This window comes from Daucus carota, chromosome 1 (assembly GCF_001625215.2).
Source record: "Daucus carota subsp. sativus chromosome 1, DH1 v3.0, whole genome shotgun sequence".
In the NCBI taxonomy this organism is placed as follows: Eukaryota; Viridiplantae; Streptophyta; class Magnoliopsida; order Apiales; family Apiaceae; genus Daucus; species Daucus carota.
Genome location: NC_030381.2, coordinates 17067712 through 17139800, shown reverse-complemented (window position 1 = coordinate 17139800; position 72089 = coordinate 17067712). Strand labels below are relative to the sequence as shown.

At 38.4% G+C, this 72089-nt stretch overlaps 4 protein-coding genes across 4 annotated transcripts; 1 reads left to right on the top strand and 3 right to left on the bottom strand.

The window, feature by feature from the left end:
* The first annotated feature begins 13461 nt into the window (after positions 1-13461).
* On the top strand, positions 13462-15164 carry LOC108207259 (thioredoxin M-type, chloroplastic). The gene is made up of 2 exons (XM_017377722.2): positions 13462-13882; positions 14704-15164. The coding sequence occupies exons 1-2, from the start codon at positions 13636-13638 to the stop codon at positions 15015-15017; spliced, it is 561 nt and encodes a 186-aa protein (XP_017233211.1). The 5' UTR covers positions 13462-13635; the 3' UTR covers positions 15018-15164.
* A 10174-nt stretch (positions 15165-25338) lies between these two features.
* LOC108204197 (transcriptional corepressor SEUSS) lies at positions 25339-32853 on the bottom strand. Its single transcript, XM_017373523.2, has 10 exons — positions 32448-32853; positions 30847-32037; positions 30642-30761; positions 30372-30420; positions 29861-30075; positions 29698-29766; positions 29139-29236; positions 28193-28286; positions 27391-27460; positions 25339-26485 (listed from the first exon to the last, which is right to left on the bottom strand). Exons 2-10 carry the CDS (start codon positions 31897-31899, stop codon positions 25560-25562), a joined length of 2694 nt encoding a protein of 897 aa, XP_017229012.1. The 5' UTR covers positions 31900-32037; positions 32448-32853; the 3' UTR covers positions 25339-25559.
* An 8133-nt stretch (positions 32854-40986) lies between these two features.
* LOC135153043 (uncharacterized) lies at positions 40987-42275 on the bottom strand. Its single transcript, XM_064094791.1, has 2 exons — positions 41599-42275; positions 40987-41443 (listed from the first exon to the last, which is right to left on the bottom strand). The coding sequence occupies exons 1-2, from the start codon at positions 42273-42275 to the stop codon at positions 40987-40989; spliced, it is 1134 nt and encodes a 377-aa protein (XP_063950861.1).
* A 14946-nt stretch (positions 42276-57221) lies between these two features.
* Positions 57222-58202, bottom strand: LOC135153038 (uncharacterized). The gene is made up of 2 exons (XM_064094725.1): positions 57813-58202; positions 57222-57707 (listed from the first exon to the last, which is right to left on the bottom strand). The coding sequence occupies exons 1-2, from the start codon at positions 58200-58202 to the stop codon at positions 57222-57224; spliced, it is 876 nt and encodes a 291-aa protein (XP_063950795.1).
* Between the last annotated feature and the right edge of the window lie 13887 nt (positions 58203-72089).

The following is a 72089-nucleotide window of genomic DNA, read 5'->3' as shown; positions in this document are numbered from 1 at the left end:
ATGATCAAATCTGGCGGCCCCGGTGATCAGCTCGGAATAAATTTCAACAATCAGAATTGATGAATGCTATATGTGCAAGAGGACTCTATCGCCCAATTAGAATTAATTTGGGGCCGGACACTCGGTCGGTAATAGAGTTGATGAACAATTGTATGTGCAAAAGAATACCTAAACTGAATGCTCCTCTTAATTTATTTTATTTCTTATTGAGAAGATATATTTTTACAGGACAAGATACGCATTGTCTATATTCGTATCCGTTTTACGATGACTTTGTGACCACACCCTTGATCCGAGCTGCTAACTAATATAATAATGAAAATTATTCTCATGAAAGCAAATGAGGCCATTAGTTTATTTTTGATAGACTTTTTTACTAAAATAAGTGAAAAAATTGTCTGATCTCTCTCCTCTCTTTTAAAGAGTATTTAGGTGCTCTTAATTTTTAGATCAAACCGGAACAAAAATTAGTATATGGATTTGAACGGAAAAAAAAAATGAAATATACCGATTCAGTTTTATTTTTCCCATAAAACCAATTTTTTCTGATAAGTTCAATTTCAACTAGCGGTAATATTTTTACGACTTTAACAAGAAAGCAACAACCACATAAAATGCATGCATATATAAGAAAAAGAACTTCAATCTTAAGATGTTTTTGTAACTTCAATTAGAAGATTATTATTATTATTATTATTATTATTATTATTATTATTATTATTATTATTATTATTATTATTATTATTATTATTATTGTACATTGTTACTATTATTAATAATTATTATTATCATTAAGATTATTTTGTTCAATGAGGCGCATATGTCACAAAAAAAATTGTATTAAATAAAGGGTTTGCTATAAAGTATAATATATATATATATATATATAATATTAAAATTATAATATATAATATGCAGTCTATTCGGTATGAATCGAATTTTTAGAGGACCAAATGAGACTGATTTTGATACCGGAAACAACAAGTAAATGGAGAATTGGATTAACACTCGCCACTCTAAGGAATCCACCCTAGAGATAAGAGTAAACTCGCCACCCAAGGGAATCCAACCAAGGGATAAGAGTATGAGATCAATATTCTTTCTACTCAAAGAAATATTGGATTTGTATTTTCAACTTCAGAATATCAGTTACATAATTGAAATAGTCCTTATATACTTGGCCAGAAACATCCCTTCTGCCATAGGTAGATGCATTGTACTTGAAATAAATACCAATCTTTTGACATTCTAGACTTGGAATACTAAAAGATATAACTGATATCATTTTCTAGGGACTTGCCAATACATGAACTAGTCTTGGAAATAATTAAGAACACAAGAAACTAACCTGAATGCAAATACTTTAACTCAGAATGTACCATTCTGGGCAGTCTGACCACCTCTGACTAAAAATGAGATAACTTCTTGTAGGAAATGTATTTTTTAGATCCGTAAAATTTGCTGAAAACTAGACTCTTATACCTTTCCAACGGTATATCACAATGCATCCAGAACTTCCTAGATTAAATCAGTTTATTCATCAAAGCGGACTCAAAATATTCTCAGAATTCTGATTTTTCTGCGTCATTCTCCCCGGGTTGAAAAGGACTCGTCCTCGAGTCTTTATTGTTCTCATCTATGTAACGTGAGAGATCGACACATTAAACGTAGCAGACACACCATAGTTACCAGGAAGTTCGATCTTGTAAGCATTTTCACCAATTCTTTGAAGTACTTTGAATGGTCCATCAGCTCTAGGACTTAACTTTCCGGATCTTCCTCTAGGAAAACGTTCCTTACGCAAATGAATCCATACCAGATCACCCTCTTTGTAGACAGCTGGCTTTCTAAACTTGTTTGCTTGCTTCTTGTATTTCTCATTTTGCTTTACTATTTTTAATCTGACCTGCTCATGTAGTTTCTTGATATGATCAGCTCTATCAGCTGCATCTCCGCTGAAATTATTAGTAGCTGGTAGGGGAGCCAAGTCTAATGGACTAGAAGGATTCTGACCATATACAACTTCAAAAGGACTTTTCCCCGTTGTCTGGCTTGTTGATCGATTGTATGCAAACTCAGCTTGAGCTAATGTCAGATCCCATTGGCGAGGATTGTTACCAACTAAACTTCTCAATAGATTTCCGAGGCTTCTATTAACAACTTCAGTTTGTCCGTCAGTTTGTGGATGATGCGACGAACTAAATTGCAGATGAGTTCCCAACTTCTTCCATAATGTACGCCAAAAGTGACCTGCAAACTTTGTGTCACGATCTGAAGTTATTGTCTTTGGAACACCATGGAGTTTCACAATCTCTCTGAAATATAAATCAGCCACATGAGAAGCATCTAGTGTTTTAGAACATGGTACAAAGTGAGCCATTTTTGAGAATCGATCAACTACTACCATTATAGCATCTTTGCTTCGTTGGGTTCTTGGTAATCCCACCACAAAATCTAAACTCACGTCTTCCCAAGGTGCAAGAGGAACAGGAAGTGGGATGTATAATCCAGTATTTTGAGAATGGCTTTTTGCAATATGGCAAGTTCGACATCGTTCAACATGGCGTTTTACATCACGTTCCATCCTTGACCAATAAAAATTTTCTTGCACAAGGGCAAGAGTTTTATCTCTACCAAAATGTCCAGCAAGTCCTCCTTCATGAGCTTCAAAGATTACAGCTTCCCTCAAAGAACAAGTCGGAATGCAAAGACGATTATTTTTGAAAAGAAAACCATCTTGAATAACAAAGTCACGAATTGGCCTATTGGCAGAATGTTCCCAAATCTGACCAAAACTAGGATCATCTTTGTACAGCTCCTTTAGAATATCAAACCCCAGCACCTTTACTTGCATGGTGGATATCAATGATCTTCTTCGACTTAAAGCATCAGCTACTTTGTTCAGAACACCAGATTTGTGTTTAATAGCAAAGGTAAATGACTGAAGAAATTCAACCCATTTGGCATGTCGAGCACTTAGCTTCTGCTGGGAGTTGATATACTTCAGGCCCTCATGATCAGAAAAGAGAATGAACTCTTTATGCAAAAGATAATGTTGCCAATGATCCAATGCTCTAACAATAGCATAGAATTCTTTGTCATAAGTTGAATAATTTTTACGACCATTATTCAACTTTTCACTGAAGTAGGCAATAGGTTGTCCTTCCTGGCTAAGAACAACACCAATTCCCATATTCGAGGCATCACAATCCACTTCAAAAACCTTATTAAAATCTGGTAGTGTAAGAATAGGAGCTGCGGATACCTTTTTCTTTAGAAGTTCAAAGCTCTTTTGTGCTTCTTCGGTCCAATTAAAACTCCCACCTTTCATACATTCAATGATAGGTGCCATAATAGTGCTGAAATTTTTTATGAATCGTCGATAAAAAGATGCTAGGCCATGAAAACTTCGGATGTCATGAAGAGAGGCTGGTGTAGGCCAACTAGTTATTGCTTCAACCTTGTTATTATCCATTTTCAATCCATCAGCTGATATGACAAATCCAAGGAACACAAGGCTTTTTGCAAAGAAGTGGCACTTCTTTAGATTTGCATATAATTTTTGCTCTCTTAGCACCTGGAAAATGGCACGAAGATGTTCCAAATGTTGTTTTTCATCACGGATATAGATCAGAATGTCGTCAAAATAAACTACCACAAATTTCGCAATGAATGGTTTAAATATGTCATTCATGAGTCTCATGAGTGTTGAAGGAGCATTAGACATTATAAAAGGCATAACCATCCATTCATACAACCCATCTCTTGTCTTGAAAGCCGTCTTCCATTCATCTCCTGGCCTTATACGAATTTGGTGATAACCGCTGCGTAGATCGATTTTGCTATGCACTTTAGAACCAGAAAGTTGGTCAATCAGATCATCAAAACGCGGAATAGGAAAACAATATTTGATAGTAATTTTATTGACTGCTCTACTATCAACACACATTCGCCACGAGCCGTCTTTCTTGGGCACCAGGAGGGCAGGGACTGCACAAGGACTCTTACTTTCTTTAACGACTCCTTTATTTAAAAGATCTTTAACTTGCCTGTGTAATTCTTCATGTTGTTGTGGACTCATTCTATAGGCTGCCTTGTTAGGCAATGAAGCTCCCGGAACCAGATCAATGCAATGTTGTATATCTCTCATCGGAGGCAGCCCAGGTGGTATTTCTTCAGGAACTACATCTGAAAATTCAAGAAGCAGAGGCTGCACTAGTGTTGGAATATCATATACCTCTTCATTTTCTTCTAAGACAACCAAGGCATAAGTTTCCTCGGACTCATGAATAGCCCTGCAAATTTCTACTCTTGATAGTAGATAGTTTCCTTCCCCTTTACAAGGTTTAGGAATGTTCATTTTTGAAGGGCCCAAAATAACCTTAACACCATCTTTAACAAAAGTATAGGTATTTTTAAATTCATCATGTTGAGTCCTTCTATCATACTGCCAAGGTCTACCAAGAAGTAAATGACACGCATCCATAGGAACAACATCACATAATACTTCATCTTTATACTTACTACCAATAGAGAATTGTACCAAACATTGTTTATCAACTTTTACCTCATTGCCTTTGTGAAACCATGATAGCTTATACGGACATGGATGCTTTTCCGTCTTCAAATTTAATTTTTGAACCATATCATTGGACACCACATTTTCACAGCTTCCACCATCTATGATAACATTACACACCTTTCCTTGTGAAGTGCATCTCGTGTGAAAAATGTTACTACGAAGCCATGAATCGTCTTGAGCTTGCATACTATTCAAACTTCTTCGAATTACCAAAGATTCTCCCTGATCTTCATAAGTAATGTCTTCATCCTCTGGGCCACTTTTTTCAGCTTTCCATGGAGTCTTTTCTTCCATTGCTTCCTCAACAATGGTGATGACTTTACGGTTTGGACATTCAGAGGCTATGTGTCCATAACCCTGACATTTAAAACACTTTATCGAAGCTTTGGTGCTACTTCCTCGACTAGTATTGGCTGTGCTTTCATTCTTTTTGGATGCTGACCCCTTATCAGTAGGAGGAGATTTTCTTGTGACACTTGAATGGGTAGTACCAGAAGCTTGATTCGAGAACCGATTATTGCGTCCTTTTGTCTTTTGTTGTTTCTCCACCTTAAGAGCAAGTTTGCAAACATCTTGATAAGTCCAGAAAGGTTGCAGATTGACGACATCACTGATTTCCTCCTTTAGTCCACCAAGATAACGAGCAATGGTTTGTTCCTCTGGTTCTACCACCTCGCAGCGCATCATGAGATTTTCAAATTCTGTCATATAATCTTCCACAGACAGATTTCCCCTATTTAAAATTATGGAATTTGAGAAAAACATCTTGCTAATAAGTGTCTGGTAAAAATTTTCTTCGGAGCTCTTTCTTCATCTTTTCCCAAGTGCAGATCTTAGCTTTTCCATCACGGACTCGTTGCTTCTTAAGATGTTCCCACCATAAAGAGGCATATTTCTTCAACTTCACAGCCACTAGCTTAACTTTTTGTTGATCATGCACATCATTGTATATAAAAACTCTTTCCACCGTATTAAGCCAATCAGTGAATTCATCTGGATGGTTTCTTCCTTCAAAATCCGGAATTGTGATTTTAACATTGTAAGCACCGTGAAAATTGTTGAATTCCCTACGACGTCGTCTAGGAGCAGATGCATGACTTGAGTGCTCATCTGATTCTTCATGGAATGGATTTTCATCCTCATCATCTGGTGTTGATGAGCCATTTTCTGAGTTATGGTTGTTTGCGTTATGCCTTCTTCCTTCTCTCTGGGCAAGTTGCTCCTGTAGTTGCTCTACCTGTCTTCTTAACTCTTCCAACTCAATATCACGCACATTCCTTCGACGTGGAGGCATGGCTCTGATACCAAATTGATACCGGAAACAACAAGTAAATGGAGAATTGGATTAACACTCGCCACTCTAAGGAATCCACCCTAGTGATAAGAGTAAACTCGCCACCCAAGGGAATCCAACCAAGGGATAAGAGTATGAGATCAATATTCTTTCTACTCAAAGAAATATTGGATTTGTATTTTCAACTTCAGAATATCAGGTACATAATTGGAATAGTCCTTATATACTTGGCCAGAAACATCCCTTCTGCCATAGGTAGATGCATTGTACTTGAAATAAATACCAATCTTTTGACATTCTAGACTTGGAATACTAAAAGATATAACTGATATCATTTTCTAGGGACTTGCCAATACATGAACTAGTCTTGGAAATAATTAAGAACACAAGAAACTAACCTGAATGCAAATACTTTAACTCAGAATGTACCATTCTGGGCAGTCTGACCACCTCTGACTAAAAATGAGATAACTTCTTGTAGGAAATGTATTTTTTAGATCCGTAAAATTTGCTGAAAATTAGACTCTTATACCTTTCCAACGGTATATCACAATGCATCCAGAACTTCCTAGATTAAATCAGTTTATTCATCAAAGCGGACTCAAAATATTCTCAGAATTTTGATTTTTCTGCGTCAGATTTACTAGACTAAATTTTCAAAAAATTATGATCGAATTGAACTAATTGATATGATTCAGTTATTAGATTTCGATGTTGTTTGGTTCATCTCTACTAGTAATTCCTTAAATAATCTTGTCATTCCTTATTAATTGAGAAGACGCTAAACATCTTATATTTCATATCTATTAATATAATAATCTTTTTTCGTCTTTTCAACACTTATTTTCTCTCTTCAAAATATTGTTGAAATTCAAATTTATTATAATCATAATAATAAAGAACAAGTATAAGGAACATTTTGAAATTGATATTTAAAATATTATCGTAAATTAGACAAATTTAAAAGCCCAATAGGATTACCCTTGTTTTGGCCCACAAGGAGATAAAAATAAAGGGAACCCTATATATAAATATAGGAGGATATTTGTGAAAATAAGCAAGAGAGAAAATAGGCAAAAGAGATATATTGTGTGAAAATTCGCAGGAAATTTCCTAGCGCTGGCTGCCTTGTTTTTGCCTTGTGGTTAAAGCGGTTGATGCAGGAGCTTGGCTTCCCGCAACAACGCTATGTTGTTCTTTGTGATAATCAAGCAGCTATCGATATAGCTAAGCATCCAACATTTCATGCAAGGACGAAACATATCGATATGAGGTATCATTGGATTAGAGACGCTCTTGAAGAAGGGTTGTTTGAAGTGGAAAAGGTACACACCGATGATAATGGTTCTGATATGTTGACAAAGTCATTAGCTAAAGGTATGTTGTTCGATCGCCGGAATGGCGAACTCTTTCTCATAGTTAGAAAGGGGGAGATTTGTTGGGTTTTAGTTTCTACCTATGAGATTAAAAGCCCAATAGGATTACCCTTGTTTTGGCCCACAAGGAGATAAAAATAAAGGGAACCCTATATATAAATATAGGAGGATATTTGTGAAAATAAGCAAGAGAGAAAATAGGCAAAAGAGATATATTGTGTGAAAATTCGCAGGAAATTTCCTAGCGCTGGCTGCCTTGTTTTTGCGTTTCCCGGAGTTCCAACGGTCGGATCGTCCTGAATTTCGGACAGCATCTTCCTAACATCGATATCTAAATTCTGAACGGTGGAGATCGGATTTGGAGGTGTATTTGAGGGGCTGGGCAGTAGCTAAAGAGCCGTGGAGAGGCTAAACCTAGCCGTGGGTCTTTGTTCTCTTGTTGTCTTATTTGGTTCCATACATCTTGACGAGTTATTCCAAGAGTGTGAAGGTGATTGTATTCCTCTAGTTCTCTCTAGAGAAGAACTTGGTGTATTACCCATATAATTTGTCATAGTGAATTGTTTGGGTGGACTACGGTCCCGTGGTTTTTACTCCTTTCATTGAGGGGGTTTTCCACGTATAATTCTTGGTATCTTGTTTATTGTTTATTGTTGCTTTACTTGTTTGTTTCATCGAAAGTTCATACAAGTAGGGATAAGTATTGTCCAACGAAGGTTAATTCCGCACTTAGTTGTTGCCGTTGTGGTCACTTTTTCCCATCAGATTGGCATCAGAGCGAGGTTATTGTTTTTGAACTTGTTTGAACGATGGAAACGAATACGAGTAGAATGGTTAATTTGAATGGTTCTAATTATCATGTTTGGAAAGGGAATATGGAGGATCTTCTTTATGTGAAGGAATATTATCTTCCCGTGTTTACTACGGAGAAGCCTGCAAATAAAACCGAGCAAGAATGGACTATTTTGCATCGACAAGTTTGTGGGTATATACGGCAATGGGTGGATGATAATGTTTTGAACCATATTAGTAGAGAGACACATGCGCGTACTTTGTGGAACAAGCTCGAGCAACTCTATGCTCGAAAGACGGGAAATAATAAGTTGTATTTGATTAAACAGTTGATGTCTCTACGATATCAAGATGGCACTACAATTTCTGATCACTTGAATGCATTCCAAGGAATTATGAATCAGCTTGCTGGAATGGGTATCAAGTTTGAAGATGAGATACAGGGATTGTGTCTTTTGGGTACTTTACCAGATTCTTGGGAGACATTCAGGATGTCTTTTTCGAACTCAGCTCCGGATGGTATTATCAGTATGGAACTAGCTAAGAGCAGTATTCTGAATGAAGAGATGAGAAGAAAGTCACAGGGTTCCTCTTCACAGTCAGAAGTCCTAGTCACCGAAAGGAAGGGGAGAGCTCAAAGCAGAGGTCCAACCAATAGAGGTAATCAACGGAGTAGTTCTAGAGGTAAGTATTCTAATGTTGAGTGTTATCATTGTGGTAAGAAAGGACATACGAAAAAGTTCTGCAGAAAGTTGAAGCGAGAAAATAAAAAGAGCTCAGATAACGATCAGACGAAAATTGACAGTAGTAATGATAATTCTTTGGTGATTGCTACTACTGATGAGCACCTGATCTGTTGTGATGGAGACATTGTTAACCTTGCACAAGATGATATGAGTTGGGCTATTGATAGTGGTGCTTCGTGTCATGTAACGTCACGAAGGGACTTCTTTACATCTTATACTTCTGGTGATTATGGAGATGTTAAAATGGGTAATAGTGACATATCAAAAGTTGTTGGCGTCGGTGAGGTATGTTTGAAGTTTGACACGGGCATGGAGTTATTTCTTCATGATGTGAAGCACGTTCCAGATATGCGAATGAATTTAATTTCAACAGGCCTTCTTGATGATGAAGGGTATGTTAGCAGCTTTGGTAATGGTCAATGAAAGCTCACTCGGGGTTCTTTAATTGTTGCAAGAGGAAAGAGGTGTCCGAAATTATATATGACACAACCTAAAGTCTCTACCGGCATTGTTAACGCTGTGGAGAATGTTGATATGATCGATTTATGGCATAAGAGACTTGCTCATATGACTGAAAAAGGAATGAATATGCTGTCGAAGAAAAAAGTACTATCTGGTCTGACTGATATACATTTGAAAAGGTGTTCTCACTGTGTTGCTGGCAAGCAAAACAGAGTTTCTTTTAAGAGTCGTCCTCCCTCTCGTAGAGAGCATATACTTGACTTGGTGCATTCCGATATTTGTGGTCCCATGAAAACCCGAACCAATGGTGGTTCATTATATTTTGTTACATTCATCGATGATCATTCAAGGAAGTTGTGGGTTTATACCTTGAAGACTAAAGATCAAGTATTAGACGTGTTTAAGCATTTTCAGGCTTTAGTTGAGAGACAGACTGGGAAGAAACTGAAATATATCCGGACAGATAATGGAGGGGAGTATACAGGTCCCTTTGATGTGTATTGCAGACAGCAGGGTATTCGGCATCAAAAGACTCCACCAAAGACACCTCAGCTTAATGGTTTGGCAGAGAGGATGAACAGAACACTAGTGGAGCGGGTCAGATGTTTACTTTCACATGCTGAGTTGCCGATGTCTTTCTGGGGTGAGGCACTGAATACTGCGGTAAATGTATTTAATCTCTCACCTTGTGTTCCTTTAAAGTTTGATATTCCAGATAGAGTTTGGAGTGGTAAAGATGTTTCTTATGATCATTTGCGTGTCTTTGGATGCAAGGCTTTTGTGCATATTCCCAAAGATGAAAGGTCTAAACTAGATGTGAAGACTAAAGAGTGCATATTCCTTGGTTATAGCCAAGATGAGTTCGGCTATAGGCTCTATGATCCAGTTTCAAAGAAGATTGTGAGAAGCCGAGATGTTATCTTTATTGAAGATCAGAGTTTGAAAGATGTTGGGAAGGCAGAGTCAGTTCCTCAACATAACAATGATCTGGTTGATTTGGATCCAGTTCCTGCAAGACATGTGGACTCGCAGGTTGGAGACGATGCTCATGATAATGACCAACATGACACTAATACTGATATTCCCGAAAATAGTGACATGGATGATGATGCCCATGAGGAGTCACCGGTACAAAATGTTCCACCATTCGTTCCACTCAGGCGGTCTAATAGAGATCGTCATCCTTCCAACAGGTATTCTGCTGATGAGTATGTTCTATTGAATGATAGTGGTGAACCTGAATCTTATGCAGAAGCTATGGAAGATGAACACAAGAAGGAGTGGGTTTATGCCATGCAAGATGAGATGAAATCCTTGTATGAGAATAATACTTTTGAGTTGGTGAAGCTACCTAAGGGAAAACGAGCTTTGAAGAACAGGTGGGTTTACAGAGTGAAGCAAGATGAGCATACTTCACAACCACGGTACAAAGCTAGGTTGGTCGTCAAGGGATTCAGTCAGAAAAAGGGTATTGATTTTGATGAGATTTTTTCTCCTGTTGTTAAGATGACATCAATTCGTACGGTGCTTGGTTTAGCAGCTAGTCTTGATTTGGAGGTTGAACAAATGGATGTCAAGACAGCTTTTCTACATGATGACTTGGACAAAGAAATCTATATGGAGCAGCCTGAAGGTTTTGAGGTCAAAGGTAAAGAGGGGTATGTTTGTAGACTTCTAAAAAGTCTATATGGTTTGAAGCAAGCACCAAGGCGATGGTATAAAAAGTTTGAGTCATTTATGAAGAAGCAAGGCTACCGTAAGACTATTTCTGACCATTGTGTTTTTGTTCAGAGATTTTCAGATGATGATTTTATCATATTATTGCTTTATGTGGATGACATGCTTATTGTTGGCAAAAATACTGAAAGAATTTCCCAACTGAAGCAACAGTTGAGTAAGTCCTTTGCCATGAAGGACTTGGGGCCAGCGAAACAGATTCTTGGCATTCGTATTCATCGAGATAGAGTGGCCAAGAAGTTGCATATATCACAAGAGCAATATATTGAGAAGGTGCTTTGCAGGTTCAACATGGATAAAGCTAAAGTTGTTAGTTCTCCTCTTACTACCAACTTTAAGTTAACTGAAAAGGATTCTCCTTCTACGAAGGAAGAAATTGCAGAGATGGATGGAGTTCCATATGCCTCAGTAGTAGGAAGTTTGATGTATGCTATGGTATCTACGAGACCTGATATAGCCTTTGCAGTTGGGGTTGTCAGTCGTTATCTTACAAATCCGGGTAAGAAGCATTGGGAAGCAGTTAAGTGGATTATGCGATATCTTAGAGGTACTTCCAAATTGGGTCTTACATTTGGGAATGATAAACCAGTGCTTATTGGATATACAGATTCTGACTTGGTAGGTGATAAGGATACATTGAAATCCACTTCTGGATATTTGATGACTTTTGCAGGGGGAGCAGTCTCATGGCAATCTAGGTTGCAAAAGGGTGTTTCACTTTCTACGGGGGAGGCAGAGTATGTAGCAACAACCGAAGCTTGTAAAGAGTTGTTGTGGTTAAAGCGGTTGATGCAGGAGCTTGGCTTCCCGCAACAACGCTATGTTGTTCTTTGTGATAATCAAGCAGCTATCGATATAGCTAAGCATCCAACATTTCATGCAAGGACGAAACATATCGATATGAGGTATCATTGGATTAGAGACGCTCTTGAAGAAGGGTTGTTTGAAGTGGAAAAGGTACACACCGATGATAATGGTTCTGATATGTTGACAAAGTCATTAGCTAAAGGTATGTTGTTCGATCGCCGGAATGGCGAACTCTTTCTCATAGTTAGAAAGGGGGAGATTTGTTGGGTTTTAGTTTCTACCTATGAGATTAAAAGCCCAATAGGATTACCCTTGTTTTGGCCCACAAGGAGATAAAAATAAAGGGAACCCTATATATAAATATAGGAGGATATTTGTGAAAATAAGCAAGAGAGAAAATAGGCAAAAGAGATATATTGTGTGAAAATTCGCAGGAAATTTCCTAGCGCTGGCTGCCTTGTTTTTGCGTTTCCCGGAGTTCCAACGGTCGGATCGTCCTGAATTTCGGACAGCATCTTCCTAACATCGATATCTAAATTCTGAACGGTGGAGATCGGATTTGGAGGTGTATTTGAGGGGCTGGGCAGTAGCTAAAGAGCCGTGGAGAGGCTAAACCTAGCCGTGGGTCTTTGTTCTCTTGTTGTCTTATTTGGTTCCATACATCTTGACGAGTTATTCCAAGAGTGTGAAGGTGATTGTATTCCTCTAGTTCTCTCTAGAGAAGAACTTGGTGTATTACCCATATAATTTGTCATAGTGAATTGTTTGGGTGGACTACGGTCCCGTGGTTTTTACTCCTTTCATTGAGGGGGTTTTCCACGTATAATTCTTGGTGTCTTGTTTATTGTTTATTGTTGCTTTACTTGTTTGTTTCATCGAAAGTTCATACAAGTAGGGATAAGTATTGTCCAACGAAGGTTAATTCCGCACTTAGTTGTTGCCGTTGTGGTCACTTTTTCCCATCACACTTAACACTAAAAATACCTGAGGTACAATCAAATTTTTCAAAATGGATCGTGTATAGTATAGAGTATAGTCAAGAAATCATACAGGGTCTCAAAACGAACTCAGGATAATAGTTACTTGTGGGAGATGTAAAGCAGAGCAAGTGTGTGCATTCGTGCAGTTCATGGAATGCAGATGCCGGTGACTTTAAATTTTAAGAGTGAATGTCAGAAGCATAACTCCAGCGCAAAAATATCTACTGCGTCATATTATTAGCGCCGGTTTTGAGTTCGATTGGAAGTCAAGGATATTTCCAAAGAGTACAATTTCGACAATACAGATTTAAGAAAACACGATTGAATGAAAGGTCCTTTTTAGCATTTATTTTCATAGATTGTGGAAAATGCATTGTGATTTTTTGAAACATTACGAATCCGGACTAGTGGCCTTTATGTCCTGCCCTCATTTTGTACAACTTTGATCACTTTTGCCTAAACGGCAGAATGTTTTTGTACAGAGAACCAAAATTAACTGCAGAGATTAAGTTGCGAGAGTGAAAATAGAACAAGTAGATTTTTCCAAGACTCATGAGTGCTGCGGACCCATATAAGTGTTTTGTGAGGACAAGCTTCATCTTAAAAGGATGAGCATGCATAAAATATCATCCACATGAAATCAGCACCACAAGCACCTTACATACCTTGTCATCATATCCTCTTTATTCCATTCACAACTTCACAAAAAAAAATGATACACCAAATAAAAAAAAACATGTGAAGGAAATAAAATAGTAATTCAACTGCATTCTTATTCTTCTTCTCCATCACTCTTTTAGAACTCCATCTATTGTAATCTGTGTAGATAGAAACAAGAACAAAGCATTCATTATTTACTATGGACAAGTGTTTCCATGTGAGCTCTTCAATGGTATCAAGCACTAGTGCAAGAGCTAGTGTTCTACACTACTCTCATCATCATTCCTTTCCTTTTTCCGCGCAAGATAAGAAGGTTACTAATTACCTTCCAGGTTCAAGTAAATCCAACAAATGGACTGCTGCTGTTGTCTCGTTTTCTTCCTCTCGTTCGCGCAATATGAGACGCCCTGCCCTTAGCATTGTCTGTAAAGCTTCTGTAGATACAGGTCCATCCCTTTCTTATCTCTTTTTCGTCGAGCACAAAGACTTATTCTACAGTTGGATTCCCCTCTGTATTGTTTTAGGGTATAAGAAAGTAAATAATTGTCTTCGACTGAAAATTGCAATGTCATTGGTATGTCCTCAATACTGAAAATATCTAATACAAATAAGAATGTAAAGCCTGGCTAAACGAGAATCGGAGAATCAAATGTTTTGCACTTTCATTGTTTTTATGTACTATTTGCTCTTTGAACACACAATCTGCTCAAGTGCCAAGGCGAACAAATCCCACTGAATTGTAACGCGCCTATTTATTCAAGTTCTCGTGTGAATTTGAAGTGCAATATATTTGGTTGTCGCCTTAGTATTTGGCTGATTTGTTTCAAAAGTGGTTTCCGGTTCTCTTTTAAACCTAGACATCTTTCCTTACTAGTATTGCCTAATTACAAACAGACAATCATACTATTCCATGATATCTTCTAGGCATTTTAATTCATGTAAGAGACCGTTTGGAAATTTGCCTTTCATTTCAAATGATAGTATTTGAGTTGTTATTTCAAATTCTTGGATTTATACTAATATTTGAATGTCCTGAATTTCAAATAAAATCCAAATCAATATTCCCAAACAGGTCATTTGATCAAATTCAGGATTTCAATCCCAAACATGCCATAAAAGTTGTTTAAGAATTCTGCTCAAGTAATTATTCCTTCATTTAGCATTCTATATAAGGCTTTTCTCTATTGTGTTTTATCTACTGCATGAAATTTTTAGGAAAATTAAGAATAAATCTGATACAAATTACGACAACTCTGGTAATCTGCAGTTCAAGTAGTGACTGACACTACATGGGACAGTCTCGTTCTTGGAAGTGAACTACCTGCGATTGTAGATTTCTGGGCACCCTGGTGCGGTCCTTGCCGTATGATTGCACCCATTATCGACGATTTGGCCAAGGAATACGCTGGAAAAATCAACTGTTTCAAGCTCAACACAGACGAGTCTCCGAACGTAGCAGGAAGGTATGGAATCCGGAGCATCCCTACCGTGTTATTTTTCAAAGAAGGAGAGAAAAAAGATAGCATCATCGGGGCGGTACCCAAGTCTACCCTTTGCGATACAATTGATAAATACATATAAGCTATTGAGATCATCTTATTCAACATTGCTTAAGATGGCTGGTAATTCAAGATCACTACTCAAATTTTTACGTTTGTATATGTAATTATATTAAGGACGACTTTTCGGGAGAATCATTTCTGCAAAAAGTGAACACATTGAATTTCATCTAGTTTTACATCATAATATGTTACACACATATTCTGTTAGAGCGTGACCAAATGATATTGGACTATTGGTCATGCTAAAATACGTAGAGTATAGCCAAATGGTATTGGTCATGCTAAAATATGTATTGCTACTGCTTTATTTTAGTATTAAAAAGTGACTTGTGAGGTTAAAATTGAAATTTATTCAAACTGATACACTAAAATAAATGTCAAATAATTTATATTTAGTTAATTTTTCAAACAAAATTTATCAAGCTTGTTATTTCTATCCGTTTCTCTACTTGCATGCATATACGGCAATTATAACAATATCTATATATGTATCTATATTTAGTACAAAGTATATCATTTTGTATTTTGAAACTAAGTTTAGCATTCCATTAGAAAGTGTATATTTTGGTGGATGCTATATCTATACTACAGATATATATTTTAGGCTTAATGACTTTTTAGCCCTTGAAGTTTGGGTGGAAGTTCCGATGCGGTCTCGAAGTTTAAAAACGTACTTTTCGACCCTCAAAGTATCTTTGTCGTACCTTTTAGCCCTTATGGCATATACCGGTATATAACGGGGTGAACAAAGTTGACATTTCACACGTAAGGGTTAAAATGGGCATTAAACATTAAGGGTTAAAAGGAACATGTAATGTATTTTAATATATTCTTTAGGGGTTAAAAGGAACGAGATGTATACTTTAATGGTTAAAAGGTACGCCCAAATTTACCCCGAATATGAATTGTCAAGTTTATCCCCCCAATTTATACCGGTATTTTTAAAAAAGGCTAAAAAGTACGACAAAGATACTTTGAGGGTCGAAAGGTACGTTTTTAAACTTCGAGGCCGCATCGGAACTTCCACCCATACTTCGAGGACTAAAAGGTCATTAAGCCTATATTTTAGCACCCCTCCTAACGTCTTCTTCCCCTGCACAACATAAAATAATGTACCAAAATACATCTGCTGTTAGCATGATGCATATATCAGCACAGGACAATTCTGTATTTGGAGTCGTGTTCATGTACCATACAGAAAACTTGATGACAGCCTATAGGCTGAAATATCTTTTTCCCATTAAAATTTGTCTCGTTATTCACTGCTGCTTGACACATTGTGTTAGCAAACCAGTTCAATGCATAACAACCCTCGTCACATCAACTGACCATGATCAAGGTTCAGCCTCTCGAAGAAATGCTAACTATGTGCCAAGAGATTCTGGAACTACAATGTCGTCAAGTCACTCTCTAATAATTATGATGTACTAATACAGTAACACTTTTTCATCTTAGCTAAGTAGGATATTGGACAATGAGAATTGTAGGTTGGGAGTTTTTCTTATAAATAATTTTATTAGTGTTGGGCCTCAGCCCATTAGACTAGAAGCCCATTTACGGGTCCAAGGACATGTGGTCCAAATACACACAAGTATTAGACAAGTAGTATAAATATAGGACATGTATCCCCAAGAAAAGGGTTGGAAATTAAGAGAAAAGAGCCTCCATTGTAATATCTCATCATTTGGCGCTAGAAGGAGGGGCTCTTTTCATCCAACCACAAAAAACATACATACACAAAATATACATACAGATCCAACCACATCAAAAAATCTTCGACCACGGAATCCATGGCCGAAGGCAGCAACGTAATCGGGAAAAAGCTTGGCTCCTTCATATGTGGAGGTTGCACCCCTCAAATGAGAAATGAGAAAGTTGCTATAACTTTCGACTACCAAAAACATTATACATACATCTATACACATTCATTTTGAATAATGAATCTCGATTTACCGCTACTCGAGCTCTCCGGCAAAGACGATTTACTGCTACTTAGCAGTGAGATCTGGACTATACGGTCGCCAGAGATAAGTTGACAACGACAACTTGATCCTCATAGGTTGTTTGATGACGAACACCATCCAACAAGCTCAGATCCGGTGTGTGGATGTCGCCGTCGAGCTCCGAAAATAACGATCTATTACAACCGGAAAGGAAGGAGTAAAGGCAAGTTAGACTCGATTTTGAGAATGATATTGGTAGTAGCAATGAAATTTCCGGTACGAATTAAAGCATAAGCAATCTTCGATGAGACGCCGCATGCAATCGAGTTTGGGCAAAGACTTGATGTACAGATCTGATTGAAAAAGGAGGCGTTGAACCATTGAACCGATATAGTATTGAAATTTTCAGAAGATTTTCTAGCACAACCCTCAAGTGGTTCAACGATTTGCCTCCATGCTCTATCGCCTCACTTATTTCATCAGCTCACAAGCTCATCGGCTCACCAGCTCATCAGCGTCCTTAAATCCAGCTCCTAGAACTTTCTCAAAACTCACGAAATATCATGTATCATGTTCTTCGCCGAACTAGGAAGCGCTGAGCCGTAAAGGAGGGCTGAGGCTCCATAATTCGGCTCTTTGCTCCAGCAGCTCTTCTAGCGTCCAATTTTTGAAGCGCCCCTCTATGAGGCGTCTCGCCTGTGAGGCGCCCCGCTTGTGAGGTGTTCCGCTTGTGAGGCATTTCGCTTATGCTGCATCTCGCTTATGAGGCATCTCGCCTCTTCGCTCCATCAGCTCTTGGAGCATACAAAAATTTGAATCCCAACGGGATCCAAAGAAAACAAACATACATCCATATGGGAGTCCAAAAGACATGAATCTAGAATTCGCCTCTTTGCTCCATCAGCTCTCGGAGCATCCTTGAAAGTAAAAGGCATTGCCTCAAAATGACTCCATATTTCGCTTCTTCGCTCCATCAGCTTTTGGAGCATACAAAAATTTGAATCCCAACGGGATCCAAAGAAAACAAACATACATCCCTATGGGAATCCAAAAAAAAAAACATGAATCTAGAATTCGCCTCTTTGCTCCATCAGCTCTCGGAGCATCCTTGAAAGTAAAAGGCATAGCCTCAAAATGACTCCATATTTCGCCTTTTCGCTCCATCAGCTCTTGGAGCATACAAAAATTTGAATCCCAACGGGATCCAAAGAAAACAAACATACATCCCTATGGGAATCCAAAAAAAAAACATGAATCTAGAATTCGCCTCTTTGCTCCATCAGCTCTCGGAGCATCCTTGAAAGTAAAAGGCATAGCCTCAAAATGACTCCATATCTCGCCTCTTCGCTCCATCAACTCTTGGAGCATACAAAAATTTGAATCCCAACTGGACCCAAAGAAAACAAATATACATCCCTATGGGAATCCAAAAAAAAACATGAATCAAGAATTCGCCTCTTTGCTCCATCAGCTCTCGGAGCATCCTTGAAAGTAAAAGGCATAGCCTCAAAATGACTCCATATCTCGCCTCTTCGCTCCATCAGCTCTTGGAGCATACAAAAATTTGAATCCCAGCTGGATCCAAAGAAAACAAACATACATCCCTATGGGAATCAAAAAAAAAAAACATGAATCAAGAATTCGCCTCTTTGCTCCATCAGCTCTCGGAGCATCCTTGAAAGTAAAAGGCATTGCCTCAAAATGACTCCATATTTTGCCTCTTCGCTCCATCAGCTCTCTGAGCATCCTTAAAAATAAAAGACATTAGCTCTTTGCGCCCCGCCTGTGTGCCCCCCCCCCCCCCCTGAGAGGCATCCCACTTGTGAGGTGTCTCGCTTATGAGGCGTCCTTAAATACAGCTCTTGGAGCATCCTTAATTGCTATATGAGCGTCCAATTCATGAAGCATTCTAAATTGCTCATTGAGCGTCTAATTCGTGAAGCATCTTAATTGCTCTCTAAGAATCCATTTGTGAAGTATTCTTAATTGCTCTCTGAGCATCCCAATATTGGAGCGTCATGCTCTTGAAACATCACATCCTTGAAGAATCACGCTTTTGAAGTATTATTAAATACAAAAAACAGCTCTTCGGATCCCAGGTATCCCGCCTCCTCACTACATCACTTCACTAGCTCAACGAGCGTCCTTCAAATGGCAGGCAAAGCCCTACAACGGCTCTCAGGTATCACGCCTACTCACTGCATCACTTCACTAGGTCAGCGAGCGTCCCTGAAATGGCAGGCAAAGCCCTACAACGGCTCTCAGGTATCACGCCTACTCACTACATCACTTCACTAGGTCAGCGAGCGTCCTTGAAATGGAAGGCAAAGTCCTACAACGGGTCTCAGGTATCACGCCTCCTCTCTACATCGCTTCACTAGCTCAGCGAGCGTCTTTTTAATGGCAGGCAAAGCCCTACAACGGATCTCAGGTACCACGCCTCCTCACTACATCGCTTCACCAGCTCAGCGAGCGTCCTTCGAATGGCAAGCAAAGCCCTACAACGGGTCTCAGGTACCACGCCTCCTCACTACATCGCTTCACTAGCTCAGCTAGCGTCCTTTCGAATGGCAGGCAAAGCCCAACAACGGGTCTCAAGTATCACGCCTCCTCACTATATTGCTTCACTAGCTCAGGGAGCGTCCTTCAAATGGCAGACAAAACATTACAACAGGTCTCAAGTATCACGCCCTAAGAAAAGTAGTATAAGGACATGTGGTCCAAATACACACAAGTATTAGACAAGTAGTATAAATATAGGACATGTATCCCCAAGAAAAGGGTTGGAAATTAAGAGAAAAGAGCCTGCATTGTAATATCTCAACAATTAGAATAAAAAGGAATGAAGAGTTGAGAAACTCAAGGTCTCCCAGGCCAACTGTCATGCGCCAACATGATCATCACAAAAAATGCTAATCAGATCGAGCAGGATAAAAGCTGGGACTGGGAATATACTAATTTAAAACAACCATCACTAACTAATTAATTAAGTAGAATAGACTACTCGGACATTGCATTTTACAAACCTTAATTCTGAAAAGTCTCATCCAGGTTCCATTCTTAAAAGATAAAAAAGAAAACCGATGTTGTTGCTGTGAGCATTGAGATGATGCATGGTAATATAGCCCCTCTCGCGTTAAAAACACAGGCGTGCTTTTTACGTATTTTCCATGAATGCAGTTTCTATCATGTTTGGAGAAGTACATCTCGTACACTATGTAATCTCCATGATAAACAAGCTACAGTATATGTGAAGCACAAGAGAGAGAGAGAGAGAGAGAGAGAGAGAGAAAAAAGATACTATTTCTTATTACTCAGTGCAGTGGTATGTACAGCTGTTGGAATGTTTATATAGACAAGTTGGTTGGTAGTTAGTTACTAGAATAAGGAAATGTTTGGCTGAAAGGTAAAATCAGCTTATTATTAATACAAGCTACCTTACTAGTTAGCACTAGTCTAGATATCTCATTAGCCCCCCTTGAAACTGGCAAGTCATGTAAGCGTACACAATGAGCAGCTGTTGATTTATCAGATAAACAGCTTTCTCCTCTAAAGCATCCTTGTTGTCTGAGACATCCTTGACTGCAAGATTAACACAAAACACAATTCCCGTCTTGTAACAGCATGACCAATGTGAATATTTTCCCAGTCCCTTTGTCAAAATATTAGTAGTGTTGTGTTTAGAAGCCACTTGTGTAACAGTCATAATTCCAGCTGCAATTTTCTCTCTAATGAAGTGACAATCTATTTCAATATGTTTGGTCCTAGCATGGTACACAGGATTTGCTGTTAGATCAATTGGAGCTTTGTTGTCACACAAAAGAGAAACATGAGTGACAAAATTGTACGGCAAATCTGTCAACAAATTCCTTAACCACATAGCTTCACATGAAACATTTGTCAAAGCTATGTATTCAGCTTCCGCTGAACTCTTTGAAGTTAAAGACTGCTTTTTAGCTCTCCATGAAACAACCACATTACCAAGCAAAAAACAATAACCTCCAACAGATCTTCTGTCAACAGGATCTTATCCTCCCCAATCACTATCACTGAATCCTTAAAGAGTAAGATCATTTTAATTAGCAGGGAAAAACAAACCATGTTGAGCAGTACGCTTCAAATATCTGAGCACCCTCTGAGCTGCTTCAAAATGAGCTGATCTTGGTGCATGTAAAAACTGGCTAAGAGATTGAACTGAAAAAGATAAGTCTAGTCTAGTAGAGGTCCAATACAGTAATTTCCCCACCAGAGCTCTATAGACAGAAGGATCAGATAATAATGCACCTGATAACTCATTATCATAAAGTTTGACACTAGGATTTATAGGTACGGATAAAGGTTTGCAGTCCTTCATATCAGCAGACTCCAACAAATCCATAATGAACTTATGTTGATTAATTAAGAAACAATCTAGCCTCAGTCATGTGTGCTTCCGAGCCCAAATAGTACTTTATAGGACCCAAATCTTTAATGCTAAATTCAGAATGCAATAAAGACGTTAAATCTTTGATGACTATCATGTTATTGCCAGAAACTAAGATATCATTTTGATGACCACAGCTGTGAAAGAATCACCATTGATAAGAGTAAAGAAGGAATGATGCATGTATGACTGTTTGTAGCCAATCTTTAAAAGAAATGCAGTCAATTTTACAAACCATTTTCTAGACGCTTGTCTCAAACCATAGATTGACTTGTTCAACTTACATACCCATTTAGACTTTGAATCAGGTGGAGTACAACCTAATAGTAACTGCATGTATACTTCCTCTTCAAATAGCTTCAACTTCTGCAGCTACAAAATTTGCTGATAATATAAATCCTTTTTCTTTGCATCTCACTCACCATTCTATTGATCCAGAAGAGCAGATTATTACAGCCTATTCCAACTCAGCTTTTGAACCTCAATACTATCACCAAGTTGTTCAGGATCCCAAGTGGATAAAGGCTATGCAAAGTTTGCCACCTAGTAAGAAAAGCATAGGGTTCAATGGTTCTTTAAGGTCAAATATTTTGCCCAATGGAGATGTGGATAAATACAAAGCATGATTGCATGCCAAGGGTTTTACACAATCAGCTGGCATTGATTATCATTGATTGCATGCCAAGGCTCTCTATCTAATTGACTGTCTAGCAGGCACAACTGTAGTAGAAGTTGGTGCAATCTCATCATGAGCAGATGATGACTCATATGAAGTATCAAAAGTCTCAAAAAGCTCTCCAAAGAAGTTCCCTAGCTGTTTACCCACAACCTCCGTCATTAACCGCGTTGGAAGATCATAAATCTGTATCCACATATTTAGATACCATAAAGGAACTTCATATGATTGTGAACGCGTCTTTGGTAATGCGGATAGTCTGCAGGAGGATAATCTGTCTACTTTTGAAGCTGTGTCTCAAAATCACAGAACATGAAGCTGGTCGAGGATCTTACTTTTGAAGAATTTTCAGTGGCAGTTAAACAAATGCAGATAAAAGTGCAGGTCCAGATGGACTCAATCCAGCATTCTATCAGAATTTTTGGCATCTGTTGGGATTTGAAATTTTTAATTGTTGCAAGAAGTGGTTGGATGAAGTGTCTTTCCTAGCAAATTAAAATGATACCACCGTAGTTTTGATCCCAAAGAAAGACAACGAAGATTCAATGAAGGACTTACGACCAATAGTATTGTGTAACGTGCTTTATAAGATAGTTGTTAAGGTCCTATCAAACCGCCTTCGAGGTATTTTATTAGGTATTATTTCTGAAAATCAATCAGCATTTGTCCCGGGTAGGAGCATTACAGATAATGTTTTTGTAGCTTTCGAAATGCTGCATTACATGAAACAGAAGAAACGAGGTGCAGAAGGAGAAGTAGCTTTAACACTTGATGTTAGTAAAGCCTATGATAGAGTTGATTGGAGATTTCTAAAGCAACAGTTGTAGCAAATGGGTTTTACCAATAAATGGATTGCTTGGGTCATGCTGTGTGTTACTACGTTCTCGTGTTCAGTGAATTAGTGATTCACTGCTTACAGTTCAATCCAATCAGCACAGGTACTGAAAATTATCTTGAAGTAGAAAGCATGTTACAGGAGACTCAGAGTTTAATTAGTAGCCACACGGATATTTCCATCTCGTTTGTAAAAAGGCAAGCTAACAAGGTTGTCCGGTTGCTAGCTAGGTGCCTTGCGAGGTAAATTGCTTCAATGATTTCTATCTCCTCCTCCCCCAGTTAGTGTTGGAGAGTATTTTGTATGATGCTTAATTGATTTATATAATTTCTTTCTTTCAAAAAAAAATCAAGTAACCTAAATAAATAAATATTCAAAAGATATTTGGGAATTCCGAATCGAGATACTAATCGGAATATATTAAAATATTATAATAATATTTAAATTATTGAATTTATTATACTAGTTTATATAAATATGTTGTAATTAATCGGATTTAAAAATATGTTATAATAAATCGTATTTATTTGCATGACGTTCCCATTTTGTCTCGATCTATTTTTTATTACTTTTATACAAAAGAGAAAAGATGGGATGTTTTCAATACATATATCAAGTAACTTATAATAAATAAATTTTCAAAATATATTTGAGATTAATCGGAGTACTATTGGGAATATTAAAATAATATTATAATATTTAATTAATTATACTAGTTTTGAAGTAAATATACTATGATTAATTAAAATAAAACAATTTATACAAGAACAACCGGGGATAATAGGCTGGGTTGATATAATACTCCCTCCGTTCCTAAATAATAGTTGTTTTGATTTTTTGCACATATTTTGAGGTGCAATAAAAACGTATTTCCACACGTTATTTTTTAAATTTTTTTTGAATAAATATATAGATGTCAAATTTTTATTCTAGAAAAAGAAAATTTGAAAAATAATATGCAGAAGTATATTTTTTGTAAACCGATTATTATTGAGGAACGGAGGGACTAGCAAGTTTGTAAGTTGCATCTTCTTGGAACTAGAAAGGAGAAGTGTGATGTTTTACATCTCAGCCCATTCGCATACAGTCCCTTCCAATTAATTTTATACATTCGGTTGGGACACAGATATCAAGAAAAAATGTAAAAAATTAATAAAGTGAAATGAAAAATGGGAATAGTCATGGAATCCATTTAAATTTAATAAGAGCAAGTCCAATAGGTATGTCCTAAACTCACATTTAGGTAATGTGTCAAAAAAAAATGCACTGCAACACTATCCTAGTGGTTACCTAAATCACTGGCACAACCTCAAATCTCTTAGCCATTACCTATTATTTATAAATAACCTCTAGCCATTACCTATATAATATTTATGAATTAAATAATCATCTCTCTTTTTTGTTCTTTGTGTTTTCCCTCCTTTTCCCATTCTATCTTAAATTTATTATTAAAATAATCTTAAGAGAACAAATATAGGGATTGCTATTGGAGTTGACACTAAAAGTAGATTACCTAAATCACTAAGACTCACTAGCATTCATTATTTTATATTATTAATAAGTAATGAGATAAGTAACTTATTGGACTTGCTCTAATAGATTTGAGATAGTGAAAAAAAGTTATGGGTGTAATAATGTTCATATTATTGTAGAATGGATATAGTGGAAGAAAGTATTTTGACGTAACAGAGTATTATATTATAAAAGTTTATTACTTTTGAATTGTATACCGGAATGTACACAATTTGTGAGACATCCCAAAAAAGAAATTTGTATACAAATAGACAAATAAATTGGACGGAGGGAGTACAGCTTATTACGTCAGGATATACCGAGGAACTTGGTCAAATTTCAATGACAGGCGGTATTTAAACCCAGCCTATGAGCAGGCCAAATGACAATTTATTTCAACGGCAATCCTCATCGAATATTAAAACAGAAGAATATTTGGCATTGGCTTCTAGCACTCGGCAGGAGTGTTTTAGTGCTACTTGCGGAATCATTTTAAAAGGAAAAGCCATCAAGTTGTTACCTACCTGCTTTCCCAGTCATGTGTCAACGCCTGGACAACAAAAGCAACAATAAATTCAAATAACAAAACATTAATCTATCACAAATGTACACTTATCACAAATTGTCAGGCATTTTTATATTAAAAAAAATCATAAATTTTTCGGAAAGTTTCACGAAATTTTTTAAAATGTTGGAATTTTTGACAGTTTGCCGGGAAGCTAAATGCCTATGGCCAACATGCCCTTAACAATCAGCAAGACATCAAGTATTCCAACACACCCGCTAAATGATTAAGCAGCCTCTGATTTTGTTGATTAGAGGACAGAGGAAGTGGAGTTCGATTGTAAAATATACTTCCACCAGCGGAAACTACACACTTCCTGTTCTTCCCACCCGGGGGTGGTCGCATTGACAAGCAGACAATCAACTTTATCCAGAACAAGTAAAAAATGGGAGGACAAAAAGAGCAACTTGACTGATATAACATCTTAATGATCAAACACGCCTATATGTTTTACCTTTTCTCTAAAACTAGTACATACCGCCAGGGGAAGCCCTAAAACCATGCATTACCTATCTAATCACGCACTTCTGTCATCACAATGCCAGGTGAACTTTCCGCGCTGCATAAGCAGCTGTGTGCAGATTTCAAACACAATCCACAGAGAACTTTATGGAGATGATTTCCAATCAAATTGTAGACCGTTGAAACCATTAACGGCTCCAAGACCATTAAGCACGCTCAAATCCTGTTGCTGATGATTAATGTTTTGATCTCGATTCATTGTCATGCCTACCCTTCCGTTCATGGTTGAATTATGAAGCATTGCAGCTCGAACACCAAGTCCACTACCCATGCCTCCATATCCGGCAACACCTGAACTACCGTTAGCTGTTCCATTTGCCACAAGGCTGTTACCGCCATTGAGGCTGCCGTTACTGCCAGACTGTAATAATCCATTCACATTTTTCATGTCATTCCCCAATGAAGCCACGCCTGTCATACCACTCCCACCAAGGTGCGAAGACATCATCATGTCATGAATTATTTTCTGAACAGAGCTCTGTGAATCATTTGGGTCAGGATCACCAGAAACGGCAGGCTGTTGCATTGAAATATTTGGAGAATTTACAGAATTCATCTGCGCTGAAGCTGTTAAACCACTATGAGAAGGTCGTGGAGGGTTGTTAGATGAAGATGGCGTTGGTGAATGGAAAGGAGAAAGGTTGGGTTGAACCTGTGGGATCGTAGTTGAGGAACCAGGGGAAGGAATTTGAGTCCCACCTCCATACGGACTATTAGCACTATTCACCGGGTTTTGTTGTCTAGAATTCCTTGAGTTCTGATTTAGAAGGCCGGCAATGGTACTGGTGGATGAAGTGGCAGGTGCTGAATTAAGAGTGTTGTTTACACTCTGTATACCGTTATTGTTAGAAGCCAATTGCATTGCAGTAGCCTGGACAGAATCCTCATTGTTAGAGCTCTGTGCAACTGTTTGCTGCTGCTGCTGCTGCTGTTGCAGTTGCTCAGGTTGCTGGGTCTGAGCATGACTTCCTGGTGAAGTATTTGTTCTCCGAGGAAATTTAGCCAAGCTCTCTGGGAAAGAATAACGAATGTAATCAAATTAGGCATTCAACACAGATCAAGACATGCAAAGCACACACACAGTTAAATTACTGCTGAATGTCCAAAGTGTGGCAGTTACGAAATTTGGGAACAAAGCGTTTCACTAGTCGAAGACACTATAAGAAAACCCAGGGTGATCTCTAGGAAATTTGAATAATTGATATTTATGCCCAGACTATGCAATACATGCTTGAGTGTGATTGGGGTTCATACAGATGAGAACCCCCACCGTAACAGCAGAAAAAATTCTAATGTATATACTTTATAAAGCTGATAAGTTATTCAGAAGCGGTGGAATGTCCAGAAAGAATTATTGTGCTACTTATTTGCTATCAACCATCACTTGATTGGTGGTACATTGGAATTGCATAAAGCTAGATTATATTATATGTATATACTGCAACTATTGTTAGCCTAAGATCATGTTAATGGATGCGAGATGAACAAAGCTACTGGCGAACAGGATCAGCCTAGCTCCTTCGGCCCTTACTCAATTATCCTGACAATTAGAGCTTTTAAAAAACAAAGTACATGCATTTATATAAAAGACAGAATCTTGAATTAGTTTCCGTTTGCTAATATGTGCACTTGCTTCACATCATCCGCACTCAGCTTGTTTGACAAAAATATCAGAGCACAAGTATTGCTTTATCTGTCGAAAAGCTTAACTCTAATGGTCTCGGGATTGCATAAAGCCTTAGCACTTCAAGGTATTCTATAGTTCTAATATAGTACTCCAAATCCGCAGCACCCAAAACCTCAAAAAAATAATATTATTCCCCTGTTTATAGTAATTTATTTTTTGCGAAGTACAAAATGCTTTTATATTAGCACCACACTTCGTAATAAAAATTAAGTGCTGGCAGTGAGCTTACCCATAGGTCCAGTCCCACTTTCTCGGCTGTAATCAATGAGATCTTTCATACTATTAACCACTTCCGATATCTGCATAGCAGCAACAAAATATAACCAGTAGTGATTAATTAACTACACATAAAAATCAAGAACAGAGGAAAAAAAATAATACGTAATTTTACAGCAAAATCAACATTATAGAAAGTATAAAAGAAAAAACTACACAGTATGCAGCAATATTTAAACCATAGCACATATACGATGCTTTAATAACGCGTTGCTCGATATACCACAACTATACATAAAAATTAAAAATAGAGGAAGGAAATAAATAGTATGTAATTTACAGCAGAATCAACAATATAAATTACATACTATTTATTTCCTTCTAGAAAGTAGCCAAAAAGGTGTTGGTGTGGCGGTAGAGCTCTTGTACCCCCTTGCGGGAGGTCGGGAGTTCGACTCCCCACGTGTGCGTGTGTAATCAACTAGAAAATAAAAAATATATAGAAAGTATAAAAGGAAAAACGACACAGTATGTAGCAATTTTCAATCCATAGCATAAATACGATGCTTTAATAATGCGTTGCTCGATATACAGAATCAACACTATAGAAAGTATAAAAGAAAAAATTACACAATATGTAGCAATTTTTAATCCATAGCAACGATGCTGTGATAACACGTTGCTCTATATACCAAAAATCATATTCCCCCCCCCCCCCCCCCCCCCCCCTAAAAAAAAAAATCATATAAGCAGCAAGCAGATGACTTGTGTTGTCAGTAAGGAGTATCGTAATCAAAAATGGGGAAGCACAGTACCTGTAGACACCGCACGTATCGTTTAGTATACCCTAAATCATTTACTAGAGGTACCTCCAACGCTTTTGCCAATTGACGAGCTGATGCAACAAACCTACAACAGAAATTTAAGGATATTAGCACTTTACACATCACGAAATACAAAAGATTTGCACCAAGACCTGCTAACATATGTATCATAACTCATAAGTGACAACAGCACTCATTATAACAGCATGATATAAATTTAGTTTACCCACAATGAACAAGTGCATGCAGTCATTTGCAGCAATCAAACCTTATGAAGTGATGAAGAAAAATGTTTTCGAACTTGTAACAGGGGTACATAACACAAAAATGCCCCCATTTATTTCAATATAAGCCAACAACGCAACTAAAAGTTACTTGGATAAAAACGAGTTAATGTGTTCGGTTACATGATCTTGAAATTGAACAGAGGAACTTATAATCCAAGGTACTTGTGATTACTCCAAACCACCGGAACCAAGTTACTTTGTATACCTATGGTTACCACATGTTACATAGTCAATCTAATTATAAAATAATTAAACTTACCTAAAATAACCGAGGAACTCCTAGTTACAGAGTATTGAAACAAACACATAGTTTTTATCCCTTACAACCGTCCAATGTAACTTTAATCCATGAAAATTCTAGTTCCTCGGTAACTACAAAGTTGACGAAGCAAACAAGGCCTAATGTGAAACTAGTCTACATGCATCATAACACTAATCTCTCCAACTTGGAGCATGCAATGTAAGTTTCTGTTTCCTGCCTGTAAGCAAAGATACATTCATGGATAGAAAAAATGTTCACTGTGACTTGTCTCTCCTTTTATGGCCCAAGAGATTTAGGGCAAAAAAAAAATACCTAACTGGAAATTTCCAATGTATAATAAGGTTGATAAAGACTTAAATGTAGAGAAGATAATGGATACAAGACGTACATGTTACAGTTATTTTGCAATTCTGGGACAGATAAATTAGGTGATGCATTCTGAGTAGCTGCCTGATACTTTTGTGCAGCAGCCCCAAGCTGACTAACCTGCACGTACAGTCAGCAAAAGTTAACATAAATAAAGCCCAATTATACCTCAATATACTTTAATGCAAGTAAATCCCATTTGGCCTTGGCCTGCAGAGATAATCTATCATATTTGAACTGCTAAATAATAAATATTAACCACTGACATTCAAGCTATATATGACCATCTAAAATCTTAGTTGGTCAGTAGTTGGTAAGAGTTGTGTATAAGAGAAGTTTTTCGATAATTTAATAATATGAAAAACAAAAAATCTCTTCTGACAACTCTCCTCTTCAGAAAACATAGAAAGGTTAAAACCAAATTTATATTTATATGTAAAATTGGGTAGCTCCAAACTTTAATTAAGACAGAGAAGACTAGAGGAAATCAAAACAGCACTTGCTTCTGCAAAGTAAAGTTTAGGCTTCTCAATAAATGTTTACATACAAGAACCAAAAGCATAAGGATCTCAACCCACTACCTGTGGTATTAACAGTCTCCTAGGGATAAGCTCTTCATGACGCCGAGCACAAAATTCCCAAGAGCATATCTGGGGACAGAAAGGCAGGAAGATGGAAAAGATGACTAATTTATTATCAAAATAAGTATTTAATCTTTAAACAATTACTGTATTGTTGTATAACCTTTAGGTCTGCAGAAAAAACTATACGCAATTGTCCATCACGGACTACGCGAAGTTGCTCAAACACACTTTCTTGGATGGCTTTTGCATAGTCAAGGACAATCTGACCAGATGAATTATGGTACTCTCGAGGCATATCAACATAAAGAAGTTCTTCTAGAGTACCGCTTTCATACTTTATTTTAAAAAGCCTGGGGAGAACCTCGGCAGTTGCCTCTGCACACATACTTACAAGTTTACATAAAGGAAAGTGGCACATTTAACAAATATATAAAGCATATATGAAAAACGACACGTTTATACAGAGGGGGGGGGGGGGGGGGGGGGGGGGGGTGTGCATGCATTGAATAATCCATAGAAACCGTGAGGAACTACGATAAATAACCAACGGTACGAGGCAATTTTTTTACTTTAATAGAAGTTGCATTAAACTGAAACGGCAAAAAAATCAACCAGATACCACAAAAAGGCTGCACAATATCCAAAATCCTCAACAAAGAACAAAAACTCACCAAAACCACGGCCTGGCTTCCGCGTACATATTTCACAGTGCCATACATCCTGCACAATTAAAAATAATAATCATTTCTAAGCTGTGTCAAATAGGTGCATATGCATCGTTAACAAAAATCTGCAATTACACTGCAATGTCATGTAATAAACCATGAACCAGTATTTGCTCACATCCATGGATACAGAAAGTTTTGATGTACACCTTTACAAATGTAATCATAATTCATCAAGAATATGAGAACTTAACCAGTAACCACACTCAGACATACCTGGGGGAAAACTCCAGTAGTTTGACGCCCACTTCCATACATAGATACACACCATTTTTTCTTGGCATTTGGAGCAAAATACTCGGCAACAAATTTTCTCCAGAACTCAATATTGTTGTCCTACAATTAAAAGGACAGTCAATGAAATGTGTAACAGTCTCCCAAAATCATAAACAAAGGATTAAATTAGACATCTAAATCTCACTTCAGGTCTGTGTTGTTGTTGATACATATAATGTGTCAGCCGTCTAGCACACATTCCCGGTTCATATGCGGGTTTTGCAGGAGATCTCGCAGGTAAATTTTGTGCTTGGAACTGAGATTGCAAAGGGGACCTTTGTTGAGGAATAGTTTTGAGGATTTGTTGCTGTTGTTGTTGCTGCTGCTGCTGCTGCTGGTGTTGCAGTTGCAGGAGTCTTTGTTGATGCAAAAGATTAATCTGTGCAGCTTGGGGGGACTGCCTGGACATATGAAGGAACTGCTGCTGCTGCTGCTGTTGTTGCTGATGCTGTTGATGTAGATACAATGACTGATCAGAGTGTTGGGCCTCCATCTTTACAGGAGCCAAGCCTCTCATCGTCTGCATTTGCTGAGGTTCCATTTTCACTGGACCTAGATTTTGAAGAGATTGCAATTGTTGTGACGATTGTCCATTTTGATCATTTGTCATCTGTGGCTCCAACTTAACAGGTCCGATACCACCCATCCCACCTCGAATAGATTGATAGTGCATCTGTTGTTGATGATTATTGTTGGGCACTGAAAACTGCTGCAAAACCTGATTGTGTTGGAAGTTCTGTGATTCAAGTTGCTGGCCTTGTTGATCTGCAAACATCTGGTTGCCGGAATTGTTGGGGAACTGCTGTCCCTGAACTTGACCAGAGGAGTTGGGATTGACTATATTTGACACAGAAAATGATGAGGACGTAGGATTAAAACCCATCCCATTTCCGACACTGGATAGTGGGTCAGACTCCGACCCATTATCAATAAGTCCTCGCTGCGTAGTCCCTGGGCCAGAAAGAGCAGAGCTTGGACCACCATTTCCGAAAGACTGGTGGAGAAGTGAAGAAACATTTGCCACATTACCAAGCATGTTCATGCTGTTGAACTGATTACGCTGATTAACTGATGGGAATCCAGACTGGGAATTAACAGAACCCCCTTGACCACCCATGAGACCAGAATTTGACCTCAAGAGCGAAGGCGGAACAGACTGGGCACCACCAAGAGGAGTGGGAGGCCCTGAAGGCACCATCTTTCCAATACACAACTATACACTCAAATCTTGTCTTATCTGGTGCTTTCGCGTATTATCACACAAAACCGCAACAATCCCCTCAGAACCACAAAAGTAACCATATATAACCCCCCTTCGAATATATTCTTGCAGAATCTGACATAGATATGAACTATTAGCTCCAGCCTCAACCAATTAAACTCAAATTTCATAAAGCCAAACACATTCACAATTTCTCACAACAAATAAACTCAACGAACAAAGAAAAATCCCCCCTTTACAAAAACCCAAGTAAAGAAATCACAACAAAGTAACAAACCCAATAAACAAACTTCACATTTTACAAACCCACCATAAAAATTCAGTCTTTAGCCCAAAAATACAGAAATCTAACCAAAAATGACAACTTCAACAAACACCCACATCAGTTAACATAGAAACAAGTCAAGAAACACACCACACAACAACTGATCAAACCCTAATAATCAAATACACCAACACAAACTCGATCTACAACTAAAAAATAGGGCTTTATAGCTAAAAGAATCAAGAAACCAAGAACTCACCAGAATAAAAGAGCCAACTTTAACAATCCCCCAAGATTCTGATTCAGGAATCACACACAAATCAACAAAACAACAAAACTAAATAAAAATAACAGAGCTTTATATATTTCTACGTTCTCACTGGCTAAATTTAATTATTATACATACAAAAACACTATATGTAAACAAAAGTTTTATTGGACTAATAAGCTTAAAGGGCCAAAAGGGTGCAAGTATATGTAAGTATATATCTAATACAGAGTAAGATAAACACTACAGAGATTTTCCTGTTGTTCTTCGCTGTATATTTAGCTGCTTTATTTCTAGAGAGAGAAAGTGGAGAGAGAGAGTCTGGTGTGTGTTTTCCTTGCGGACGTCAAAGCTAAATTAGATTGAATTGAATTTTTCTTCATTCCTTCTTTTACATTTCTTTTTTCCATAAAATGAAGTCAAATCTAATATATGTACACACATAGTTTGTGTGTATATATTGAGTATGTGTGTATAGGCATCATAATAACATAACATGTCATGCGTACATTATCATGTAATCTTACCTTGTTTGGGTTTCAAAGTGGTGTTGCGGTTTGGTTTTATTACTAGGTTTACCCTTGTGGAGATATGCATCTAAAACTTATCTTTTTGTCATAGGAATTTGTACATATCTTTAATTTTATCGTTTTATGTTTTAATCTTGATTTGATGATGAAAGTTTGTATGGAATCGCCGTTTTGGTCGATAGCTCAAACGATAGCTCTGTTAGGGCATGATGAAGAGGGTACCAGTAATTCAACGAGGATGCATGAAGCGGGTATTTGTATTTGTATATACATTTTCTTCAAAATATCGTTTAACTGTCTCTTTATGAGAACAGGCGATTGCAAATTACTGTTTGTTCGACTCGATCATTGGTGTAGATGCCGTATGGCTTTTTATTATTAAAATTAACACCTTTGTTTCAAAAAAAAAAAAAATCAACGGAGAATAGTTGTCTTACTTGGTATGAAATTTAATAAATTGGTATGTCAATTTGTGAGAAATGAAATTAAAGTTATCAATTTTGTAATTATGTTTTTAGGGGTGTTTAAAATAGTTAGTTAAAATAATACTTCTGAAATTATCGACGGTATACAAATTTTTAAAGTCAAACAAACTCGAGTTTGACAACCAATTATATATTATTTATTTATAATTTTACCAATATGAAAATAGTATATGATAGTAAATTTATAATATTTAATGATAATTTTTTTAATATTTTTGTGTCGAGTATAATTATTTTTTATTAGTTAAAATTAGTTCAGTTTGACTTTTAAATTTTACAAATGTCAGTTTTTAAAGAATAGAGGAGTATAAAATACTGATTTTGTAAAGTTTAATCAATTAGTAAGGTGTTGTGTTTCGATGTGACTAAATATATTGATTGGTTTAAAAATACTATGTTAATATTATTTTAAGTGGTTATGAATTAGAGCGCGATTGGATAGCTCATGTGATGAGAGCGCGATTGTATAGTCCAAGTGGTTAGTTTATCCTCTATTTTCTCGGGATACCCGGGTTCGACTTTCGCTTATCATGAGAGGTATTAGAACATATACTCATTTTTAAGGCGTATAAATTTAAATTATAAAAAAATGGTTATGGATTGAATACAGTACATGATTATCCAGAACTTTACAGTTCTTTAAAATTTTGACAAATATAGTTAACATCAAGAGGTTAGCTTATTTAATTAGAGTTAATTTTTTTTAACACAATTCCTATAATTTTTATTTATAATATCTTTTAAGTTGAAAATAATTATTTTCATTATTTTGAACGTGTACAAACTTTCGCTACCAAGGCATGCAAATACCTTAGCAGTTGCGCCTGCAAATCTTGCAATTACAATGTCAATATATAAGCTCCCTCTATAAAAATACAAAGTCTCTCGTCTCATTTGTATTCGCTCATACAAATTAAAATGATTTTAGAGAGTTTATATGCTTAGCTATCTATCAACAATAATAGGAATGTCATGTAAATAGGAGCTACGTTCCTTCTTGTTGGTTGATAGTTACCATTAGTACCAATCTTTCCATCTTCTAACATATCTTTTCTTCCTAATAGCAAATTCAATTATATCTCCAAGACTCTCCATATTTACATAGGACTTTTCTATTCTGCAGCTTGTATAGACTCTCAAGCATACAGCCTATGGTAGTTTGGTCGACTCTGATCAGCAGACTCTTGTCTTTATATGATAGACTTCGATCATCTTATTTGTTATATGTTGAATACAAACTTCACTACATATTGTTCACTATAGACTCTGGTTGATCTACACATCTTCTATGCTTGACATTATTCTAGTATTTTCATCATCGTATTTTATCATTATTACTATTATTCCTAATAATCTCCCCATACATGCTTTATACATAGAGAATAAATCTTGGTTGATGATGTAAAAATCACAAATATACAATTAAGCACTAGAACAATTCAAACAATAAAAGTCACATACCAAAGCTTCAATCTTCATTTGCAGGTGGTATACTTTTTAATTTTAGATTCTGCCTAAAGAACTCAATGAGCAATAGTTCTTCACCTACAACCAATGTTTGAATGACTTATTCTTTTAACTCAATCATCTCATGATTTAGACACATAATATGATAGTGAAGTGCTCTCAATTTATCAGGTCTGTAATTTTATTCCAATAAATCATCAGTAAAAACTACATCGTGTTGACCATTCATTCAAGTGAAAGCTACATAAGATCCTACAAGATGTTTCTTTATGGATAGAGCTTTGATTTTAGTTTATTCATCTCTTGCCCCTAGACCTATGCACATCAACATGAATGAAGGTACTTCTCTCTTTTCCAACCTGTAAATTTCTTTGATTTTTTCTTCAATGTTGTCTAACCAGAATCTTAGAGATCTTGCCCACACTTGTGTAACTTCTACTCTTTTGGTCATGAGAAAACTAACACAAGCTAGTTCATTTTCCTTTTTGAGAACACTACTCGAAATACTGGAATAGACATCACACTTTTAACATCGCTTACTGATAGGACTGATGTTAAAAGGTTTTATTACTTCGCCTCTTATATTTACGATGTCTTTTGTGGTGTTTAGACATCATTTCCCAAAACCAAACGATGTCTTAACCACCTTTTTATAAAAAAATGCGCGCCTCACACTTTTTTTCCCCGCTTCACAAAATCTGTTTCCCAGGCACTTAAAAAATATTCCCCCGCGCCCCCAAAACTTTTCAGCTAAAATAACATAAAACTAAATTCTTAAAAAAGTCTCGACTCTCTCGACTAGCTTGACTGTAAGAACCCTAGTGCTCAATCTCTCTGGCCGCATCAAGGATTCTCTCCGCAATGCTCTCATCTCCGCGGCTCTCAATCTCTCCGCAGCTCTTAATATCTCCGTACGTCTCTCTACAGAAGCTTCGAAGCTCCATCTCTCTACAGAAGCTCGAGGTTAAAGCTTCTCTCTCGGTGCACAAATTAGGGTCGAAAGCTCAGTGAGGTATGATGCTCAGTCTCTCTATGAATTTCATCCGCATTAGCTTTTCACAGATTTTAATTTAAGGTTTCAATTTTTGGGTTCTAATTTGAGAGTTTCAATTAGGAGTTTTAATCTATGTGGTAAGTTTGAAACTGAAACCCTAATTTTTAACTTGAAAATGATTTTTTTCATATTGTTATGGATCAAAAATCGAGGGGTGAGCTTCGTGCTTTTTGACTGATCTCGCGAGTCGGAACTCAGACGGGTCCTCACGAGGTGCCTACGTATCTTCAGCGGGGTGAAGAATCGAGTCAAAAAACGTAGTTCTATTTTGGAGGGGTAAAGCCCTTTATATAGATGTCTCAGGGTTAGAGACTGATTAGAAATAGGATCCCTGGTGTTAGCGTCCGAGTAGAAATAGGTATTTGAGTCAGAGATAGGATAGGACTGATCCCTGATCCTTATCTTGAGCTGCTGGAGGTTATCTAGGACTCTAGATAGTTATCCACGAAATTCAGAGTTCTTGTAGGACTCTCAGAGTCCTGGACTCATCAGTCAGACTCCTAGTAGGACTAGGATTCGAGTTCTGGGCCCTGGCCGGGCTGGGGGCTCGAGCCTTGAGATTGGGCAGCCCACATTTCTCAAACGTGGATGCCCAACGGGCTTTTTATAACCTCAATCTGCTAGTTACGAATTTTGGGTGTTAAACCCAGAATTCGGGCCTTTATACTCAGGCCTCTAATCAGACCCGGGCTCAAAATAACCCAACAATTTTTAGGGCCAATTTCAGACCCATATCATTTGCCCCCCAACTTTGGATAAGTTTCATAGAAACTTTTCTAAAGTTTTAGAGCATTTTAGACTACTTCTCGAGCCTATTCTGAGTAAAGTCAGCCCCCTAGGCCGATTCTGGACTTTCCTCAGTCGAACCGAGGCATTTTGGGGGTACATCAAGTGTTCTTGGGAGCTTTTTGAGCGTTTTCCGGGCGTTTCCAGGATGCTCTAGGGCGCTTGACCTCGCCCAGGTCGATTTAGGACGCATTGGGCGCCCAGGTCGACGCTGGCGCGCACCTCGGGCGCTCATGGGCGCTCGACCTCGCACAGGTCGATTTAGGACGCATTGGGCGCCCAGGTCGATGCTCCCGCGCACCTCGGGCGCTCATGGGCGCTCGAACTCGCCCATGTCGATTTAGGGCGCTCAATGTGTCTAGGTCGACTCTGGGGCGTATCTCGGGCGCTCACGGGCGTTGGGTGTTTTTTGACACCCAAGTTGATTGTCGACCTCACCCAGGTCGATTTAGAGCGTTTTGGGTGCCCAGGTCGACCATGGTGAGACTCTCAAGCGCTCCTTGGGCGATCTTTGGGCTCCTAGGGCGCTTATCGGGCGCTCTCAAGCGTTGGGTGTTTTTTAATGCCCAAGTCAATTTTTGACCTCACCCAGGTCGATTTAGGGCGTTTTGGGTGCCCACGTCGACGCTGGTGAGGTCCTCAGGCGCTCTTGGCGCTCCTGGAGCGCTCATAGGGCGCTTCTCGGGCGCTCTCGCACGTTGGGTGTTTTTTAACGCCCAAGTCAATTGTCGACCTCACCCAGGTCGATTTAGGGCGTTTTGGGTGCCCAGGTCGACGCTAGTGAGGTCCCCAGGCGCTCATCGGGCGCTCTTGGTGCTCCTGGAGCGCTCATAGGGCGCTCTCAAGCGTTGGGTGTTTTTTAACGCCCAAGTCAGTTGTCGACCTCACCCAGGTCGATTTAGGGCATTCTGGGTGCCAAAGTCGACGCTGGTGAGGTCCTCAGGCGCACCTCGGGCGCTCTTGGTGCTCCTGGGGCGCTCATAGGGCGCTCCCAGGGCGCTTCTTGAGCGGTCTCGCACGTTGGGTGTTTTTTAACGCCCAAGTCAATTATCGACCTCACCCAGGTCGATTTAGAGCGTTTTGGGTGCCCAGGTCGACGCTGGTGAGTTCCTCAGGCGCACCTTGGGCGCTCTTGGCGCTCCTGGGGCGCTCATAGGGCGCTCCTAGGGCGCTTCTCGGGCGCTCTCGAGCGTTTTGGGACTATACATAGTTTAAACATGGATTATGCAACCATTAAGTGTAATCATGCTTGATTATGAATTGTTAATGGTATGAGATAAGATTAGGCCTTACTCAAGGTTTTAGGGGCCTTTTCTAGGCTAATCCCTTGATCAGGGTTTTATTGAGTTTTATACATATTTTACACATGTAAACATGTATAAATATTGTATTTTCATTTATTTTTAGGCTATAGGAAAATCTAGATCCTTCTAAAACCTTCTAGATTATGGGCTTTTTCTTGGGCTTGGGCTAGTTGACCTGTAATAGCAGGTCACTTGGCATGTTGACCTGTTAGATGACCTATTGGCCATCCTATAAATAAGTGAGCATCCTCATTTCTCACTTCTCACTTCTCACTCTACAAGTTTACAACATCTCTCTAGAATTCTCTTGAGCCTCAAGCTTTCACCACCAAGGTTCTTTCGAGCTCAAATGGCTGATCGGGAAGCATTACGCTTGGCCAAGATTTCCAAGGCCAAGGGCACCTCCTCCAAGTCCAAGAGAGGTACTCCTATAATTATAAACTCTTCTTGTTCATCTTTACTTGATTTAATCAATATTATGCGGGATGAATACCCCTCCCTAGCCGAGCTAGGTTCATATGGCTATGCTGCCGATTGTTCGCCTTCGTTGGCTAAGGTCAATCATAGATTGCTTAACTTTCCCAAGGCTTATTCCCTGGTCCGTTTCGAACCCAGGGATAGGACCTGTCATTGGGATCCTCAGCACTTGTTTATATACAAGCATGCTCTACTAGCCGGACTTAGGTTTCCCCTACAACACTTCATCCCTAAGCTCTTAGCTGATGTGGGACTCAATCCTTGCCAATTGACGCCCAATGCTTGGCGTATGATCCATTGTTTCATGGTTCAGTGCCTATCTAAAGGCCTTTCCATGTCTGTCCCATTTTTTGGTAAGATTTTCCAATTCAAGAACTACCCGACGGGTTCTACGGGTTGGGTTCTTATTAGTCATCGGCCTGACCAGCCTCACATTTTCAACAATTCCTCCATTCCGGATAACAACCCTCATTGGAAGAAAGAGTTCTTCAAGCTACACTTGGAAGGGGGAGATTGGGGAACTCTATTCAGATCCAAGTTTTGTAAGGTCGTTGATGGGAGTGTCGACTTCATCCACCTATCGGATGTCGAGAAGGCAGCCTATGCTGAATTGGTCAAAGACAATGGCCAATCCAAATGCTGGGATCTCCTTGATGAGTTCAATCTTAGAAAGCTTGGTCTTTCAAGGGTTAGTGTTGAAGGTATAAACCTATTTTACACCTAGGACTTTTCTCGGGTCTACCCCATTATTCATGACTTAACATATTTCTTGTTTCCCTTTTGCAGCCGCCACACAAATCAATGAGCAGAATGCGTCCCTCCAAGAGGAGATGGGGCGGATGAAGCTGCATAGGTTGGCTAAGGACCCTCGGGTCCCTCAGGAGTTGCCCGCCTTCCTTCAACCTCATTCAGCGGAGGTCGGATCCTCCAGTCAGCCTCGGGCTTCCAAGTCTCAAGCCTTTAAACCGGCTTGGGGTTTTCGAAGAACTGATTCGGTGCTGGGATCGACTGTTCATGCCTCTGATTGGTCCCTTCACTCTATTACCCCTGCCGACTACCATGATGTGGTGCTACAGTCGGAGATCGAGGGGATTGATGACCTTGGCTCTCAGGCCCTTGCTAGTGTGAGTATCTTTACACACCTATTGTTCAGGTTTTTCGAGTCTTCCTTAACCCGTTTGTTTACTTGTCTCAGGCCAATGCTCAATTCCAAGCTGCCCTTCATCAGGCTAAAGCTTGGAAGAAACAAGCTGAGAGCCACAAGAAGGCTAAAGAATCCTTAGAAGAAGGCATGGAGGCCCTTCGAATCAAGGATATGGAAAAAGACGAGATCGTGGCTAAGACTCAATCAGAACTGGTGGAAGCTCGAAGCGAGCTAGTCGAGGCTCGAAAGGGAAAAGATTCTATCATTGAAGACTATATGGACTTTGATGAGTTCAAGAAGCTGATGGAGAAGCACAATGAGATCACCTTTCCAGAGGATTACAGTATTGGGTGGAACGATGCTGTTAAGAGCATTCATGAGGATCATTCGGACATGTTCAACCCTAAATGGGATTATCTCTGTCCCATGAGGATTGTTCTTGACTCTCCTAGTCCTGTTGAAGAGGAAGTCGAACCTTTGGATGTTATTGAAAGGCATCCGGTTGGGGAGTCCGACTCTACAGATAGCTCGGAGGCTGATTCCTTGTCCGATGAGTAAGATTTATTAAGGACCCTGCGTGGTCTACTTATTTAGACTTATCTAGCCTTAACTTGTAGTATTGGACTTATTAAGCCTTAACTCGTAGTATCGGACTTATCAAGACTTAGCTTGTAATTTTAACTCAATCAATGTTAATCGTAACTTATTTGTGGTTGAATTCATGTTCCGGGTTGATCCGTTCACGGTAGGCAAACAAAAACTCAAGGAAAACATTAAAAACATGAGATATGGAGCAATCCATAAGAAATTTAATTGAAACTATAGTAGAAGAGATAAACAACTGAAATCAACTAAGTTATAAACTAACTGGCAGTGGTCTATCAGACCTTATTCAATGGTCATCTACTTACAAAGATAATCAAATATAATAAATCTTCAAGTTGGTGGCATGCCAACTCCTTGGAAACTCAACTCCATCCAGGGTCTGAAGCTTGTACGAGCTGCGACCAATAACATCCTTCAGTTGATACGGACCTTCCCAGTTTGGGGCCATCTTTCCCTTGGGACCAACTCCTGAGGCCTCAGCTTTCCTTAGGACTAAATCCCCTTTTCTGAAGAATCACTCCTTGACTCGGAGATTATAGTATAGGAAGCTCGTTTTCGGCTCTCAACGATCCTGGCGTTAGCCTCATCTCGGACCTCATCGATCATGTCGAGTGCGAGTCTCATTCCTTCCTCATTGGCTTCAGGCTCATACTGCTGGACCCTGGGGGAGGTATGAGTTATCTCAGTGGCACCACGGCTTCAGCTCCGTAAGCTAACTGGAACGGGGTTGCTCCGGTGGAGACCTTGCAGATTGTTCGATATGCCCATAGTATAGGGAGAATCTCTTCAGCCCAAGACCCATGCGCTTTCTCGACTCTTTTCTTTAGTCCATCAAGGATTATCTTGTTGGCTACTTTAGCTTGCCCATTGGCTTGAGGATGGGCAACCGAAGTGAATCGTAGCTCAATGCTATAGTCGTTACAGTATCCTACAAACTCTGGATTGTTGAACTGGGCTCCATTGTCAGTAACCAAGACGCGGGGTATGCCATACCTGCATATGATGTTTTCCCAGAAGAACTGAGCAACTTGCTTGGTGGTTATCTTGGCCAGGGGTTTGGCCTCAATCCACTTGGTAAAGTAGTCAATAGCCACTATCAAAAACTTCTTTTGAGCACTGGCGAGTGGAAACGCCCTAGGATATCCATCCCCCACATAGCAAAGGGAATCGGGGAGTTAATGGATGTCAACATCTCTGGGGGCTGGCGCACAACAGGCGCAAATCTCTGACATTGATCGCATCTCTTAACATAATCGTTCGCCTCCTTCAGCATATTTGGCTAAAAGAACCCAAGGCGAGTAACTTTGTGAGCCAGGGCTCTCCCACGTAGGTGCTGGCCACAAATTCCTTCATGGACCTCTTTCAGGGCTTCCCGGGCCTCATCTGGCCTTAAACACTTCAAATATGGTATAACAAAAGACTTCTTATAGAGAATCCCCTCAATCAGTGCATACTTTAAAGCAATTACCTGTAGTTTTCGTGCTTCCCCAGCATCAGGTGGTAGGTGTCCAGTTTCGAGATATAATTTGATTTCATCGATCCAAGTGGCCCCCGTGTCAATTGGGGATACCAGCTTGGCATTGATGCTTGGGGTTTTCAAAACCTGATAGTAAACACTTCCCAAGCACACCTCATTCTCCGAGGATGCAAACTGGGATAAGGCATCAGCCTTTGCATTCTCTTCCCTGGGTATATGTTCTACCATACATTCTTCAAATTGTGTCATATGAGCTTTAACAATCCTCAAGTATTTCAGCATTGTTTCTTCTCGTGCCTCAAATTCTCCATTAACCTGTGACACCACAAGTCTTGAGTCCCCACAGACTTTCAGGTTTTTAACCCTCAGGGTTCTCGCCAATCCCAATCCAGCTATAAGGGCCTCATACTCAGCTTCGTTGTTGGTAGTTGGAAAGTCTAACTTGATCGCGTACTCGACCGTGAACCCATCCGGGCTTCGGAGCACCATCCTTGCCCCACTATTTTTTGTTTTTGAAGCTCCGTCAAAAAATAGTAACCAATACTCTTTAGGTTTCTCCTCTTCTTTGGGTTCCTCTACTGTTAGGTCCAGATACGATTGTAGAAGGGGGGGGGGTTGAATACAATCGATACCAAATTCTCGCGGAAGTGAATCTGATTGAATATAACTTGTTAATCAGATTATAATTAATTAATATAACAATGTTTGAAGTCGTTATATAATTAAAATGGTTCAGTTTTAATGTCCACTAAAGTTCGTAGAATAAATTCGACAGGGTATATTCTAGATTTAGTGATTAAAACAACCGGGTTATCAAAGCACAGAAAACTGTGGATATAACGATCAAGCAAGTTACGAACAACTTGAAAGGTTTACAAATGCTTTGAATATCAAAGTGATGAACAATTAGAAATGAAGAATGAATGCCATATTTATAGGCAAAGCATTGTACATGAAAGACAATCACTAGACAAGACAATTACAAGCTAGGAAAGACAAATACAAAGAAGGTATGACAATCTAGGCTTGGGCAAGACAATATAAGGCAAGGAAAGACAATTACAGATTGTCTACCAAGCTTTAACCAAGTCAGAAAGACAATTAGAAGGGAAGGTATGACAATCCTATTGGCAGAAAGACAATCACAAGAATCGGCAAGACAATTCAGGATTGTCTTGCATACCTTCAAGCATTCGACAAGACAAAAGGATTGTCTTGGCAGAGGAGAAACTCTCGGCAAGACAAACCAATTGTCTTGGAAGAGGTGTTAACTTCGGCAAGACAATTCATTTGAATTGTCTTGCTGCAACATTAATCCATTCGGCAAGATAATTCAATTGAATTGTTTTGCAAACCTCTGATACATTCGGCAAGACAATTCAAAAGAATAGTCTTGCACACTCCTTTCATCCCATGAAGCAGTATCAGTAAGACAATCAAGGATTGTCTTGCTGAGCTTGTTTTGTTGATTAAAAAGGAATATAAAAGCAAATAAAAAATAGAAAATTATTCACTTAATTAAGTTAATCATATAAATTCATAAATTAAATTAATTCGAGAGTGAATTAATTTAATAAATAAATTACATAATTAATATAATTATTTGAGAAGTGAAATAATAGTCTATTAAATATTTAATCATTCAATCTTCAGCAGAACTGCTCCCGGTCTTCTTTAAACTTTAATAACTTCTTCTTGATTTGTCGAACGAACGAACTTCCACTTCTGCTTGACTTCAAATATTTAATTTGAATAACTGATACACAGATGTACTGTCTGGTTCATCTGTATCTAGTTAAATCAAATATTCTTCGTCACATAATCAATAAGAATTTGGTTTGTTCGTCAAGTCTTCGTCTTGTAAGTACTTCTTCATTAAATGGAATCTTCTGATAAAATAAAGTATAGAAACTTTATATCTTCTGAACTCCTGGACGTGCCACAAAAGATTATTTGTGCACTGAGGCTTGAACATATTAATGAACTTCTTTCAGTGGTGTGCAGCAGCATCTTGGAATTTATCTGATATATAATTCCCATAAATCATTTGACGTTCTTCGTACGGATTCCGATGACTTGCTATTTACTGATCTTTCTTATCTGAGATGAGTTGTACCTCTTTAAATACAAATAGGCTGAACATATGCCTTTCAATCTCCCCCTATTTGTTTGTTAACATAACATGCAAATTTCCTAGAGGATAACTCAACTAACAGATAAGACAAAGATTTAAACATTGGAATGTAAATAGCAAAAGTTTATGGTTTTGCATTAAACATTAAACCATGATCATTAATAGATTACAAAAGGATGTTCCTTGAACATATCTAACAAATATCCTAATCAATCTATTCACTCAGAGCGAGAGACTTCTCCTTCTTCTATATCTGACACATGAATGATTGGAGTAGAAGGCTCATTCTGAGTAGGCTCTTCAGCTGGAGTGGATTCTCCACGCTTCTTTCTTTCACGAGCCAGAGCTAGCTGGTGAAGTACTTCCAGTTCCACAGGGTCTTCACGAAAGTCAGATGGCTGAGATTTTGTTACACCCTTCAGCCTCCGAAAGTATTGAGAAATATTTCTTCGAGTGCAGTAGGATGAGATTACATCATCAGCATCAGACTTGGCTTTAGAAGCGAAGCCCTTGGTCCTTAGTAAGGTGGATGCTAGAGCCAGACGTTTGGCAGGGTACTTTGGCAAAGCCTCTTCGTTTAGATAGACAGTGCAGAGGATTTCCTGATGAACGAACTTGACACAGGATGGGTTCATAACAACCTGAGGACTATTGAAAACAACACAATCCAACAGTTTGTCACGAAGAAGTTCATTCAAGTTGGAGCAACGCTTGACTTTGTTGTGAAGTACCCAGAGCTCAGATACAGAGAATGATTTGAGAAATTCGACAGATAGTCTGAATGAACCATTCCTCTGTGTGTAGACAATCAGCTCCCACTCTTCTAGCAAACCCCTAACAGCAACAGTTACATATTCTAGCTCTAAGGCAAAGGCATGCATAAAAACATCCTCATCAGGGTTTACCTCTCGAAGATCATAGATCAGAGATAAGAACTTCCTATCATCGAAAGTTTCCCTTTGAGGTCCATTGAATATTCTTCTTGCAATGTCCCAGCCTTTTCCTTCTTTTCTTTTAATCTCAAGATTCTTCTGCTTGATCGCAGCATCATAGATTTTCTGCTTTTCAATCTTGATTTGTTCCTCTGTGATCAACTTGTCCTCCAAAAGTTTCTGATAATCACGAAGCTTACGCTTCCTGGCTTCATTTTCTGCCTTGAACTTCCGGACATTCTCCTTGTGTTCAAGATCAACAGGTTCTTCCTGAAACAAATAACTTTCGTCAAATTTACCTTCTTCTTCAGCCTGACGATAGGTAGCATCGAATACGTCATCATCATCCATGTCTTTGGGATAATCATCATAATTGTCAGTGTTGAAGACATTTTCAGATTGATGTAACGGTTCTTTGCCTTTAGACCTTTTATAGCTTTTATCAGCTTCAGAAGATTCTTTGCCACTTGCTCTTTCTCCACCCTTGTCACTCCTATCAGCATCACCATCCTTATCACTCCTATTTGCAGCATCAGCATTGTTGTTATCATCTTTGTCTTCCTTGTCCTTCTCCCCCTTAGTTGAGTGATCCTCTGGAGTAGACTGAGATGTAGACTGATTGATCTTCAAGTGTTGAACAACTTGAGCCAAAGTGTGCTCCAAGTTGTCAAGCTTAGTCATACAGAGCTCCTGATTCTTGTCAAATTTGTCCATCCTAGAGTGAATACCCTTGACATGATCATTCAATTCCTTTTGCAGAGAAGTAAAGGAAGTATCAGCAATTTTCTCCTGTAGAGTCACCAGCTCTCCACTTCTGAATCTAGCATTTTCAGCATTCAACCTCTCAATCTCAGCTTTCATAGCAGCCATTTGTTCCTGAAGTAGATCAGTGTTGGTGTGTGCACTCACCTCACGAACACTCAAAGATTTGTCACTATCATCTCGTGCATGTGTTTCGCTCGGTGTTTGCCTGATTTCACTCGTGTTTATCACACCGTCACCAGTACCTGTATATACAACCATAGTTCCCTGAGATGGAACCGTAGGAAGTGAAGGAACAAATTGTCCTTCAGATGCCTGTGAAGGCTGATGTACTTGCAGGTTGCCAAGTAGATCCTGATCCAAAAAGAAAGAGTGATCAGAAAATTTTTCATATGATATGTTTTGAAATCCTGTGCTCTCTCTAAGTGAAGAATCAAAAGACAAAGGTTCAGTGTTTACTAGCGTGAGTGCTAGTTGTGTGCTTGACTCTTCACAGGATACCGCGGTCGGACGGCCAATTTCAATAAATGCATTCTGTGGAGAGAATGAATCTAGAGACTGTATATTTACCATTTCAGTGTCCAAATCCTTTTGGGAGGAAATGGATGCAGCTGCAGTTGTCTCTGGTTCTGCCACCCTTTGCTTCTTATGAGACAGAGCTGCGGGATCTCTCAAAATTGCACTCCCACTCCGTTTCCGGGCAACCTTTCTAACAACAGGGGTTGAAGTAGTGTTGTTTGAAGTGTTTGATGAAGAATCAGTTGTTGAAATGGAAACGTCAGCTTGGTTATGAACCTGGGTGTTTTCAGGTTCATTGCTGGGAGTCTGGAAATCAAATCCAATATCACAATCAAAATCTGCAATATCAATATTAAAGGTATCAGTGAGATTAGAAAGTACCTGAGCTACCTGTAAATCTGTCCTGAAGTCCTGTAGCTCTGGATTGATAGCAGAATCAGCAGGCAGAGGCTGAGAGGTGGATTGTGGTTGAGGAATGTTATGTGTATGTGTAGGTGAAGGTGTTGGTTCAGACTGAGAAGGAAAGATGGAGGCTTGTTGGTATGGGAAGAAGTTGTAATGTGGAGGGGATTGGTTTGGAGATAGGTGAGGAGAGTTGTATGATGATTGGTGAGGTGATTGATGTGGTGAGTTGTAAGGAGGGTTGTAGGGAGAGTAATGTGAGGATTGGCTGGATGATTGATAGTCTTGAAGGAGTTGAAGTGGTTGGAAGTTTTGTGGAGGAGATTGTTGTTGAGGTTGTTCTTCTTGAATTTCAGGTTGATCCAGTTGCTGTTGTTCAGGATGATATTGTTGCTGTTGTAGAGGCTCAGGAACTTGGACAGGTTGAAGGGGAACATTAAACTGTTCCAGCATGTAGGGAGTCACAACAAGAGGCACATTCTCATGCTTCTTCTGATTAGCAAGTCTTGATTGAATCTTGGTGCAAGTCCTTAGAATAGGCACCACTGCAGAATCAACGTACATGGCTCTATCTGCATCATTCATTTTGTCATGTAAGAACATCATTAAGAATCTAGGAAAGTGACACTCAACTTTGGCATTGTCATGAATGGATCTCTGAGTGACAGAACCCATTTTTCTGATAATCTCCTTGAGTAATATCTTCCCGAAGTTAATTCGACGATTATAAGCCACAGAGAATCCACAGATTTGTAGCATGGAAGATATGTTGTGAAAATTCTGCCTTGTGGTTGGAGCAAACACCTTTGCCAAGGTATCGAAGAAGACATCCCATTCAGCCTTCAATTTGCTCTTAGACATTTTAGGAAGAAAAATTTGTCCCTGATAGTGGATGTCTTGAAAGAATTGAGTAATCTGTTCACTGGTTGGATCCACTTGAAAGTTGTTCCTTGGAAACCCTAGAATCCGGTTCACATCATCGACAGTTATAACAATCCTTCGTCCATTTGGCAGATCACCAATCAACTTATAATTCTCGAGAGTTGTAGAGTTGACGGCATTAGAGTAGAAGTCGAAGAGTGGTTGCACTTGTATGGGAATATCAGCAGTTAGTGCAGTACTGACGAGACTTTGTTGAGTCAGGAAACGGATCCACTTCTTGAATCTATCAGAACAATCCTCGAAGTTCAAATTAGCGCAATAATTTGTCTCAGCAATCTCAAATTCTCCAGCCATTTTTTTTTAATAATTAACAATTGAATTAAGCGAGAATTTTTCAAATAAAATGTTAATTCTCAAATGTCTCGCAAAGTTCAATTAATAATTAAAATTTAATTAATTAATTAGTAATTCGAAATATTGGAATAATATCGAATTAAAATTTAATTAATTTAAATGGCACTTCCAAAACAAATGATCCAAACTCTGAATGTCACAAGCCAAACGAAGCCTTAGTTTATAGTTCAATTAACTCCAAACAACCACACATCCAAACAGTCCCTTAGGATCAGAAGAGTAAAACAACCAAACAGGGCCTTAAATCAGTCCAAAACCCTAATACCAAGTCTGATCAAACCAAGTCGCAGGAGTAGAGTAAATGAATCAAGAGCAAACCACAGCAAGAAAGCCCAGTCGAAAAGCTTGAAAATCCGACTAAAATCCGGCAGAGTTCCGACTTAATTCCGGCGATTTAAACCAAACCAGCAAGCGTCTAGCTTGAATACACAGAAAACAGCAAGTTTTTAACTCTAAAACTTGAAAAACGAGTGGTCGAGTTCGTGTGTGTGAATATGATCGGAGTTGCGGATGGAGAAGATGAAGTGCAGTCAGCAAGACAATCGTAATTGTCTTGTTGAACTGCGGTCGAGGGTATAAGTAAGACAGACAAAAGAAAATTGTCTTGCCGAGATTACACACATAGCAGACAAAAGAAGCGTCAGTAAGACAATGAATGTTGAGTCTCGGTAAGACAATTTTGAATTGTCTTGCCGAGACGAAGCAATGACTTGAGTGTAGTCAGTAAGACAATTTCATTGTCTTACCGAACTGGGCGAAAATAAACTGAGAAAGACAAAATAATTGTCTTGCCGAGTCAGCCATACGCGTAAGACAATTGAATTGTCTTACCGAACAACCAAACCAAATCAGTAAGACAAACGAAATGTCTTTCTGAAATAAGAAATAATATGATATATTAATATGATTTTTGATTATTTTTCAAAGATAAAACTTTTTGCAATTAAAATCAAAAACCTATAATAAAACAATACTATATATATTACACGAATATTTTGTAAATTCCAACTTTAATTAAATATATAAATACTTATGAATTTAACTTTAATTCAATAACATGAATTAACTTAAACTCAAATATTTATGCTTAATTAATTTTGAAAAATACAAAATAAATACAAATAATTATCTAAATGCCTAGAGAATGTCACAGGGGAGTATAAGAGCACTTAGAAAATTATAGATTAATATATAAGCTTGCATAACTACTCAGAATATTATCAGATAATATACAAAATATCATATAAAATCTAATAAAATAGAAATAATTACACAGAAAATAAAAAAAATATACAAAAACATATAATACATATGAAAAATATATACAAGAGAACTATGTCATATTTAACATCCCTAACTCACAAACCAACTTAGAGAAAGTGGATTCATCCAGTGGTTTCGTGAAGATGTCAGCAATTTGCTCAGTCGTGGGTACAAAATGTAACACCACTGTACCATTCATGACATGTTCTCGAATGAAATGATACCTGATATCAATGTGCTTGGTTCTTGAATGTTGAACCGGATTGTTGGAAATGGCTATGGCACTTGTATTATCACAAAATATAGGAATTTTGTTTACTACAACACCATAATCATTTAGTTGATTCTTGATCCACAAGATCTGAGCACAGCAGCTTCCAGCAGCTATATACTCAGCTTCAACAGTAGAGGTAGACACGGAGTGCTGCTTCTTGCTGTACCAGGAAACCAACCGACGTCCTAGAAATTCACAGCTTCCAGACGTACTCTTCCTATCAATCCTGCATCCTGCATAATCATAATCTGTATAGCCGGTTAAGTCAAAACCAGTATTCTTAGGGTACCAAATACCTAATCCAGGTGTACCCTTAAGATATCTAAAGATTCTTTTGACGGCTATAAGATGTGATTCTTTAGGATTAGCTTGGAATCTAGCACACAAACATGTTGCAAACATGATATCTGGTCTACTTGCAGTGAGATAAAGTAAAGAGCCAATCATACCTTGATAGCTTGTGATATCAACTTTCTTACCAGATTTATCCTGGTCAAGCTTTGTGGCAGTGGCCATGGGTGTCTTTTGCCGGTGAAGAGTCTTCTAGATTGTACTTTCGAAGAAGATCTTTGACATATTTAGATTGGCAAATGAATATTCCATCTTCCTTTTGGCTTACTTGAAGACCAAGGAAGTAGGACAGCTCACCCATCATACTCATCTCATAGTTACTCTGCATCAATTTAGCAAATCTCTTGCACAAGTTATCGTTAGTACAACCAAATATAATATCATCAACATATATTTGCACAAATATCATATCCTTATCATGCAATTTGTAAAAGAGAGTTTTGTCTATGACACCTCTAGTAAAATTGTTTTCAATTAAAAACTCAGAGAAAGTGTCATACCATGTCCTTGGTGACTACTTGAGTCCATAGACTGCTTTGAATAGGAAGTATACAAAATAAGCAAACTCTGGATTTTCAAAGCCAGGGGGCTGTTCCAGATATACTTCTTCTTCCAGCTTACCATTCAGAAATGCACTTTTCACATCCATTTGATAAACCTTGAAGTTGGAGTGTGCAACAAATGCAAGAAATATTCTGATGGCTTCAAGACGAGCAACTGGAGCATAGGTTTCATCATAATCAATTCCTTCTTCTTGTGAATAATCTTTTTCAACCAGTCTGGCTTTGTTCCTCACAACAATGCCATCACCATCTAACTTGTTACGGAAGACCCATCTAGCTCCAATGGTAGATTTTCCTTTTGGTCTTGGAACCAGGGCCCAGACTTCTTGTCTCTCAAATTGATTGAGTTCTTCTTGCATGGCAAGAACCCAATCAGGATCAGCAAGTGCTTCTTCTATTTTCTTTGGTTCTAGTTGAGATAGAAACCCTGAGAATAGGCATTCATTTGTCGTAGCACTTCTAGTCTTGACACCAACATCAGGATCACCAATAATTAAATCAAAGGGATGATCTCTGCTCCAAATCCTTTCCCTTGGAAGATGTGTCCTTGATGATTCAGCAGTATTATCATTGAGCTGAAATGTGTGACTAGTTGATCCATCAGCTCCCCTTGAGTTGTTGCCAGGTTGACTTGATGATCCACCACTGGCACTAGTGGAATCTCCAGTGTTTCCACCATTTCCTCCACCATTGCCTGGATCATCACCATCATTGTTGTCATTTCCTGTTGCAACCTCAGGTGGCATATCATCATCTGAATCAGAATCTGGATAGTTGTCAAACTTCAGAGACTCAGATGGATCAGCAGATTGTAGACTAGGAAGTTTAGTGTCATCAAAAGTAACATTGACACTAACTTTCACTGACAGAGTGTCAATCACAAAAACTCTATAAGCAATTTTGGTATAACCAACAAAGATTGCTTCATATGCCTTTGGCTCAAACTTACTTAAGTTCTCTTCACCATCTTTAGGAACAAAGCACTTGGCTCCAAAGACATGAAGATGTTTGACATATGGTTTCTTGTTGTTATACAGTTGAAAGGGAGTTTTCATGTGATCCTTATTGATCAAGGTTCTGTTCTGGGTGTAGCAGGCAGTGCTCACAGCTTCAGCCCAAAAGTACAGAGGAAGCTTTGCTTCAGCAATCATTGTTCTAGCAGCTTCAATCAGTGTACGATTCTTTCTTTCGACGACTCCATTCTGTTGTGGAGTCCTTGGTGCTGAGTACTGTCTGTTGATTCCCTTGTCAGAGTAAAAGTTGATTAAGGTTTGATTCTTGAACTCAGTTCCATTATCTGATCTTACAGCTTTTACAGGAACACCCTTTTCCAATTCAACTTGCTTGATATGATCAATTACTGTCAGGGGAGTTTCATCCTTGGAAGCTAGGAAGTAAACCCAAGTAAACTTTGAGAAGTCATCCACAATGACCAAAGCATATCTTCCTCCATCAATTGAAGTAATATTCACTGGGCCAAATAAATCCATGTGCAACAGGTGCAATGGTTCAGTGATACTATTGATGGTCTTGCTTTTGTGAGATGCTCTCTTCACTTTCCCTTTCTGACAAGCTTCACAGAGATCATCAGATGTAAATTCCAGGGAAGGTAAACCTCTCACCAAATCTCTCTTGACCAGAGAGTTTATAGTTTTGAAATTCAGGTGTGAGAGTTTCTTATGCCATAACTGACTGTCTTCAGAAGATGCTTTTGCATAGAAACAGTGATATTCATTTCCTGGTCCAGTAGATAGATCAGCTACAAATATGTTACCTTTCCTGATGCCACATACTGAAGGATGTTTATCCTTGGTATGTTTGATTATACATATTTCCTTTTCAAAGTGAACATAATAACCCTTGTCACAAAACTGGCTGACACTAAGGAGATTATGTTGTAGTCCTTCAACTAGTGCAATTTCTTCTATGATGATCCTTCCAACTTTATACTTGCCATATCCAACAGTACGACCCTTGCTATTATCAGCAAAAGTTACTGTAGGTCCAGTTGCCTCTCTCACTTCAGTCAGCAGGGATCTATTGCCAGTCATGTGCCTTGACGCTCCACTGTCAAGCACCCAAACAACTCGAACAACTCCACTGGCACCCTGCAAAAGACAACTTGATTAAACATTCTTTGGGACCCACATTTGATTGGGTCCAGCAAACTTAAAGAACTGATTTCTATCAGGTGTAACAAAAGAGCCTCTTGGACTGATACTCGATTTAGACTTGACTGAACTTACTTCCTTAACAAAAACCTTATAAACCTTAGTTTTAGGCTTTGGAACATAAGTCTCCTTCCTAACACGAGGAGGACTAGCAGTCTTTGCCCTAGCATACTTCTTGTTTGTGTGTTGTCTTGGTGACGTGTTTTCATTTTTAGCATATAAATTCTTAAAATAAGCAGACATAGTATTGAAAGCACAAAGCATACAATTATCAACACCACAAAATTTATGGCATGCATCAAATACAGGAGCAACAGGAATATCAGTCACAATAGTAGGAACATCAACAGATTCTACTCTAACATTATTAACAGATTTGAAGTTCTCAGTAGAATGACATCTATTGTTTCTGTTCTTACTATTCACAAAGTTATTAGGCTTGTTGAACTTAGTTCTTTCTGAGTTGACACCTAAACCAGCTTTAGGCAACCTAACATTGCCTTTCACTTTGATTGGTTTCAGGTTTGTCAGAATCTCATCTCTCATCTCATTACTCTCTTTCATTTTAAGGTCTTCCTGTTTGAGTTCATATTTAATGACGACAGGAGTTTCTAACAGAGGTTCAGCTACTGAGGATTTAAACAAATGATGAGGGGAATCTTTCAAAACAAAAGGAATTCCTCTCTCCTCAGCACTCTTCTTAAAGGGAGTAATGTTACTAGCCTTACCTACAGATTTGTTATAGTCAAAGCCTATTCCAACAGTTCTCTTGATCTCTTGTTTATCATTAAGCTCTTTGACTATAGTGGAGGCATCCTTGAAGGCTTTACATTTCACTTTCTCTTCGTCTAGCTGAAGTCTTAAAGCAATCTCACCTTTTTCTAGAACTCTGACTTTAGCAATTTGTAATCCTAAATCCATAGTAAGTTGTTCAATTTTAGGTTTCAATACATTCATCTCATTCATCTTATAAGCATGAATATCTAAGACTAACGTATCAATTTTAATATTGGCAGCTTTCAACTTCTTAATAACATCATCTCTTTCAAGTCCTAATTGCATAAACAGTTTAGGGCATGTAGGATCTACCTGAAAGCTTCCAGCAGGAGGAGGTGAAGATGATCCAGTATTATCCATGAAAGCAACATTCCCTAGCTGCTCCTCTTCATCACTATCTGTATCATCCCAGCTTTTGCCTTCTGCAAGATAAGATTTGCTTTTGAAGTTTTGACCTCTAGAAGTTCCCTGATGCTTTCTTACTAAGGCATCATACTTCTGCTTCAGCTCGTCGTACGAGTCCTTTCTCTTTCCTTGAACCTTGGGCTGCTTGCACTCAGTTGCAAAGTGTCCAGGTTCACCACAGTTGAAACATTTAAATTTACTTCTATCCACCATCCCAGTCTTGTATCCTCCTTTGCTTGTGGAAGATGAATAACCTCCCTTCTGAAACTTACTAGCAGTAGGTTTGTATTTATAGGAAGGGTTCTTCCGGAATCTCATGTTTCCAAACTTCTTGGCAAACAGTGATAGAGATTGATCTTCCAACAGTTCTAGCTCTTCCATTGTATAGAACTCATCATCACCACTGGAAGAAGCAGTCTGACCCATCTCAGGTACAACAAAATCCTGAGTGGTTTTAGAAGGAACAACAACATCCTTCTTTTCTTCCGGTGTAGGTGATTCAACAACTAGAGCTCTTGAGTGGTTCTGTGTTTTACCCCATCCATATCTCTGATTTGTCTGAACTTGTTCCAGTTCATAAGTTTTCAGAACTCCGTAGAGTCTTTCCAGAGATATCTCATTCAGATCTCTGCTTTCCCTGATTGCAGTCTAGGCTTGGGCAAGACAATATAAGGCAAGGAAAGACAATTACAGATTGTCTACCAATCTTTAACCAAGTCAGAAAGACAATTAGAAGGGAAGGTATGACAATCCTATTGGCAGAAAGACAATCACAAGAATCGGCAAGACAATTCAGGATTGTCTTGCATACCTTCAAGCATTCGTCAAGACAAAAGGATTGTCTTGGCAGAGGAGAAACTCTCGGCAAGACAAACCAATTGTCTTGGCAGAGGTGTTAACTTCGGCAAGACAATTCATTTGAATTGTCTTGCTGCAACATTAATCCATTCGGCAAGACAATTCAATTGAATTGTCTTGCACACCTCTGATCCATTCGGCAAGACAATTCAAAAGAATTGTCTTGCATACTCCTTTCATCCCATGAAGTAGGATCAGTAAGACAATCAAGGATTGTCTTGCTGAGCTTGTTTTGTTGATTAAAAAGGAATATAAAAGCAAATAAAAAATAGAAAATTATTCATTTAATTAAGTTAATCATATAAATTCATAAATTAAATTAATTCGAGAGTGAATTAATTTAATAAATAAATTACATAATTAATATAATTATTTGAGAAGTGAAATAATAGTCTATTAAATATTTAATCATTCAACCTTCAGCAGAACTGCTCCTGGTCTTCTTTAAACTTTAATAACTTCTTCTTGATTTGTCGAACGAACGAACTTCCACTTCTGCTTGACTTCAAATATTTAATTTGAATAACTGATACACAGATGTACTGTCTGGTTCATCTGTATCTAGTTAAATCAAATATTCTTCGTCACATAATCAATAAGAATTTGGTTTGTTCGTCGAGTCTTCGTCTTGTAAGTACTTCTTCATTAAATGGAATCTTCTGATAAAATAAAGTATAGAAACTTTATATCTTCTGAACTCCTGGACGTGCCACAAAAGATTATTTGTGCACTGAGGCTTGAACATATTAATGAACTTCTTTCAGTGGTGTGCAGCAGCATCCTGGAATTTATCTGATATATAATTCCCATAAATCATTTGACGTTCTTCGTACGGATTCCGATGACTTGCTATTTACCGATCTTTCTTATCTGAGATGAGTTGTACCTCTTTAAATACAAATAGGCTGAACATATGCCTTTCATCTACCTTACTCTCCTGCCCCCCGACTTCCTTGTGGTCAATGGTGCATTCAACGAGGAAGTTAGCTAGAGCTTGAGCCTTGATTGCCACCCGTGGTTTGTATTGAATTTGGAATTCCCCGAGCTCTATTGCCCATTTGATTAATCTTCCGCTAGCCTTCGGGCTATGCATTATGTTCCTAAGGGGCTGGTCTGTCAAGACTTCAATTTTGTGAGCCTGGAAGTAAGGCCTCAGCTTTCTTGAAGATGTAATCATGGCTAAGGCAAACTTCTCAATCACAGAATAATTGAGCTCTGCTCCATGCAAAATCTTACTAACATAGTAGATGGGTTTCTGGATTTTTCGATCCTCACGAACCAAGACCGCGCTCAGTGCTTTCTCAGAGACACCCAAGTAGACATATAATGTTTCTCCATCTATGGGCTTTGACAAGTGTGGTGGCTCTGCCATATACTTCTTCAACTGCTCAAAGTCCTTTTGGCTCTCACTTGTCCATTCAAAATCTTTAACTTTCTTCAAAGCCTTAAAGAAGGGCAAGCACTTATCCCCTGACTTCGAGATGAAACGTCCTAGTGTCGCGATTCTTCTTATTAACTTTTAAACATCCTTTATAGACTTAGGCGGTTCCATATCAAGGATGGCCTTTATCTTGTCGGGGTTGGCCTCAATCCCACGTTTCGAGACCATCAGACCCAAAAATTTTCCAGACCCAACTCCAAAGGCACACTTGGCTGGATTCAACATCATCTTGTGTGTCCTCAGGACTTCAAAAGCCTCTCTCAGGTGCTCAAGGTGATCAGCATTGTTCAAGCTCTTCACCAGCATATCATCAACATAGACCTCCATGCTTTTTCCCATCAGATGTTTGAACATCTTATTTGCTAGGCGTTGATATGTGGCTCCTGAATTCTTTAAACCAAACGCCATAACCAAATAACAAAAGATACCAAAATCAGTGATGAATGATACCTTAGGAATATCAACCTTATTCATTCGGATCTGGTTGTATCCACTAAAGCCATCCATAAAGCTCAACATCTCGTGCCCAGCTGTACATTCGATCAGAGTATCTATTCTTGGGAGAGGAAAACAGTCCTTAGGACAAGCATCATTCAAATCTGTGAAGTCTACACACATCCTCCACTTTCCATTAGCTTTCTTGACCATGACTGGGTTGGCTAGCCATTCTGGGAACTGGATTTCCTCTATAAAACCTGCTTCCAAATGCTTATCGACCTCCTGTTTTATGGCTTTTTGCCTTTCAGGGGCAAAACTTCTCTTCTTTTGTTTCACGGGTTTTCAATTTGGGTTCACATTAAGCGTGTGTGTCATAAAGAGGGGATCAATCCCTGGCATATCAGCAGCGGTCCAAGCAAACACATCCCGGTTGTTTCTCAAGAATTTCACAAATTCGGATTTCATATCCTCGGGGAGCGACGCCCCTACATAGGTCACCTTCTCGGGCTCGTCCGGATATAGGGAGATGGGAACCAAGTCCTCAGCAGGTTTCCCTCTCCTTAATTTTCTCTTCTTCTCGGACATCCAAGTCCTCAATTGGGAGAACCTGCCCCCCGGTCCCTCCAGATTTCAGAGCCCCCACATAACTCCCACTCCGTTCTTGGTAGGGAATTTGATCTTCAAGTGGTAGGTGGATGGGATTGCTTTAAAAGCAGGTATCCCTGTCCTCCCAAGGATAGCATTGTAGGTTGATGAAGCCTTGACGACCAAGAAATTCAACATACATGTGGCCTGTCTAGGCTCGGTGCCCATTGTCACGGGTAGTTGGATCATACCTTCAATCTTTGTCTACACGTTATTAAAGCCGTATATAGGCATATCTGAAAGGGTCAATTGCGAATCAGAATATCCCATCTTCTCATATGCATCATGAAATAAGATATCTACTGAGGCTCCACTATCGACGAGTACTCTTTTTACAGAAGAGTTTCCAATCACCGGGGTGATTACCAAAGGATCATCATGGGGAAATTTAACTCTATCAAGATCTAAATTGTCGAATGATAGAGCAAACTCAATTTTTGCCCTCTTCAGGGGCTCTCCAAATATGCACATCACTTCACGAGCATAAGCTTTTCGTGAGTTACTAGATAGGCCTGCTGCGGTCGGTCCTCCAGAGATTACATTGATCACAAGCCCTCTAAACTGGTTTCTCTTATCCCTATCATCGTTGTCTTTTTCACGATTATCATTGTCACGGGGATTCCTATCTGTATCCCTAGTATACCTGGAGAACTTGCCTTTCCGGATCAAAAACTCAATCTCATCCTTCAACTGCCGACAATCATCGGTCTTATGTCCTGTATCCTTATGAAACCTGCAATACAAGTCCTTGTTTCTCTTTTCGGGGTCAGTCCTAATAGGCTTCGGCCATCGAACACTTCCGTCTTTCTCAATTTCCATCAGGATCTGATTCCTAGGGGCATTCAGCCTTGCATACTCAGTGAACCTCGGTCCTGCTCTCTTTTTGGTCGGGGACTTATCATTGTCCCCTGTCTTTGAATACTTACTATCCGCGTTGTACTCGGTGTTGTTTCCACGTTTCTTTGGGTTCAGGGTCGGTCCCTGGTTATTCTGGGATTTTTTCAGGCTTTCCTCAGCCTTGATATACTTCCCGGCCCTCTCCTGGAGCTCATTCATGTTTTCTGGGGCCCTCTTGGCTAGTGATCGGCGTAAATTATCATCCGTGGATCCTTGCTGTAGGGCAATCATTGCTACTTTCTGGTCTAAATCCGGGACCTTGAGCGCCTCCTTCGTGAACCTATTCATATAGTCTCTGAGGGATTCGTTCCTGCTTTGGTGAAGGTTCATCAACGAGGCTGAACTCTTAGCGTGGGTCTTACTCCCAATAAACTGGCCTATGGAAGCTCGGCTCAAATCTCCAAACAAGGATATAGAGTTAGGGGGTAGTCGACTATACCAGTGTTGTGCCATCCCACTCAAGGTTTGGGGAAAGGCTCGACACTTAATGGCCTCCGTGACTGGTTGCAACAGCAATTCATTCATAAAGGTTCGTACATGATTCGTGGGGTCACCCGTTCCATCATACGCCTTAATAGTGGGCAACTTGAACTTCCGAGAAATCCTTGCTTCCATGATCTCCTCGGTGAATGGGGGAATCGGGTTATCTAGATCACCTGTAGCCAACAAGTGAATTCTATTCATACCTGCGTTCTGAGGGTATTCAGTCTGGTGCCGAGGTTCGGGCGGTGGCTGCCTGACCTGATATGCCGCCCTGTCTCTTTTCAATTGAGCTATCTCCTGTTCATAAGCTCGAATCCTAGCTTCGTACTCCTGGTCCGTGGGTCGACGGGACTCGAGATTATTCTGCCTAGTGTTGTGGTGGGAGCCTCGGCTCTGATTTCCATCTCTTCTTCTTTGTGGGGGAATATCATAGTCCCTCGCTGAATCTTCAGAGGAGTCGTCCGTATAAACAACATACTCATCTGTTGGTCCTCTTGTGGTCGTCACAACGGTTGAGTAATGAGTCCCAAAATCAGTGGCTGTGGCCACAACATTAGTCATAGGGGGCAACGTGCCAAAAATCATAGGAATCGAGGTTTGAGCAGCGGTGGTTGTGCCACTGCTAGTAAGGGTCAACGTGACTGGTGGTGTGGTGGTGACGGGATTCAAGGTTCCAGCGGTGACCTGAGAAGAGGGTGGATCCTGGGTTGTAGTGTTGTCTCCGTTTGAAGGAGCATGAATTTCTGAGCATAATTTGGTGGACACCATGGTTGTTGTCTTCTTCCCACAGACGGCCCCAAATGTTATAGATCAAAAATCGAGGGGTGAGCTTCGTGCTTTTTGACTAATCTCGCGACTCGGAACTCAGACAGGTTCTCACGAGGTGCCTACGTATCTTCAGCGGGGTGAAGAATCAAGTCAAAAAACGTTGTTCTATTTTGGAGGGGTAGAGCCCTTTATATAGATGTCTCAGGGTTAGAGACTGGTTAGAAATAGGATCCCTGGTGTTAGAGTCCTAGTAGAAATAGGTATTTGAGTCAGAGTTAGGATAGGACTGATCCCTGATCCTTATCTTGAGCTGCTGGAGGTTATCTAGGACTCTAGATAGTTATCCACGAAATTTAGAGTTCTTGTAGGACTCTCGGAGTCCTGGACTCATTAGTCAGACTCCTAGTAGGACTAGGATTCAAGTTCTGGGCCCTGGACGGGCTAGGGGCTCGAGCCTTGAGATTGGGCAGCCGACGTTTCTCAAACGTGGATGCCCAACGTGCTTTTTATAACCTCAATCTGCTAGTTACGAATTTTGGGTGTTAAACCCAGAATCCGGGCCTTTATACTCAGGCCTCTAATCAGACCCGGGCTCAAAATAACCCAACAATTTTTAGGGCCAATTTCAGACCCATATCACATGTAATCTATTTGTAATTTGGGGGGGTTGGATTTGGTGTTTTCATCTGCATTTGATTAGTTTGAAAATGGTAGGTTTGAAATTCGGGAACTTAAACCCTAATTTTTAGTTTTAATTTTGAACTTTAAGATGGTTTGTTTCATATAATCTGTTTGTTCTTTAATTAGGTGGTACATTGACTTGAATCATGTTAATTGTGGTAAAATTCATTTGTTGTATATGCTTGTGTGTTTGTGAGTACATATATGTTTTACACCTCTACCTTGTGTTATTGCTTTTATTTGGGAGTAAATTTTTTTTGTAGTACTATAAAACACATTATATTATGATAATGTTATATGGGAGTTTAATTCACTGTTGTATATGATGATATGGGTAGGTATACATTATTTTATAATAATATAGGTATAATTGATTATATAACTGAAAATATTGATAATTATAATGATATATCAGCAGGTAGGTTGAAAATGGATAAGTCATGGATTAGAGAAGATAGGTATTTGTTACAATATGAAATTGGTGTCGAAAATTTCCTTATTTTTGCTGAAGGAAATGCTAAAAACCCCAAGAAAATACCATGCCCCTGCGGCCGCTGTGTCAATTTCAAAAAATTATCGGTCAAAGCAATTAGAGGTCACTTGTATGAACATGGGGTTAGCTTAGGGTATGTTAAGTGGATATGGCATGCGTAACAATCTTCTAAGGGTAGCAAGTCATCCGTTGGCACGAGTCCTGCTTTGAAGTAGACTCATACATCAGAAACAAATGAAATGTATGAAACATCCTACAATGATGGGGATTATGATAATGAATCATTCGAGTTCAAGAGGTTTGTGGCAGATGCTGAACAACCTTTGTTTCAGGGAAGTGATATCACTAAGTTAGAGTCTATGTTAAAGTTGCATAACTGGAAAGCTAGATTTGGTATCAGCGATAGCGCCTTTACTGACTTGCTCGGTTTTGTTAGTTCTATCCTACCTAAAGACCATGTGTTGCCTCGTAATTCCTATGAAGCCAAAAAAACCTTGTCAAATTTAGGACTTGAATACAAAAAATTCCACGCTTGTTCGAATGATTGTGTGTTGTACACGGGTACATATAGTGAGGCAACTGAGTGTCCCAATTGCCATTTATCTCGCTGGAAGATTGCAAAAGATGGTAGAGTCAGGGTTAATATACCAGCGAACGTTATGTGGTATTTTCCTATAATTCCTAGGTTTAAATGATTTTTTAAGTCAGAGTCAACTACGAAACTAATGACTTGGCATGCGAGCAATCGAATCAGAGATGGCCACATGCGCCATCCAGCAGATTCTCCATCTTAGAGAAATATCAATTATAGGTGGCCTGAGTATGGTGCTGAGGCAAGAAATTTACGTCTAGCACTTGCAGCAGATGGTATAAACCCATTTAACAATGGCCTGACTAATAGGTATAATTGTTGGCCTGTCGTCTGACATATAATATGCCTCCATGGTTATGCATGAAAAGAAAATTTATGATGCTAACTTTATTAGTTTTTGGGCCCCATGAACGTGGTAATAATATTGATGTATACCTCCTACCAATGATTGATGATCTAAAGAAGTTATGGGAGAAAGGTGAACCAAATGTCTACGACGCATTTACTAAATCCTATTCACTCTAAAAGTTGTACTGTTGTGGATAGTTAATGACTTCCCTGCATATGGGAATTTGTCCGGGTCTGTATATAAGGGTAGTAAATGTTGTCCAATATGCGGTGATGATACTAGAGCTAAATATTTGAGTCACTGTAGGAAAATGAGCTACCAAGGTCATCGTCATTATTTAGGTAGACACCATCCTTATAGAAGGCAAAAGGCCGCATTTGATGGTGAACAAGAATTTGGACATGCATCTATACCCTTGTCCGGAGAAGAAGTGCTAAAGCAGCAAGAAAAACTGAATTTTAGGTTTTGGAAGGAGAAAAAGTCAAATAAGGTTGAATTTGTGTGGAAGAAAAAATCAATTTTTTTTTGAATTAGAATATTGGAAATTCCACCATATTCGTCATTGTCTCGATGTTATGCACATCGAGAAAATTGTGTGTGATAGTTTGATAGGGACACTGTTATATTTGAAATTTAAGAGTAAAGATAGTATCGAATCTCGTCTTGACATGGTCCAAATGGAAATTAGAGCTGATTTAGCTACTGAAATAGGAGAAAAGTGTTAGGGTTTATACTGAAATATTCGTTTGAAGTATATAACAATTATATGAGAATCTTGAATGCATGTTTTCACATTGTCTGTATATTATATATTGTAGACAATCTAGTATCAAATGAGATAGCAGAAGGTTAGGTTGTCAAACTCTTTATATAATATAATAAAAGTTCACAGTCGAAGTGGTGTTAGACAAACCATTGGAACAGCTGAAGTATTATTTAGAAATAGTTTATCTTGACTATTGAATAATACTTATATACTTTGTGTATATTGAACGAGATCAAAATAGTAGAATAATTGTTTCTTTCATTCTGACAATATAGAACTAAGATTCTATGATATTATTATTGCTTAGGTTCTTAATCCGGATATAGTGATTGACACTTGCATTTAATGCACATACTTTGATTCATACGTTAAGTAATTTATTTTAAATTATGAATTTATGTATTGGGCAATGACATTATATAAAGAGTGGGATATTAACTATAAAAGGAAACCGTGTCCGAAAAATATATTCGAGTGATCATGTCCACTTGAAAGCTCATAAAGATAATTATGCTTTAGTCCTGCAGGCAGATTTGTTCTTGCATAATTATAAGGTTGAGTGGATGATCAAGGATAAAGGATATTGATTAAATTAATTGTCAGAAATTAATTTAATTAATGGACATGCGATATCTTAAACATGGGGAATTTATAAGCAATTAATATGGGAGTCGAATTAATTAATTAATTTACGGAATTAGGAAAGGTAGTGCAAATATTAATTCTTTAGTGGATTGAATAAATATTTAATGACATTGGGCTTGGCCTGGAATGTCATTGGAAGGCCTGACCTAATGGTCCATGATTTCTACTGTAGCCTATATATATTCTCGTTCTCTCAAAGCTAGGGATACACCAAAAAACGAATTCACATCCGAGGGTTTGAGAGAGGCAGCCGTTTTTCTCAAGGAGCCAGCTAGGGTTTTGGATTTTCGAAACTTTAAGGAGAGGCACACCTTGGGGATCGAAGGCCACACTTCGTCCAAGGAGAATCAGGGAATTCAGTAGATAATGTATATTTAAATCACTTGCGCCGTAGCGATTAAGGTTAATATTATGTTCGTACTCTTTTAATTAACATCATAAAACGCAGGGCCGAGATCTGTTTGTTCCTACAATGGCATCAGAGCCAGGTTCTAGGTTCTGCGTTTTATGATATGTAGTCCATGACATGATTATATATGCATGTATATAGTGGTTCTGTGATGCAGGTTATTATCCACTATTATGGCCATGTTTTAATTCCACGTGGTTTATGGTAGGGCTGGCAATTTCAGACACGACCCGAGAACCCGACACGAATTCGACCCGCAAAGTACGAATTCGGGTCAGGGTATTTCGGATTCGGGTCGATTTCGAGTCGGGTTCGGGTAACCTGAAATTAACCCGCATATATATATATTATATCAATTAAATATTATATATTAAAGCTTATACTTAACATACATCATACAACCCTACAGATACTTATTGATTTTCTTTCTTTTTACAGATCTAAGCGGCCGCCTTCATCCTTCTCAACCCTAAATCTCTCAGACTCTCGCCTTCCAATTCCAAATCCAAAACCATCCCTCTCTTTTCAAATCTCCTCCCCTCTCACTCCCTCTTCACTCCGATTTGAGTCTCTCAACTGGATTCATATCTGATTTTGTTTTTCACTTTCAAAAACTCTCCCTCCACTCGAACTCTCACTCGTCCAGTCGCCCTCTCCACTGGATTCGTATTTGGTAAGTTTCACTCAAACTCTCACTCGAACTCTCCACTGGATTCGATTATCTAACCCTATTTACTGTCTTATTGATGTAAATGGAAAGTGGCAGCGAAAATATGGAATTGAATCAAGAAATTGAAGATGATGTGGTGGAGGTAGAAGTCCAAGAAGCACCTCCGGACGGGAATGTAAGTGTTGAAACCAGTGGCACGCAGAGTAGAAGGCGACTAATCTGATGTTTGGGACCATTTTGAGATGCTTCCACTGATACCACCGAACAAAAAACAGCGCTGTAAGTGTAAAAAATGTGGTGCAACCTATGCTTGTCCTAGTACTTTTGGTACCGGTAATCTTCACAAGCATATAGAAAAATGTGTTAGGAGAAATACTAGAGACGTTGGTCAGATGCTTATAACCCGTGAAAGTTCATGTTTATATTTAGCAACTCCTAAATTTAGCCAAGAGAGATATAGAGAATTACTTGTTGCTGCTATTATCATGCATGAGGAACCATTTCAGTTTGTGGAGTATGAGGGTTTTAGAGCACTACACTATTATTTGAATAATAAAGTGCAAACAATTTCAATAAATACGTGCAAGGCTGATGTACTTTAAGACTTATGCTAGAGAAAAAGAAAGAATGAAGTTTATGTTACAATCAGCCCCTGGTAGAATCTGTTTTACATCTGATTTATGGACTTCCATTGTTACTGATAGAGGTGAGCATCGGGCGGTTTGGGCGGTTTGAAGGGTCTAAACCAAACCAAACCGAAATAATCGGTTTTTCAAAATCTCAATCCAAAACCAAACCATTATGTTTAAAATCCAGACCAAACCAATCCGTTTAAACCGGTTCGGTTCGGTTTGGTTTCGGTTTAAACCATTTTTTATATGTAAAACAAAGTTAGCAACAAAATTAAATTTTAACTTGAAAAATAAGGAATGAAAAATTCAATTTATATTTTATATTTAATCATATTTAAAGAGGATACAAGAATATATTAGCTTGATAGATAAAAAGAGACGGAAGAAAATAAAAAAAATGTGATTCGTATACTTTTATAAAAATATAAATAAAAAGAATGGGAACATTATACATACATCGAAATTAATATCATAAAATAGAATAAATAATATTTTTAAAGAAAATCTTTACTAGGATATCTTTTATATGTTTAAGATTTTACATTTTTTCGTAGATTATAATTTTATTTTTAATAATACATTATTAGTACATGTATATTAATATTTAAATCTACACATTCGGTTCGGTTCGGATTTATCGGTTGGTTTGGAGGTAAAAACCGAAACCAAACCGAAATAATTCGGTTTTTATAATTTGAAACCATAACCAAACCAAACCGTTATTAAACCGTTAAATTCGGTTTGAACGGATTGGATCGGCCGGTTTTGGACGGTTTGGAGAATTTTTGCTCACCCCTAGTTACTGATGGGTATTTGTCATTGACTGCACATTTTATTGAACTAAATTGCTAAATAAATTTCAGTAGGCTGTAGTCTTATATTTGGTCTGATTTGATATATATTTTTTGTAATTAAATAGGAGCTTGATGAATTTGAAAATGAGGAGTCTGTTCAGTGTGCTAGAAAAACCCAACTGGAGTTGTACTTGGAAGAGCCAAAAATTGATAGAAAAGTCAATTTAAATATTTTGGATTATTGGAAAGGTAACCAGTTTAGGTATCCGGAGTTATCTGCAATGGCTCGTGACATACTGAGTATCCCGATATCTACTGTGGCATCGGAAGATACTTTTAGTGCAGGTGGCCGTATACTCGATCAATATCGGAGTTCTCTTTTGCCGGATACAGCGGAAGCAATTGTGTGTACAAGAGATTGGCTTTACGGAGAAAAAGGCAAGTACCATGTCAGTTTGTTACTATATTTTTTTAGTTGAATGTTATCTGACTTGCACTATATCTGTTTTTTATTGTAGCTACTGCAAAGTTGAAGCTAGAAGAGCTTACTGAAGATATCATGGATGTAGACCTTACCAAAGAAGAGTCAAATAATACTTAATCCTGATATATTCTCAGGTTAGCTTACTATCTTTACAAGCATAACTATCTGTGCATTGATTAAAAAAGAAACAAATTTGTCCTGTTTTGGCTTTTGTATTGGATCCATTTCATGCACTTTTGAGCAGCCTTAACATAAGCTAAAATATTAGCCTCAACTTCAGACTTCTTATTATAACATGATGATCCATTTCTGGTTTATTATTAACAGTTATAGACTACATAATCTATTTATTGTGACTTGTTTTAGGAAATCTATTTACTGTAATAGTGATATTAGTTTGCTGCAATTCTAGTCTTCTTTCTTGTATACCAGTTAGAGCAATTTACTAATATTTAATTAGATTACTTTATCAGGCATCTTGATTACACTAGTCTGTTGTTGTAGTGTGAATTCATAGAGTACTACATTAATGAATATATTTATGTGTATTGCTTTAAATGCTCTGAAATTATGTAATTGTCTTTGAATGCAGAATTGCAGAGTATGCTTTATATGTGAATGGAGGTGACTGGTTAGGAGGTGCACTGGTGCAGTCCAACTTTCAAGCTAAATTAAATTGCAGACAACATATTTCCACTTCCTTGTGACATTCACGTTGAATTTCCACTTATTTGTATTCAAGTTGTAATTTTATTATGAATTTTAATTATGAATGTTTGAACAATTCCTATATGTGTGTAATGAAATTTAAGCTCCTGTGAGAATATGACAATTTCTCCTCTGAATTACATGATTTATGGCTATTTCTAGTGAATTGTATTAATAGCGGGTCGGGTCGTGTCGTGTCGGGTCGTGTCTGTTCGTGTCGGGTTGGACACGAATCGAAAGTTTCGTGTCATTTCGGGTCGTGTCGGGTAACCCGAAATATAATCGAGTCATGTTCGGGTTAGGTACCTGTACCCATTAAATTTTCGGGTCGGGTTCGGGTTGGGTCAAAAATACTACCCGAGAATGTTGACCCGACACGAACCCGACCCACTACCCGAAATTGCCAGCCCTAGTTTATGGTGGTTCTGTTGTAAATCACAAGGGTTGATCGTGATAGTTTTATTTTTTCCTATTCTGATCTTGTAATCTTGTAAATCAATTTGTAATTATTTTAGATTATGATCTAGATGTAATAGAATAGGCTGGTTCTTATGTATTATTATGTATGTAATTATTTGATCAACGGAGCTGCAAGAAACATAGTTTTTCCGCTGCTGAATTCTATTTTCGGGGTGCTTCGCTGTTTTGGCTGCAGATTTTGCATACGATGTCCGATTTGGGCGTACGATACCTTTTCGAAAACGGCAGAACGAGACGATCAAGTTTCCAAACTGTATATATATTTACACACACACACACACATATATATTCTCTTCAGTCAATCCAGATCTTCTCCTAAAAATCAGCCACATGCAAACTCTGAGATATCTTCCTTGTCTTAAAGTCTGATATATACTCTGAAATACGCAACAGTATTTGAGATGGGGATTTCTCTATCATAGTTGGCATGAGTGCATATGCATAATTGCAATTGACAGGTTCCTCGTAAGAGTCAATATCATCCTAACTTTTCCCTTCAACAAGGTATGCCTTTCCTTGATACTTGGCTATTATTGCTTCCAACTTTGCTTTCAGCTTCTCATTCTCCCTTTTCAGATCTCTATATGAGTTCTTCTTCTCATAAGAAATAGATTTTTCTTTCACAAGAGCCGTTTCGGGTTTCCTGCATTTTGTTACAAAGATCCCGAGGTCATTGTAGTTATAGCACTTGACCTTGCTCTTACAAAACACATTTGATTTAGGCATACTACTCCTTATGATAGACTCAGACCCTGAATAGCCGCCCTTGCCTTGTAACTTGCTTCTAGAAGCTTTTTGATACCGGGGGTTCTTTATGAATTTAATGTGTTTGAATCTGGTTGCCATATATGCCATGGACTTATCCTTCAGTTGTTCAAGCTCCTCGAGAGTATAAAACTCGTCCTCTAGATCCACAAACACCTCATCAGTTTTAGCTTTGATAATTTTCATCTTAGCTGGTGCATATTCAAATCTGGCAGATAAGTAATCAATTTGAGCAGGTAAATACACATGCCTGCCAGATTTTATTAGTGCTTGATAAGCATAGAATGGCTCATCTCCAAGAAGAGCAATTTTCTTTTGCATCATCGTATTCTTGTTCTCTAGTGATCCAGGTCCATAGATAGTTCTCCTCTGTTTTATTTCCATCTCAAATGTCTTCAATTTCTTAAATAGCTTTTCGAAGGATATTGTATTGAAGTCATTTCTTCCAAGGATGGATATAGTTTTGTTTACCAGAATTCCTAGAATCACCACACAAACTTTCTGTTGATCTCCCATTATGGATATTTCCTTCCATATGTTAAACATGAACCTCTTATAGATCTGTGAAATGATTTCACCAGGTAAGGATTTGAAAGCTTCATATATGGAGATCAGCAGATCATATCGGTTCTCCTTTACTTCTTATATACCTTTCATTAAAAACTCAACAACATTCCATATTTGCTTTGCAGTCTTTAAGCTCAATATCGGGTGGGACATTGTTTTATCCATTACTTACATAATAATGAGTTGCAGATTATGGTCAAGAGCGACATATTCGTTTTCAGTGTCGATGAACTTGCTCGGTTCCTTCGAAGTAGACTTTTGAGGAACTCAAACTCAGTTCTCTACGGATTCAGAAATAATTTTCATTGGTATGTGCAGACCATTCTCTAAATGTACATGGAGTTTGCAAATATTATACAGAAGCATTTTATTCTTCCAGTTGTTGTAGTCATCTTTGCCAAATAGAGGTACTTTGATTTCTAACTTTTGAGTAGTCATGATTTTTGATAAAGTGCAGAACTAGGATTTTGGTTTGTACGGATCTCAAATATATATGTCGATCAGCAAGATCATATACAAATTTTTAATCCCAAGTTGACGTAGAAGGGGGGGTTGAATACGTCAATACCAAATTCGTTCATTTCAAATCAATTTGCAGAATTTTCGTTTTAGTTCATCCTTGATCAAAATAAATACTACAACAAGTTCGGGATAATAATTTGCAGAACTAGGATTTTGGTTTGTACGGATCTCAAATATATATGTCGATCAGTAAGATCATATACAAATTTTTAATCCCAAGTTGACGTAGAAGGGGGGGTTGAATACGTCAATACCAAATTCGTTCATTTCAAATCAATTTGCAGAATTTTCGTTTTAGTTCATCCTTGATCAAAATAAATACTACAACAAGTTCGGGGTAATAATTGTATTGATATTAAATTTGAAGGTGCTATAAATACGACTCAAAAGTCAGCTACAAGACAACGTCTCCACAAATCACAATATCGCTCAACTAGTCTAAAGATCTATCTTTCAAAACTAGAAAGAGTGTTTGTGACGTGTGTGCAGAAATACAATTATGTGTTATTAGTTTCAAAATAAACTACAAGCTCTATTTATAGGCTTCCATGCTTAACAATGTTTAAGGACCTATGTCCTCGAGCAGATTCATTGTATTGCACATGGCGCCAATGGAGGGTTAAGGATATCACCAGGTGCATACACACACACACACACACACACACACACACACACACACACACACACATATATATATATATATATATATATATATATATATTGTATTATATGTGGTTGGTGCCATGTGATATTAAATGGTCATTTTCTTTATCTTGCACTAGCTGACGCCTCATATATGGGGATGTATGTGCCTGTCGCCATGTGCTTCCCTTAGACTATGGAGATAGCACACTCACCTGACGTCTTATACAAGTAGAAAAGAGTGCCCGGCGCTAGGTGCAGCACTTATATTTGAAAGCAATCTTCCCACCTAGCACCTCCTTCATACTATACACTATAGGAGCGCCAGGTTCATGGCACTTAGAATTTCTTAACTAGCTTGCCCCTGGCGCCTACACAGGGTGCACACTGTGTGGTGGCGCCAGGTCGTCCAGCACCTTAGTCAATAAAACTGCTAATTCATATAGAGCCATCGAACCCGCCCATTTTGATGCATTCTTCAAGGTTCCACATTAAATCACACACACACACACACACACACATATATATATATATGAGTTGGGCTCCTTAGAGACCAAACAAAAATGAGACACTAGAAACCTAGAGATCCACCAGCCATTTAGTCTTTAAATCAACGGTCAAGATTAAATAGAAAAAAATATTTTAATTTTTTAAGAGACAGAACTAGATCCCATATTATTACAGAAGCTTACATTCTGGACTCCTCTTACTGTAGTTACCATTTCGAAAACTCAAGAATCCAACAATCAAAATATTGTCCTCATGATGGTGTTTCTGATTAGAAGAAACAAGATCGAAGTACAACATCTTGTAATCTGACCGGCTAGGATTCATCACTCATTTTTGGGGCTTTTCGTTGTGGATCAATTTTCCGGCAACATGAGAGGAGGTATGTTAGTTATATATTTCCTACATCTATGAATGTGTTTATTGCTTTCCTAACTATTTAGAGCAAGTCCAATGCAATGCTATGGAAGGTGCTAATTCTATAATATAGCATCACTTATAGAATTTAGCACTCCAATGCAATGCTATATGAGATGCTTAAATAGAAAAATGCTATACTTGGTTCTAAATATAGAACCAAGTATAGATGTAGCTATAATTGCCACATGAGCAATGCAAGTGGGAATTTTGAGGGAAATGAATATAAAAACAATTTTGAATTAACTTTTTGTACTTGTGTTCATATTTTACATCTCTTTGTTTCTATTTCAAAATCATGCATTGGAGCATGAAAGTTATTTTAGCATCAAAATGTACTTTTTGATTTCATATTATAGCAATAGGTACATCTATTTCAACTTTAGCATTGGACTTGTTCTTATAGGCTTTCAATCTAACAATGGTTGGTTAAGCAGTTGGTTCCTTTATGTTCTAGTGTATATATATGTAGTGTTGAAGCCCATGACTTAGAACATTCAACAAATCATTCATCTGGTGCCTCCATACGTCCTTGTCATCATTTGAAAAATTCATGCACGTGGCATGTGATATGGGTATGGGCGACGCCATTGTGTTCACAAGTCGCCGAGATCCATTTTCTAATCCAGGCAACAATAATGCTCAGTTTTCCGCACTTGAGGAGTTGTTTGGAAGAGGTCATTTTCTTGGCCAAGTTGCGACCTTTATAACAAAGATCTTGTTCCGCCGGCATAGCAGCGTGTCAGCGTTGAATGCACTTTTGAGTCTCCATCAAAACAACTTGTACCGTCAATATATAGTCTCTGATGTTGAATGTGTTGAAGCGATATATCGCCTTGCAGAACCACTGGGTATAGCTCCTACTGTAGACCGTCTCATGCCTTGCCCACTTCATTCAATGGGCGATACTAAAATGTTTATACGCAATTGCCTGGAGTCGGAATTGTGCCTATTCTGTGATATGGAATGTATGATTAATAAATTTGCCATCCCTGGTGCCAGTAAGTGAAGTTTTGGTGTGAATCAATAGTTTTGAGTGCATGGAGCGAGGAGTCATGCGTTCATCTTTTATCAACAATGTTTTATTTCCCTCTTATTGTGTTTCTGTTGCGTACCCCATGTTTGATGTACCCTTTATTTATGTGTTAATCAAGCGTTTGGATTTACTTTGTCAACGTTCGTTTTTGTTGAGTCCTATGAGCCAACCACAGTTTGACTATTGGACGACATATCTGGTACCGACCTAAATGTATACTATGAACTTGAAGTCTCAGTAGTTAGTATGGTGTATTTTGTGTTCTGAATATATCCTATCTAGCAAACTGCATGCCGAAGATGATAAGCAATTATGCTGAGAGCGTAGTTGTCAGCCCGTTGGTTTTGTTTAAATTATGAGCTCACCACGCAGTACTGATATGTAATTTAATAAGGATGCATGATAGGGTGACATCATCAGACTAAACGAAATTGGAGTTAGGATAAAAAGTAAGAGTCCAAAATAACACGACTAAGAAGAAGGCGAGAGAGATGAAGAAAAATGTATTTTTGAGAGGAAAATTGTATGACTGAAACAAACCTAAGACGAGAAAAGCCACTGCTAAGACTTCTCTTTACTAAGTAAAAGAATGTATAATAAGGGTATATATTCTCTCATTACCGATATTTTAATATCTAATAATATTTAAATTAAATTAATGTGTGTGTTTTGATTAAATTAATTTATCCAAATTAAAAACTACAAATTTTGGTTAATATATTTTGGTCGAACATGCACAGTTAATTTTTTATAAGTAATCCACAG

Bases quoted from the DNA above. Each gene is read 5' to 3' on its own strand.
- LOC108207259 (XM_017377722.2), top strand. From the start codon at position 13,636: ATGGACAAGTGTTTCCATGTGAGCTCTTCAATGGTATCAAGCACTAGT. The intron at 13,883-14,703 runs GTCCATCCCTTT...GGTAATCTGCAG, and splicing joins TAAAGCTTCTGTAGATACAG to TTCAAGTAGTGACTGACACT.
- LOC108204197 (XM_017373523.2), bottom strand. From the start codon at position 31,899: ATGGTGCCTTCAGGGCCTCCCACTCCTCTTGGTGGTGCCCAGTCTGTT. The intron at 30,762-30,846 runs GTGAGATTTAGA...TTTTAATTGTAG, and splicing joins AACAACAACACAGACCTGAA to GACAACAATATTGAGTTCTG. The intron at 26,486-27,390 runs GTAAGCTCACTG...ATTCTTTCCCAG, and splicing joins AAGTGGGACTGGACCTATGG to AGAGCTTGGCTAAATTTCCT.
- LOC135153043 (XM_064094791.1), bottom strand. From the start codon at position 42,275: ATGGTGCTCCGAAGCCCGGATGGGTTCACGGTCGAGTACGCGATCAAG. The intron at 41,444-41,598 runs GTTCTTTTAGCC...TGGATATCCTAG, and splicing joins CACAAAGTTACTCGCCTTGG to GGCGTTTCCACTCGCCAGTG.
- LOC135153038 (XM_064094725.1), bottom strand. From the start codon at position 58,202: ATGAATAGGTTCACGAAGGAGGCGCTCAAGGTCCCGGATTTAGACCAG. The intron at 57,708-57,812 runs GTTCGATGGCCG...GATTGTCGGCAG, and splicing joins AAATTGAGAAAGACGGAAGT to TTGAAGGATGAGATTGAGTT.